The sequence below is a fragment of the Hordeum vulgare genome, chromosome 7H (assembly GCF_904849725.1).
Source record: "Hordeum vulgare subsp. vulgare chromosome 7H, MorexV3_pseudomolecules_assembly, whole genome shotgun sequence".
NCBI classification, from domain to species: domain Eukaryota; kingdom Viridiplantae; phylum Streptophyta; class Magnoliopsida; order Poales; family Poaceae; genus Hordeum; species Hordeum vulgare.
The window spans coordinates 96,715,007-96,787,095 of NC_058524.1; the positions used below are offsets into that span (position 1 = coordinate 96,715,007).

The 72,089-nt window shown below is 42.3% G+C and overlaps 2 pseudogenes; both read right to left on the minus strand.

The window, feature by feature from the left end:
* Window positions 1-33,086: 33,086 nt before the first annotated feature.
* LOC123408385 lies at window positions 33,087-34,950 on the minus strand (annotated as a pseudogene).
* Window positions 34,951-35,031: 81 nt separating this feature from the next.
* On the minus strand, window positions 35,032-35,991 carry LOC123408386 (annotated as a pseudogene).
* Between the last annotated feature and the right edge of the window lie 36,098 nt (window positions 35,992-72,089).

Consider the following 72,089-nt stretch of genomic DNA (forward strand, 5'->3'; position numbering starts at 1 on the left):
CTAGTAGCTAGATGGCTTCTTCTCTCTCTTGGATCTTCAGATCTATCCGATGTAACTTTCTTTTGCAGTGTGTTTGTCGAGATCCGATGAATTGTGGATTTATGATCAGATTATCTATGAATATTATTTGAGTCTCCTCTAATTTTTTATATGCCTGATTTTGTATCCTTGTAATTCTCTTCGAGTTATGGGTTTTGTTTGGCCAACTTGATCTATAATTCTTGCAATGGGAGAAGTGCTTGGTTTTAGGTTCATACTGTGCGGTGTCCTCACCTAGTGATAGAAGGGGTAGCGAGGCACACATCATGTTGTTGCCATCAAGGGTAAAAAGATGGGGTTTATATCATATTGCATGAATTTATCCCTCTACATCATGTCATCTTGCTTAAGGCGTTACTCCGTTTGTTATGAACTTAATACACTAGATGCATGGTGGATAGCGGTCGATGTGTGCAGTAATAGTAGTAGATGCAAAAAGTACCGGTCTACTTGTCTCGGACGTGATGCCTATATTTATGATCATTGCCTTAGATATCATCATGACTTTGCGCGATTCTATCAATTGCTCGACAGTAATTCGTTCACCCACCGTAATACTTGCTATCATGAGAGAAGACTCTAGTGAACACTATGCCCCCCGGGTCTATTTTATACATCATATATTCAGATCTATAAAAACACCAAAAATACTTTGCTGCACTTTTATTTCTTTTTACCTTCTATCTCCGTCAGGTCTCACCTTGCAAGTAATCGTAAAGGGATTGACAACCCCTTTATCGCGTTGGGTGCAGGTTTGTTTGTTTTTGCACAGGTTCATTGGTGCCTCATCTTGATACTCCTACTGGATTAATACCTTGGTTCTCAAACTGAGGGAAATACTTATCTCTACTTTGCTGCATCACCCTTTCCTCTTCAAGGGAAAAACCAGCGCAAGATCAGGAAGTAGCGTGTAACTATAAGAACATGTATATATGCCCGCACAACAATTACTCTGCATTTTTGTTTGTCCTTTATTTAACGTTTTGATGCTCATAGCATCCTAGTACGTATTTGTTTCTCTATTCCTGTTGCTATCTAAATTGGAATTTGCAAACAAATCATCAGCGACGTATATTAATTTCAGATTTATGCTTTAAATAGTAGGAATTTAAATAGTTTTAGAAATTGTTCTCGACGTCGACGATGCCCGTCATGCATCCTCGTCGTCCACTCGGTGGCGACAACCTACTTGAGAGGCGCCATGTCCGGGACTGGGCTCCGCCGGGCTGGCACTGGGAGGGGCTACCTTCTAGGGCGCGAATCTTGGTGAGGAACTATGCTCCCGTTGTCAACTCGGAGCTTCTTTGATGGCGGTCACGTGAGCCACTTTCGGTGCGGAGGCAGTCGTCCCCCGAGGAGGACGTACTTCGCTGTATCAGGGAGGAGGACGAGCACGTACGTCACTACTTGGTTGTGTTGGACGCCAGGTTCTCCAATACCTGGCAGGTTCTTCGGGGATCTCACCCGAGCTATGATCCTGTGATGGTTCCTTCTGTGTGGGTGTCCACCGCCCGCGCCTGAGTACAACGGCAACTTTTTGGGTGATTCGTTTGATTAGGAACCGCGAGTGAACTAGATTATACTAGAGATGTATTCGAGATTATATTCGAGATATATTAAGTTGATTATTGGTTGTAACCGAAAGAGAATCTTTTTGCCTCTTGAGATCTATTGCAGACAAGCGCTTTTGACTTTGTTGCTAGAAAAAATTAAACTTCTTAGTGTCGGCAGGTCCATCATTGTATGATTTTTGTTTTTTTGTTGTTGTAGCCTTTAGGATAGGTTTTTATTTGTCCAATGTATGTGATTTTAATCTTATATAGAATTATGAACACAAGGAATGGCGTGGTCCGATGACGATAGGATCCCTGCGTGCCATTTTTGCTAGGATGATAGGGGTATATGCGATCGTTATCCTCACTTAGATAACGATACGTCCTTCACCGCCAATCTGATGGATGACTTCCCGATTATTACGATATGTAAAGACGGCACGTATTTTTTGTTAGTCAAGTATGACGTGTGCTTTTTTTGCTTTGGTTAACCTTTAATTTTCTTTTGTACAATTCGACTAGTGCGTTCCCTGCCATGCAAGATTTTCTGTCTTGGACAAGTTTCATTTTAAAGAGAAGGATAGTACAGAGCCTAAGATAGCTCACCTAAGAACTGAGCATTTCACTTTTGTTGTCAAGGTAAAAAATGATAAAGATCACACATATTTTGGTCGTTCTAATTGGACAGTATTTTGCAAGGCATTTGGGTTGAATGAGGACATGCACATTACCTTTGATCTAGGTAATGATGATGTCCGTGATAATAATATAGAAATTTGGGTGCATGCAGAGGATTACTTGATTCGAGTTCTACCTCGAGGTGCATTTTGTCAACATATTTGTTAGGTAATTTTTATTGATTACTGAAAAGTATCTTGTACTCATCCTGATTAAATTTCTTTATTTTCAATTATTAGCTTATTTCCATGCTACAAGAACTACACGGAAGATAGTAGATCGGACCTACTACAGTTTTGGCTCCAACCTTACTTGGTTGGAGAAAAATCATCTCATCTCATTTATTCATTATGTTGACAATCATGCTAAAAATTACATGACTGGCAACATTTATCATGAATATGTGCCACTAGTGCACCAGTTGAGCCCTCATAACATCACTTCACACAACTTTGTAAGATTTTTTATACCATTGCGTCACTAATCCATCTTTTTTATACATTATTCTTAAGCAAAACTAGTTTGCTAACTATATTATTATTACTACCAGGTACTCTGGCCAGAGACCGTGCCTAAATGGATATTTACCATGAGTAATTAGAAAATGGTTAGCTTACGGCCAACCCCGGTTAGTTACCGTGGTAAATACAAGATATCTCAAAGTGAAGACACTCTAAAAATCAAAGGATGGAGAAACGCAATACAAGCATCCATGATACCATTTGGAGAGGAATCCTTGCGCATCCCACAAGTTGGAGATAGGTTGATCTGTGTTCTTCAATATGGAGATGTCGGAGTTCGCCTTTATTTTGCTTTTTTACCTAGGAGAGAGTAGTAGTTAGTGTTTCAATCTTGTGATAACTTGGTCATTTGCTACTATGATAACAAACAATGATGAGGAGTTTATCTTTTTTATGCTATTTTAATTAGAATGATGAAGAGCTTTTTAACTAGTATGTACAATGATGAGGAGTAATATACGATGCCGTGTAATGCTTTATGTACGTACTAGCTAGCGTCTAGTTGACACCCACCGAAAACACCAACAAGCATAAGGAAACAAAGATGATGAACACAAAAAGAAAAGGGGGAACACAATATGAAACCCCTAATAAAACCCTCCAAAACCCCTACCCCCCCTTTCAAAAAAACCCGCAGCGCGTGGAGCTACTGACGTGTGGCTGCCTTTGGGTCCCGGTTGGTGTTACCAACCGGGACAAAAGGTCCTCCTTTCTGGGTGCCCTGCAGCGGCCACGTGGGCTCATTTGGGCCTGGTTCGTAAGCCAACCGGGACTAAAGGTTTGGGTCTTTAGTCCCGATGGCTTTATCCCTGTTGAAGAACCGGGACTAAAGGCCCTCTAGAACCGGGACTAATGGCCCTTTTCCTACTAGTGATCACATTTCAGTTGTATCTCCTCACCCTTCCCACCCTTCTAGCAGGTCAAAACGCCACCGCCGCGACCACATCTATGTTCTGCCCTAGCCTTGTGGTTCTACCAATCTCCATCACTGCCTTGACATGATTACTTAGATGGCGCCTATGAAATACCATCATGCCTCCAAACCCCCACCCCTTATTCCCTAGCATCACGCGTAAGCCTCACCACATATCACACGGAGGTCAAGGAGCTCATGGCAGTTGATGGCATGGTGGACGATGTGCATGTTGACCTGGAGGAACACCTTGCCGCCGACTTGGTGTCGGCTCTGGCCGAGATAAATTGCATACACAACTATCCCTCGAGATTTACCAAGTATGAACTGTCCAGTTCAATTTTACCAATACTAGGTGTAATGGTTATGCATTGTACGGTTTATATGTTAAGCATGTTGTGTAACAATAGGCTGATTTGGAGTGACATGTTCATCATCAAAGACGGGATCATCATGTGCATCAACATTTTCCTTATCAGAATTATCACCTGAATCAATAACATGCTCCACCTGAACCGTAGGCAGCTGAACAGTAGACTGATGTTCACTCTCAAGAGGAACATTAGTAGATGGAACATCATGTAACATAGAGATTCATTAAATATAACGTTTCTGCTAATAACAATCTTTTGCGTTTTAGTATTCCACAATTTAAAACCTTTAACACCAGATTTATAACCAAGAAAGATGCACTTAACAACCCTAGGCTCCAATTTTCCATTATCAACATGAGCATAGGCCGTGCAACCAAAAACTCTCAAGTGTGAATAATCAGCAGGTGAACCAGACCATACCTCAATTGGGGTTTTCTTATTAAGAGCAATAGATGGTGAACGGTTAATGAGATAACAAGTAGTGGAAGCGGTCTCAGCCCAAAAACGCCTATGCAAACCTGCATTGGACAACATGCAACGGGCTCTGGAAATAATGGTCATGTTCATATGCTTAGCAACACCGTTTTGTTGAAGAGTATAAGGAACAATGTGGTGTCTGACAATGCCTTTAGACTTGCAATAATTCCCAAATTGCATAGAACAGAATTCCGTACCATTATCAGTGTGAAGTGTTTTTACCTTCTTTTCAATTTGTCTCTCAATCATAATCTTCCACTCCTTAAAAGCTAAGAAAGCTTGCCATTTATGCTTCAAGAAATAAGGCCAAACATTTCTCGAATAATCATCAATAATAGTGAACATGTAACTAGCACCACCTAGTGAATTTTTGCGAGATGGTCCCCATAAATCAGAATGCACATAATCAAGAACACCTTCAGTTGTATGAGTCGAAGTGTTGAACTTCACCCTCTTGTGCTTGCCGAAGATACAATGCTCACAAAATTTCAATTTTCCAATTTGATATCCTTTAAGAAGACCTCTCTTATTTAACTCTGCCAAACCAAGTTCAGTCATATGTCCAAGACGCATATGCCAAAGGTTAGAAGCATCACAATCAGAATTCCTTGAAATAACCGGAGTAGTGTTACGTGAAACGGTAGAACCTCGAAGGTAATAAAGATCATTGGTTGAACTTAAGTCACCTTTCACCACAATGAAAGAACCTTTGTGAGCTTCAAAACTGTTAGATCATATCTCTCCATATGTGGTTTTGGTAATTGACGACAATTCCTATGGACTAATGGTTGCCTAAGTTATATTTATAGGATTTTTCCATAGGCACTTCTTGAAGTCCATCTGTTGGGTTCAAGGAGTTTATATGATGACCAAGGTGGTATTCAAGGTATTATCCAAAGAATGGTCATAGATACACAAGGTTGATCAAGATCGTGAGACAAAGAGTAAATCAAGATGATCAACACACAAAGCGTACAAGATATACCGAGAGGGATCAAGTGATCCCATGGTATGGTAAGCATTGTCCATTACGTGTTTGTGTACTAACTCATGGTCTTCGTGAGAGTTCTATGTGGGGTTAGGTGTGTTTCCATGGGCTTGCGTCAAGAGGAAGATCTGATACAACCCATGGAGGATGACGTCAAGTAGTGATCGTCATCAAGATTGCGGTGTGCAAGTTCAAGTGGATCAGCACGAAGATATCTTGTTTGAAGCATGCCATCCATTGTGGTGGCAATGGACTTGTGAAGATATGCAGAAGAGCGGCTCACCCATATTGTGTATGGGGGAGCAATTAACTAGTGTTCATCAAGCCAACGCAATAAAGAAAGGTGGTCCATCTTGAGGAAGCCAAGATCATCGTCATCTAGCTCAAGAGGACGAGGTGCAAGGTATAGGTTTGCCCTTGACAAGTTTTCTGTTGTAGGATAGATAGCCGTACTATCAAGGGGGGCTCTCAAGTGAGTAGCTTGATCGTATCGTTCGTTGAGAGCTCAAACCATTTGCATCATGGCATCATACTTCTTGGTTCTTGTTTGGTGTTTCTCTTGCTGAGTTTTAGAGCTTATGGTCATCTTCATGACAAGCTCGAGTTCATCGAAAACAGAGTCCATATGCATCTTCTATGATGTTTACGATGTTGGAGTTTTTGACGGTTCTTCATTCATAGAGATCCACATCTCAATATCAATACCTGCAAGACTGTTGGAAATATGCCATAGAGGCAATAATAAATTGGTTGTTATTGTATTTCTTTATTCATGATAATCGTTTACTATCCATGGTGGAATTGTATTGATTGGAAACTCAAATACATGTGTGGATACATAGACAACACACTGTCCCTAGTGAGCCTCTAGTTGACTAGCTCGTTGATCAAAGATGGTCAAGGTTTCCTGACCATAGACAAGTATTGTCACTTGATAACGGGATCACATCATTGGGAGAATGATATGATGGAGCAGACCCAAACTATGAATGTAGCATATGATCGTGTCAGTTTATTGCTACTGTTTTCTGCATGTCAATGTATCTGTTCCTATGACCATGAGATTGATAACCCACAAGTATAGGGGATCGCAACAGTTTTCGAGGGTAGAGTATTCAACCCAAATTTATTGATTCGACTCAAGGGGAAGCCAAAGAATATTCTCAAGTATTAATAGTTGAGTTGTCAATTCAACCACACCAGAAAGATTTAGTATCTGCAGCAAAGTATCAGTAGCAAGGTAGTATGATAGCAGCAGTAGCAACAGTAACCAGTAGCAGCAAAGTGACAGTAGTAGCAGCAAAGTAACAACAGTAGCAACAGAGTAACAATAGCAGCAGTGACATCAGTAGCGGCAAGGTAACGTAGCAACGACCAGTAGAAAAAGACTCGTAGGCATTGGATCAGTGATGGATGATTATGCCGGATGCTATTCATCATGTAACAGCTATAACACGGAGAGATATGTAACTTGCTCCAGTTCGTCAATCTAATGTAGGCATGTATTCCGTCTGTAGTCATACGTGCTTAGGAAAAAGAACTTGCATGACATCTATTGTCCATCCCTCCCGTGGCAGCGGGGTCCTAATGGAAACTACGTGATATTAAGGTTCTCCTTTTAGTAAAGAACCGGACCAACGCATTAACACTTAGTGAATACATGAACTCCTCATACTATGGTCATCTCCGGGGGTGGTTCCGGCTATTGTCACTCCGGGGTTGCCGGGTCATAACACATAGTAGGTGACTACAACTTGCAAGATAGGATCTAAAACACACATATATTGGCAACAACATAATAGATTCAGATCTGAAATCATGGCACTCGGGCCCTAGTGACAAGCATTAAGCATGGCAAAGTAGTAGCAACATCAATCTCAGAACATAGTGGATACTAGGGATCAATCCCCGTCAAAACTAACTCAATTACATGATAGATCTCATCCAACCCATCACCGTCTAGCAAGCCTATGATGAGATTACTCACGAACGGTGAAGAGCATCATGGAATTGGCGATGAAGGAAGGTTGGTGATGACGATGGTGACGGTCTCCCCTCTCCGGAGCCCAGAACGGACTCCAGATCTGCCCTCCAGATGAAGAACAGGAGTTGGCGACGCCTCCGTATCGTAAAACGCGATGAACTCTTCTCCTTAATTTTTTTTCCGGATGACACGGACTAAATAGAGGTGGATTTGGAGGTGGTGGAGCGTTGTGGGCCCCACAAGCCTGCCAAACGCGGTCAGTGGGGGCGCGTGGTGGGCTTGTGGGTTCACATCTCCACTTCCTCCGCAGATTCTTGCGCCAGTATTTTTCATAAATTCCAAAAACAATCTCTGTAAATTTTCAGGTCATTCCGAGAACTTTTATATATGCGCAAAAACAACACCATGGCAATTCTGCTGAAAACAACATTAGTCTGGGTTAGTTCCATTCAAATCATGCAAATTAGAGTCCAAAACAAGGGGAAAAGAGTTTGGAAAAGTAGATACGATGGAGACGTATCAACTCCCACAAGCTTACAACCTTGCTTGTCCTCAAGCAATTCAGTTGACAAACTGAAAGAGACAAAAGAAAAACTTTTACGAACTCTGTTTGATCTTGTTGTTGCAACTATGTCTAACTCATAACCAGAATTTCAGCAAGATCACAAGCTAACCACATAAGCAAATGACATCTAGGTCTCACGGTAAACTCATATCAATGGCATAATCAACTAGCGAGCAAATAATAATAAGTTTCAAACGTCAACACTTCAATCAAAATAATCATGAAGCAGTACGAACAGATGGTATCTCGCTAGTCTTTCTGAGACCGCAAAACATAAATGCAGAGCACCTTAAAAGACCAAGGGCTGACTAAACATTGTAATTCATGGCAAGGAAGATCCAGTCACAGTCATACTCAACACAGTTAAAAGCAAAGCATAAAAATGACAGAGGTGCTCTCTAGTTGGTGCTTTTATAAGAAGAGGATGACTCAACAGGAACATAAATAGACAGGCCCTTCGTAGAGGGAAGCATTGATTTGCAGAGGTGCCAGAGCTCAAGCTTTTAAAACAGAGATAATAATTTTGGGTGGCATGCTTTCATTGTCAACGCAATGACTAAGAGTTCTCGTCATCTTCCACGCTACACATGCTATAGGCGGTTCCCAAACAGAAAAGTAAAGTTTTGACTCCCCCACCACTGATCAATCAAACTCCACGCCTAGCCGAATACTCGGGTGCCGTCCATACCAACATCAATCCAGGGGGAGTTTTGTTTGCAATTATCTTTTCGATTTGAGCATGGAACTAGGCATTCCAATCACCGGCCCCTTTCTCATGAATGATAGTGAATAAACACATATCGAGGATAACACGCCTAGCATGGAAGATTCTGATAGCCCCCTGTCACCACATGAGCGGTTCAGGCATGCAAAAAAATTTATTTCTTGAAGGTTTAGAGAGTGGCACATGCAAATTTACTTGGAACGGCAGGTAGATACCGCATATAGGTAGGTATGGTGGACTCATATGGAACAACTTTGGGTTTATGGAAGTGGATGCACAAGTTGTATTCCCGCTTAGTACAAGTGAAGGCTAGCAAAAGACTCGGAAGCGACCAACTAGAGAGCGACAAGAGTCATCAAAATGCATTGAGATTAACTAAAATTGAGTGCAAGCATGAGTAGGACATAAATCACCATGAACATGAATATCATAGAGGCTATGTTGATTTTGTTTCAACTACATGCATAAACATGCGCCAAGTCAAGCCACTTGAATCATTCAAAGGAGGATACCATCCTATCATACTACATCATAGTAATCTCAAAATTCATGTTGGCATCCAAGGAAAACCATTATAAGCTCCTAGCTAATTAAGCATGGCCTCAGAAACTATGATCTCTAAGTTGTCATTGCAAACATATTTCTCTCACAACAAAGCTGAATCAGGAACGATGAGCTAGTCATATTTACAAAAACAAAATAGATCGAGTTCATACCGGCTTTTCCAGGCTCAGTCACTTCATCATATATCGTCATTATTGCCTTTCACTTCCACGATCGAACGATGTGAACAATAATAAGCATGCTCGTGCATAGGACTAAGCTGGAATCTGCAAGCAGACACAAAGGAGAAGACAAAGTAATATGGCTCTTTGACAGACAAACAGATATGCATGCGAGAGCCACTAAACATTGTAACCATGGTCTTATACCTTGACCCAAAGAAAAAGAAAACTATTTACACGGGAAAGCTCCCAACAAGCAAAAGAAGAAAAGGACAATATTTTTGGGTTTTCTCAAACTAGACAGACACACAAAAAGAAAACGAGAAAAAGAAATAATCTAGCATGGATGATACAGTGGCAAAGTGTGAACACCGACGAACAAAGTAAAAGCATAAGCGAGAATATAAAGTCGGTGAGAAACACGTACTCCCCCAAGCTTAGGCTTTTGGCCTAAGTTGGTCTACTCCCAAGGAGGGAAATAACCAGCTCCGGTGTACTCCGGAGTGAACTGAGGATGCCACTGCTGTGTGAGCTCCTCTGGCTCCCACTGATAAACTGGCGTCTGGTACTCGACTGGTGGCTCGGGCACGGGCACCTATGGTTGGGCTAAGCCCCAATATGCGTAGATGTCCGAGGGCATAATAATGTACCTACCTGCATGAAGATTGAACAAAGAAGGAGCAGGTAAAGTAATAATCTCATGAGTACCCTGACTAAATACCAGGTTATAAATCATCCTTCTATTTATATCTCTATCAAGAAAGCCATGGCGAACCATGCTATCATAATCTAGATATCTCTCGGGAAGAAGAATCTCTTCTTCCCCGTCCAGTCTAATAGGTATCTCAAAATGTCTAGCAAGACGAGTAGCATAGATACCTCCATAGACAACGCCTTTAGAACGGTTCGTGTTCAACCGTTGAGCTACTATAGTGCCCAAGCTATAAGTTTTATCATTATAAAGGGCTTCGCGCAAGACCGCAAGATCTGGGGAGCTAAGGGACCGAGCTTTCCCACGGCCAATCAAACATTTTCCCACAAATAGTGAGAAGTACGGAAGCACAGGAAAATGTATTTTAGCAGCTCTAGCGCAAGACACTCCTCTCTCCTCTCCTATAGAAATAGTATCTATGAAAGCCTCCAAGTCCCGTGGACGAGGTTCATGAATATCCCCAACAAAAGGTAATTTGCAAACATTGCAAAAATCCTGGAGTGACATGCGCTGGGGGAGATCATATTGAACTCAACCATAGGAGGATTCTTCCTCGGATAGAAGTTAAAGCTTTGTACGAAGATATTAGTGAGGAGGAGGTATTGCAGACACTTATCTTCAACGAAGGCGGTAAGGCCTGCGTTCTCCACCAAGTAATAAAAATCCTCATAAAGTTCGGCGGCGCGTAAGAACACATCGCTTGGACACTCGCACGCTCGAACTTATGCAACTCGAGGGACCGGATACTTGGGCTTCTTCTCACTTCCATAATACTTGGGGTCACGGCTTGAAGAGCCTCTTAAGAACCTCCTCATCTTTTCCCTTTTCTATCTCAAGGAGTGATTTCCCCAAAATAGTTCGGAGAATGGTGCTTTGAGCAAGGAGATCGAAAATCCTAGCAAGAAGAGCAAGAACACGGGTTTGAGCTGCGAAACGATTTTTCTGGAGGTAGGAGAAGCAGATGGGAGCTAGAATGAGTGGAGGGGGTGCACGTGGGACCCACAAGTCTGGTAGGCACGGCCAGGGGGGTGCCCGCATCTCCAGGGCTTGTGGCCCACTGGTGCAGCCCCCAGACTAGCTCTTCGTCTCAGTATTTTTCAAAAAATCTAGAAAATATCATACTTGATTTTCACGGCATTCGGAGAACTTTTATTTTCGGGGTACTTTTCTACGGGACGCTAAAACAGAAAACAGGGAAAACTAAACTAAACCTATCATTTTTCTTCTAAGCAACCGAAGGTGAAAGCTTGGAACAGAGGTTTGTGACTCCTCGATTCATCCATCTCATGCTCATCGAAAGAAATCCCTCAATGAGGTTGACCAAGTCTCCTTGGCAAACCTTTTCGAATCGCAAAAGAGGATGGAGAATTTTCGAATAGTCACTAGGTTACCTCAATGGGGATGTGTATCTCCCCAACAATCAAATCATACTTCATCTTGACAGGAGGTATATATAGGGCATTCAAAGCTCCCAATAAGAATCGATGAAGTTTTTTGATAGCATTGATGCAATGTACTCGATATTGTTTCTTCGGAAAGTGCACCGTATGCTCATTACCGTTGACATGGAAAGTGACATTGCCTTTGTTGCAATCTATAACAGCCCCTGCAGTGTTAAGAAAGGGTCTTCCAAGGATAACTGCCATGGCATCATCCTCGGGAATATCTAGAATAACAAAGTCTGTTAAGATAGTGACATTAGCAACCACAACAGGCACATCCTCGCAAATGCTGATAGGGAAAACAATTGATTTGTTGGACATTTGCAGAGAGATTTCAATGGGTGTCAACTTATCCAGTTCAAGTCTACAATAAAGAGAGAGAGGCATAACACTAACACTGGCTCCAAGGTCGCATAAAGCAGTTCTAACGTAGTTACCTTTAATGGAGCAAGGTATAGTGGGCACACCGGGATCACCTAGTTTCTTAGGAGTTCCATCCTTGAAGGTATAGTTAGCAAGCATGGTGGAAATCTCAACCTCAGGTATCCTCCTCTTATTAGTCACAATATCCTTCATGTACTTAGCATACAGAGACATTTTGAGCATATCTGTCAAACGCATTTGCAGAAAGATAGGTCCAATCATTTCAACGAAGCGCTCAAAATCCTCATCATCCTTTTTCTTGGATGGTTTGGGAGGAAAGGGCATGGGTTTCTGAACCCATGGTTCCCTTTCTTTACCATGCTTCCTAGCAGCAAAGTCATTCTTATCGTATCTCCTAGCCTTGGGCTGTGGGTTATCGAGATCAACAGGTTCAATCTCCACATCCTTATCATTGCTAGGTTGAGCATCATCATGAACATCACTATTGATATTATCATTAGGCTCATGTTCATCACCAGATTGTGTTTTAGCATCGGAAACAGAGGCATCGTTTGGACTTTCAGGGGTAACAACATCTGGGTTGCTAGCGTGGATGTTCCTACCATCTTTCTTCTTCTTTCTAGGATGACTAGGTGCATCAGTGCTAACTCCTTGAGAATCTGGTTCAATTCTCTTTGGATGACCTTCAGGATACAAAGGTTCGTGAGTCATTCTACCGCCTCTAGTGACGACTCTGACAGAATTGTCATTCAACTCATTGAGCAAGTCATTCTGAGCCTTAAGTACTTGTTCTACCTGAGTAGTAACCATAGAGGCATGTTTATTCAGTAGCTTAAGATCATTGACATTTCTGTCCACACAAGCACTTAAATGACTAAGCATACAAGCATTATGTTCCAATTGTCTGCTAACATAATCATTGAAACTTTGTTGTTTGGCAACAAAGTTATCAAATTCATCCAGGCATAAGCTAGTAGGTTTATCAAAAGGAATATCACTCTCATCAAACCTACGCAGAGAATTTACTTCTACTACCTGTATCGGGTTATCAAGACCATGGATCTCCTCGATAGGTGGTAGGTTTTTGACATCTTCAGATTTAATGCCTTTCTCTCGCATAGATTTCTTAGCTTCTTGCATATCTTCAGGACTGAGGAATAGAATACCTCTTTTCTTTGGAGTTGGCTTAGGAGGTGGTTGAGGAATAGTCCAAGCATTCTCATTGCACAAGATATTATTCAATAGGATCTTAGCTTGTTCTATAGTTCGTTCCCTAAAAACACAACCAACACAACTATCTAGGTGGTCTTTAGAAGCATCGGTAAGTCCATTATAGAAGATATCAAGTATTTCATTCTTCTCAAGAGGGTGATCAGGCAAAGCATTCAGTAGCTGGACGAGCCTCCCCCAAGCTTATGGGAGACTCTCTTCTCGAGCTTGAGCAAAGTTGTATATTTCCTGCAAGGCAGCTTGCTTCTTATGGGCAGGGAAATATTTCTCAGAGAAGTAGTAGACCATATCCTGGGGGCTACGCACACAACCAGGAGCAAGAGAAGTGAACCAGTTCTTAGCATCATCCTTTAGCGAGAAAGGAAACAGCTTAAGGATATAGTAGTAGCAGATCTTTTCCTCACTCGTGAATAGGGTGGCTATATCATGCAGTTTCGTAAGATGGGCTACAACCGTTTCAGACTCATAACCGTGAAAGGGATCAGATTCGACTAGAGTGATTAACTCAGGGTCGACAGAGAATTCATAATCCTTATTGGTCACAAAGATAGGCGAAGTAGCAAACTTCGGGTCGTATTTGATCCTAGTGTTCAGAGATTTTTCTTTCCACTTGAGCAGTAATTTCTCAACATCATAGCTATCCTTACAAGCAAGAAAGTCCTCAGCTATCTCACCCTCCATAACATAACACTCAGGCCTATCAGGCAATTCATGTCTAGGAGAGCTAGTTCTAGCAGTCAAAATAGCAGGTTCTACTTCAATAGTATCAGCATTTTTAGAAGTATCATCACATCTAGCAACAACTCTAGCAATTTGTGCATCAAGGAATGCACCTAGTGGCAAAGCAGTATCAAGCATAGCATCATCAGGCAAAGCAGCATCAAGCATAGCATCATCAGGCAAAGCAGTATCAAGCATAGCATCATCATAAGCATCATGGGCAGCAGAAGTAGCATCATCAAGCACATGCAACATATCAAGATTTCTAGCAGGAGGTGGTGTCGCAAACTTACTCATAACTGAAGGTGAATCAAGTGCAGAGCTAGATGGCAGTTCCTTACCTGTCCTCGTAGTGGAGGGCAAGACTTTAGTTCTTGGATCTATCGGATTCCTCATAGTGACCGGCAGACGTAAATCCCAAGTGACTCCGAGAATGTAGCTGTGCTTCCCCGGCAACGGCGCGGGCAGAAGGTCTTGATAACCCACAAGTATAGGGGATCGCAACAGTTTTTTAGGGTAGAGTATTCAACCCAAATTTATTGATTCGACTCAAGGGGAAGCCAAAGAATATTCTCAAGTATTAGCAGTTGAGTTGTCAATTCAACCACACCTGAAAGATTTAGTATTTCTAGCAAAGTATCAGTAGCAAGGTAGTATGATAGCAGTAGTAGCAACAGTAACCAGTAGTAGCAAAGTGACAGCAGTAGCAGCAGTGACAACAGTAGCTGCAAAGTAACATAACAAGGACCAGTAGGAAAAGACTCGTAGGCATTGGATCGGTGATGGATGATTATGCCGGATGCTATTCATCATGTAACAGCTATAACACGGAGAGATATGTAACTAGCTCCAGTTCATCAATCTAATGTAGGCATGTATTTCGTATGTAGTCATACGTGCTTAGGGAAAAGAACTTGCATGACATCTATTGTCCATCCATCCCGTGGCAGCGGGGTCCTAATTGAAACTACGGGATATTAAGGTTCTCCTTTTAATAAAGAACCGGACCAATGCATTAACACGTAGTGAATACATGAACTCCTCATACTATGGTCATCTCCGGGAGTGGTTCCGGCTATTGTCACTCTGGGATTGCCGGGTCATAACACATAGTAGGTGACTACAACTTGCAAGATAGGATCTAAAACACACATATATTGGCGACCACATAATAGGTTCAGATATGTAATCATGGCACTCGGTCCCTAGTGACAAGCATTAAGCATGGCAAAGTAGTAGCAACATCAATCTCAAAACATAGTGGATACTAGGGATCAATCCCCGCCAAAACTAACTCCATTACATGATAGATCTCATTCAACCCATCACCATCCAGCAAGCCTACGATGAGATTACTCACGAACGGTGAAGAGCATCATGGAATTGGCGATGAAGGAAGGTTGGTGATGACAATGGCGACGATCTCCCCTCTCCGGAGCCCAGAACGGACTCCACATCTGCCCTCCAGATGAAGAACAGGAGGTGGCGGCGCCTCCGTATCGTAAAACGCGATGAACTCGTCTCCTTGATTTTATTCCGGACGACACGGACTAAATAGATCTGGATTTGGAGGTGGTGGAGCATTGTGGGCCCCACAAGTCTGCCAGGCGCGGCCAGGGGGGGCCCGCGCCTGGTGGGCTTGTGGGCTCACAACTCCACTTCCTCCGCTGATTCTTGCGCCAGTATTTTTCATAAATTCCACAAAAATTCTCCGTAAATTTTCAGGTCATTCCGAGAACTTTTATTTCTGCGCAAAAACAACATCATGGCAATTCTGCTGAAAACAACGTTAGTCTGGGTTAGTTCCATTCAAATCATGCAAATTAGAGTCCAAAACAAGGGCAAAAGAGTTCGGAAAAGTAGATACGATGGAGACGTATCAGAGATCATGCAACACCCGGACACCGTAGGAATACCTTATGTGTTATCAAACGTCGCAACGTAACTGGGTGACTATAAAGGTTCTTTACGGGTATCTCCAAAGGTGTGTGTTGGGTTGGCATGGATCAAGGTTAAGATTTGTCACTACGTGTCACGGAGAGGTATCTCGGGGCCCACTCGGTAATACAACATCACAATAAGCCTTGCAAGCAATGTGACTAAGGAGTTAGCCACGGGATCTTGTATTACGGAACGAGTAAAGAGACTTGCCGGTAACGAGATTGAACTATGTATGGAGATACCGACGATCGAATCTCGGGCAAGTAACATACCGAAGGACAAAGGGGACTACATACGGGATTAACTAAATCCTTGACATAGAGGTTCAACTGATAGAGATCTTCGTAGAATATGTGGGAGCCAATATGGACATCCAGGTCCCGCTATTGGTTATTGACCGGAGAGTGTCTTAGGTCATTTTTGCATAGTTCTCGAACCCGCAGGGTTTGCACACTTAAGGTTCGGTGATGTTTCGGTATAGATGAGTTATATATGTTGGTGAATGAAGTTTTGTTTGGTGTCTCGGATGAGATTCCAGACGTCACGAGGAGTTCCGGAATGGTCCGGAAATGAAGATTGATATATAAGAAGTTGGTATTTGGATTCCGTAAGGTTTTCGGGCATTGCTCGTAGTGTATCGGAGTGACGAATGGGTTCGGGGGGGCCACTGGGTGGGCCCACCAGGCCCCAAGGGGTCCACATGAGTTTATTGGATGCACAATAAGGCTTAATGGGCTGACAAGTCATCCGAGGAAATCCCATGAGGAAAAAGGTGGAAAATCCAAAAGAGGTGGGCAATTTAGGAAGGAGTCCTAATCCAAGTGGGATTGGAGGAGGACTCCTCCCTCGTCCAGTTCGGCCAAGCCAAGAAGGCTCTGCTTGAGCCTCAAGGCTAGCCCCTCCCTCCTCCTATATATACTAGAGGGTTTAGGGCTTTTTGAGACACAACTTTGCCACGTGGAACTCTAAACCTCTACTTCGTAGTTCTTCCTCTAATCGGATTTCTGCGGTGCTTAGGCAAAGCCCTGCAGGAATAGATCACCACCACCACCGGAGCACCGTCACGCTGCCGGAGAACTCTTCTACATCCCCGTCTCTCTTGCTGGATCAAGAAGGTGGAGATTGTCATCGAGTTGTACGTGTGCGGAACGCGGAGGTGCCGTCCGTTCGGCACTTGATCGGGAAGGATCGTGGGATGGATCGTGGGATGGTTCGTGGGACGGATCGTGGGACGGTTCGTGAGACGGATCGTGAAGATGTACCACTACATCAACCACGTTTATTAACGCTTCCGCTTAGCGATCTACAAGGGTATGTGGATCCGATATCCCTCTCGTAGATGATCATCACCATGATAGGTCTTCGTGTGCGTAGGAATTTTTTTGTTTCACTTGCTACGTTCCCCAACAGTGGTATCAGAGCTAGGTTCATGCATAGATGATATCTCGAGTAGAACACAAAAGAGTTTGTGGGCGTTGATGTTCAATTTTCTGCCCCCTTAGTCTTTTCTTGATTTGGCGGTATTGTTGGATTGAAGCGGCCCGGACCAACTTTACTCGTACGCTTACGAGAGACCGGTTTCATCAACTGACATGCAACTTGTTGCATAAAGATGACTGACGGGTGTCTTTTTCTTCAACTTTAGTTGAATCGGATTTGACCGAGGCGGTCCTTGGAGAAGGTTAAATAGCAATTTGCATATCACCGTTGTGGCTTTGCGTAAGTAAGATGCGATCATACTAGATACCCATAGCAGCCACGTAAAACATGCAACAACAAATTAGAGGACGTCTAACTTGTTTTTGCAGGGTATGCATGTGATGTGATATGGCCAAAGACATGATGTGATATATTGGATGTATGAGATGATCATGTCGTAATAGTTAAATATCGACTTGCACGTTGATGCTACGGCAACCGGCAGGAGCCATAGGGTTGTCTTTAAACTAACATTTGTGCTTGCACAAGCGTTTACTATATTGCTAGGTAGTAGCTTTAGTAGTAATAGCATAGATAGTACGACAACCTCGATGGCGGCAGAATGATGGAGATCATGGTGTGGCGTCGGTGACGATGAAGATCATGCCGGTGCTTTGGTGATGGAGATCAAGAAGCACAAGATCATGGCCATATCATGTCACTTATGATTTGCATGTGATGTTAATCCTTTTATTCACCTTATTTTTCTTAGAACGACGATAGCATTATAAGGTGATCCCTCACTAAAATTTCAAGATAAAATTGTGTTCTCCCCGACTGTGCACCGTTGCAACAGTTCGTCGTTTCGAGACACCACGTGATGATCGGGTGTGATAGACTCAATGTTCCCATACAACGGGTGCAAAACAGTTGCACACGCGGAACACTCGGGTTAAACATTACAAGCCTAGCATGATGTTATGAGGGGAACTATAGTCAACTCACGTGATGATCGGACTTGAGTTAGTGGATTTGGATCATGTGCCACTCGAATGACTAGAGGGATGTCTATTTGAGTGGGAGTTATTAGTAATATGATTATCTAAACTCAATTATCATGAACATAGTCAAAAGGTCTTTGCAAATAATGTTGTAGCTTGCGTTGTAGCTCTACTATTTTTGATATGTCCTTAGAGAAAATTTAGTTGAAAGATGATAGTAGCAATTATGCGGACTGGGTCCTCAAACTGAGGATTGTCCTCATTGCTGCAGAAGGCTTATGTCATTAATGCACCGCTCGGTTTGTTGAACCTCGAGCGTCGTTTGTGGATGTTGTGAACATCTGACATACACGTTTTTGATGACTCTGTGATAGTTCAGTGTGTAATGCTTAACAGCTTTGAATTGAGGCGCCAAAGATGTTTTGAATGTCATGGAACATATAAGATGTTCCAAGAGATGAAATTGGGATTTCATGCTCGTGCCCTTGTTGAGAGGTATGAGACCTCCGACAAGATTCTTTTTCTACAAAGTAAGGGAGAAAATCTCAATCGTTGAGCATGTGCTCAGATTGTCTAAGTGTTACAATCGCTTGAATCGAGTGGGAGTTGATCTTCCAGATGAGATAGTGATGATTCTCCAAAGTCACTCCCACCAAGCTACTAGAGCTTCGCGATGAACTATAACATATCAAGGATACATTTGATGATCCTTGAGCTATTTGCAATGTTTGACACTACGAAAGTAGAAATCAAGTAGGAGCATCAATTGTTGATGATTAGTAAAACCACTAGTTTCAAGAAGGGCGAGGGAAAGAAGGGATACTTCATGAAACGGCAAACCAGTTGCTTCTCAAGTGAAGAAACCCAAGGTTGAACCCAAACCCGAGACTAAGTGCTTCTCTTATGAGGGGAACGGTCACTGAGGCGGAACTACCCTAGATACTTGGTAGATTAGAAGGTTGGCAAAGTCGACAAAAGTATATTGGATATATCTGATATTGATGTGCCCCTTACTAGTACTCCTAGTAGCACGAGGGTATTAGATACCGGTTCAGTTGCTAAGTGTTAGTAACTCAAAATTATAGGTAGGGATTAAATGGATACTAGCAAGGGTGAGGTGACGATGTGTGTTGGAAGTAATTCTAAGGTTGATGTGATCAAACATCGCACGCTCCCTCTACCATTGGGATTAGTGTTAAACCAACATAATTATTGTTTGGTGTTTGCGTTGAGTGTGAACATGATTAGATCATGTTTATTGCAATACGATTATTCATTTAAAGAGAATAATGGTTATTCTATTTGCTTGAATAAATATCTTCAATGGTTTATTGAATCTCGACCGTAGTGCTACACATGTTCATAATATTGATGCCAAAATATACAAAGTAGTAATGATAGTACCACTTACTTGTGGCACTGCCGCTTGAGTCATGTTGGTATAAAATGCATGAAGAAGCTCCATGCTGATGGACCTTTGGACTCACTCATTTTTCAGACGTTTGAGACATGCAAACCATACCTATTTGTATAAACACATGAAGAAACTCCATGGAGATGGATCGATTGGACTCACTTGATTTTGAATCACTTGAGACATGCAAATAATACCACATGGGCAAGATGACTGGAGGCCTCGTTTTCCAGTGAGATGGAACTAGAAAGTAACTTATTGGAAGTAATACATTTGGATGTATGCAGTCCAATGAGTGTTGAGGCACGCAGTGGATATTGTTATGTTCTTACTTCATAGATGATTTGACTAGATACTAGTGTATTTGCTTGATGCAACACACGTCTGACTTGTTGAAAGGTTCAAGTAGTTTCAGAGTGAAGTTGAAGATCGTCGTGACAAGAGGGTAACATGTCTATGATATGATCATAAAGATGAATATCTGAGTTGCGAGTTTGGTACACAATTAAGACAAATGTGAAAATTGTTTCACATCTCATGCCACCTAGAACACCATAGTGTGATGGTGTGTTCGAACGTCATAGTCGGGCCCTATTTGATATGGTGCATACTATGATGTCCCTTATCGAATTACCACTATTGTTTATGGGTTATGCATTAGAGACAACCGCATTCACTTTAAATAGGGCACCACGTATTTCTGTTGAGATGACACCGTATGAACTATGGTTTGGAGAAACCTAAGCTGTCGTTTCTTAAAAGTTTGGGGCTGCGATGCTTATGTGGAAAAGTTTCAACATGGTAAGCTCGAACCCAAAACGGATAAATGCATCTTCATAGGACACCCAAAACAGTTGGGTATACCTCCTATCTCAGATCCGGAAGCAAAGTGTTTTGTTTCTAGAAACGGGTCCTTTCTTGCGGAAAGGCTTCTCTCGAAATAATTGAGTGGGGGGTAGAACTTGATGAGGTTATTGAACCGTCACTTCAACCGGTGTGTAGCAGGGCGCATGAAGTTGTTCCTGTGGTGCCTACGCCAATTGAAGTGGAAACTAATCATAGTGATCATTAAGCTTCAGATCAAGTTACTACAAACCTCGTAGGTCAACAAGGTCGCGTACTGCTATAGAGTGGTACGGTAACCCTGTCTTGGAGGTCATGTCGTCAAACAATAATGAACCTATGAGCTATGGAGGAACGATGGTGGGCCCGGATTTTGGCAAATGGATGGAGGCCATGAAATCTGAGAGAGGATCCATGTATAAAACAAAGTGTAGACTTTGGAAGAACTACTTGATGGTCGTAAGACTATTAAGTACATATGGATCTTTAAAAGGAAGACAGACAATGATGGTGAAAAGTCACCATTAAGGAAAGCTCAACTTGTCGCAAAGATGTTTCCGACAAGTTCAAAGAGTTGACTATGATGAGACTTTCTCACTCGTAGCGATGCTAAAAGTATGTTGGAATTATGTTAGCAGTTGCTGCATTATTTATGGAAGATTGCACATAGGATGTCAAAACATTGTTTCCTTGACGGTTTCCTTGAGGAAAGGTTGTATGTGATACAACCAGAAGGTTTTGTCAATCCTAAGGATGCTAACAAGTAAGCAAGCTCCAGCAATCCTTATGTGAACTGGAGCAAGCATCTCGGAGTTGGAATATACGCTTTGATGAGATGATAAAATTTTTTGGGTTTATACAAAGTTTGTGAGAAACTTGTATTTCCAAAGAAGTGAGTGGGAGCACTATAGGATTTCTGATGAGTATATATGTGGTAGACATATTGTTGATCGGAAATAATGTAGAATTTCTGGAAAGCATAAAGGAATGTTTGAAAGGTGTTTTTCAAAGGAAATCCTGGATTAAGCTACTTGAACATTGAGCATCAAGGTCTATAGAGATAGATCAAAATACTATATAGAACTTTCAATGAAATGCATGCCTTGACAAGTTTTGAAGGAGTTCAAAATAGATCAGCAAAGAAGGAGTTCTTGGTTGTGTTGTAAGGTGTGAATTTGAGTAAGACTCAAAGCCCGACCACGGCAGAAGAAAAAGAAAGGACGAAGGTCATCCCCTATGCCTTAGCCGTAGGCTCTAAAGTATGTCATGCTGTGTACCGCACCTCATGTGTGCCTTGCCATGGGTCTGTCAAGGGGTACAAAGACTGATCCAGGATTGAATCACTGAAAAACGGTCAAAGTTATCTTTAGTAACTAGTGGACTAAGGATATTTTCTCAATTATGGAGGTGATTAAAGAGTTCGTCGTAAAGAGTTACGTTGATGCAAGCTTTGATACTAATCCGAATAACTATGAGTAGTAAACCGGATTCGTATAGTGGAGTAGTCATTCGGAATGGTTCCTAATGGTGCGTGGTAGAAGCATCTATGGATGACATAGAGATTTGTAAAGCACACACGGATCTGAAAGGTTCAGACCCATTGACTAAAAACCTCTCTCAAAAGTAATATATGATCAAACCCCATAACTGTATGGGTGTTAGGTTCATTGCAATCACATAGAGATGTGAACAAGATTATTGACTCTAGTGCAAGTGAGAGACTGTTGGAAATATGCCCTAGAGGCAATAATAAATTGGTTGTTATTGTGTTTCTTTATTCATGATAATCATTTATTATCTATGCTGGAATTGTATTGATTGGAAACTCAAATACATGTGTGGATACATAGACAACACACTGTCCCTAGCGAGCCTCTAGTTGACTAGCTCGTTGATCAAAGATGGTCAAGGTTTCCTGACCACAGACAAGTGTTGTCACTTGATAACGGGATCACATCATTGGGAGAATGATGTGATGGACAAGACCCAAACTATAAACGTAGCATATGATCGTGTCAGTTTATTGCTAATGTTTTCTGCATGTCAATGTATCTCTTACTATGACCATGAGATCATGCAACTCCCGGACACCGGAGGAATACCTTGTGTGTTATCAAATGTCACAACGTAACTAGGTGACTATAAAGGTACTTTACAGGTATCTCCAAAGGTGTCTGTTGGGTTGGCATGGATCAAGACTGGGATTTGTCACTCCGTGTGACGGAGAGGTATGTCGGGGCCCACTCGGTAATACAACATCACAATAAGACTTGCAAGCAATGTGACTAAGGAGTTAGCCACGGGATCTTGTATTACGGAACGAGTAAAGAGACTTTCCGGTAACGAGATTGAACTAGGTATGGAGATACCGACGATCGAATCTCGGGCAAGTAACATACCGAAGGACAAAGGGAACAAAATACGGGATTAACTGAATCCTTGACATAGAGGTTAAACCGATAGAGGTTAAACCGATATAGTTGAGTTATATGTGTTGGTGAACGAAGTTTTTTTCAGAGTCCGAGATGAGATCCCGGACGTCACGAGGAGTTATGGAAAGGTCTGGAGATGAAGATTGATATATAGGAAGTTGGTATTTGGATTCTGGAAGGTTTTCGGGCATTGTCGGTAGTGTACCGGGAGTGACAAATGGGTTCCGGGGGCCCACTGGGTGGGCCCACCGTGCCCCAAGGGGTCCACATGATTTTACTGGATGCGCAATAAGGCTTAATGGGCTGACATGTCATCCAAGGAAAGCCCATAAGGAAAAAGGTGTAAAATCCAAAAGAGATGGGCAATTTAGGAAGGAGTCCTAATCCAAGTGGGATTGGAGGAGGACTCCTCCCTACTTCACTTCGGCAGAGCCAAGGAGGCTCTCCTTGGGCCTCAAGGCTAGCCCCTCCCTCCTCCTATATATACTAGAGGGTTTAGGTCTTTTTGAGACACAACTTTGCCACGTGCAACCCTAAACCTCTACTTCGTAGTTCTTCCTCTAGATCAGATTTCTGCGGTGCTTAGGTGAAGCCGTGCAGAAATAGATCACCACCACCACCGGAGCGCCATCACGCTGTCGGTTAACTCATCTACATCCCCGTCTCTCTTGCTGGATCAAGAAGGCGGAGATCGTCATCGAGCTGTATGTGTGCGGAACGCGGAGGTGCCGTCCGTTTGGCACTTGATCGGGACGGATCGTGGGATGGATCGTGAGATAGTTCGTGGGACGGATCATGGGACGGACCGTGAAGACGTATCACTACATCAACCGCGTTTATTAACGCTTCCGCTTAGCGATCTACAATGGTATGTGGATCCGATCTCCCTCTTGTAGATGATCATCACCATGATAGGTCTTCGTTTGCGTAGGAATTTTTTTGTTTCCCTTGCAACGTTCCCCAACAAAGGCTGCTTCTTGTCTTTGGATTGCGACCGGCCCCTCTGGACGTTCTTACTTTTGCCACGGTTTCCTTTATGTGAGTTCTTGTCCTTAGTCCTGCCACGAACAAATAATCCCTCGGCTTGGGATGAACTTGAACCATCACGAGTCCAAAGTGTGAGAGTATCACGACTGTATAATATGGTGTCTCGAAAATTAGTATAAGAACTTGGGAGTGAACAAAGTAACATTAAAGAAGTATCTTCTTCATCATACGTAACCTTCATTGCAGCTAGATTGGACATGATTTCTTTAAATTCTGAAATATGAGTCAAAACATTACCTCCCTCGGGTAACCTGTGCATGAATAATTTTTGCTTCTGATGCATCTTGCTGGTGAGATATTTTGTCATGCAAATCCCTTGCAGCTTTAACCATAGAACGGCAGCAGATTTCTAGCTCAAAACTTCCTGCAAAATATTATCATGCAAATGGAGTTGAATTTGTGACAAAGCATTACGGTCCCTTCTTTTCTCCTCAGCAGTCCAGTCCTCAATTCTATTCTTTCCAAAACTATCCAGTGCATCATCACAGTCAGCCTGCGCCAACAACGCCCGCATCTTAACTTGCCATAGGGTAAACCTTGTGTCATGGTCCAGCAGCGGAAGATCGTACTGCATGGATGCCACGAGTAGATAAATCTGTGTACACAAAGTAGTACAAGCCAACAAAAAATTCTTGATAGAGTTAATATGCGGATGAAACAAATAGGATAAATAGCAATTGAAGGGGAAAAAATCTCGTCTACTACTAACTAGTAACTAGTACTAGTCTTTGATATGTCTCCAACGTATCTATCATTTTTTATGGTTTCATGCTATTATCTTGTCAAACTTTGGATGTTTTGCATTATATATTTTTTGTAACTAACTTATTAACTCGGTGCCAAGTGCCAGTTCCTATTGTTTCCATGTTTTTGACCCCTTTAAGAGGAGATTTTGAAACGGAGTCCAAACGGAAGAAAATCCCCGAAAATATTTTTTGTAGAATGGAAGAAGATCGGGGAGCTTGGGAGCCAAGGCAGGGGAGCCCCAGGGGCCCCACAAGCCCCCACCCCGCGGCCAGGGGGGAGGCCGCGCCATCCAGGCTTGTGAGCCCCCTGAGCGTCCCCTGACCTAGGGGTTGCGCCTATAAATTCCCTAAATATCCCAAAAAAATCAGGAGATCATCGAAATCACTTTTCCGCCGCCGCAAGCTTCTGTCTCCGCAAGATCCCATCTGGGGACGTCCTGGTGCCCTGCCGGAGGGGGGGATCCGGACACGGAGGGCTTCTTCATCAACACCATGACCTCTCCGATGATGCGTGAGTAGTTCACCATAGACCTACGGGTCCATAGCTAGTAACTAGATGGCTTCTTCTCTCTCTAGGATCTTCAATAATAAGTTCTCCATGATCTTCATGGAGATCTATCCGATGTAATCTTCTTTTGCGGTGTGTTTGTCGAGATCCGATGAATTATGGATTTATGATCAGATTATCTATGAATCTTATTTGAGTTTCTTCTGATCTCTCTTATGCATGGTTTCATATCCTTGTAATTCTCTTCGAGTTGTGGGTTTTGTTTGGCCAACTAGATCTATGATTCTTGCAATGGGAGAAGTGCTTGGTTTTGGGTTCATACCGTGCGGTGACCTCACCCAGTGACAGAAGGGGTAGCGAGGCACGCATCGTGTTGTTGCCATCAAGGGTAAAAAGATGGGGTTTTCATCATTGGTTTGAGATTACCCCTCTGCATCATGTCATCTTGCTTAAGGCGTTACTCTGTTCGTCATGAACTCAATACACTAGATGCATGCTGGATAGCGGTCGATGTGTGGAGTAATAGTAGTAGATGCAGAAAGTATCGGTCTACTTGTCTCGGACGTGATGCCTATATGTATGATCATTGCCTTAGATATCGTCATGACTTTACGCGGTTCTATCAATTGCTCTACAGTAATTTGTTCACCCACCGTGATATTTGCTATTATGAGAGAAGCCTCTAGTGAGCACTATGGCCCCCATGGTCTACTTCACACCATATTTTCAGCCTTACACTTTTTACTTCTTTGCACTTTCCGCCTTCAGATCTTACTTTGCAAACAAACTTGAAGGGATTGGCAACCCCTTTGAAGCGTTGGGTGCAAGCTTGTTTGTGTTTGAGCAGGTACTTTGGACTTGACGAGGCTCTCCTTCTGGATCGATACCTTGGTTCTCAAACTGAGGGAAATACTTACTGCTCCTGTGCTGCATCACCCTTTCCTCTTCAAGGGAAAAACCTACGCAAACCAGAGAAGTAACAAGAAGAATTCCTAAGCGCCAGGGAAGGACTTTTGTTGCCGCAGTAGTCTTCTCCATCCATGAAGCAGCCTGATGCGTCGGGACTTGGATCCTTTATATGGATAGCAGATCGCCACGACAACTAGCCACGGTTAGGGAAATTAACTTCCTGTCGGTCTCGGTGTGTTGTTGGAGTTGTACGTACGCTGCAGGTCTCGACTCTGACGACGAAGCGCGAAGGAAATTGATTCGGATGATCGCGTGGTCGCGCGTCGGCGGCGCACACACGCGGAACCCTGACTCCCGCCTCGAATTCAATCTCGTATGTGCAAACTTGACTCTGATATCAATTGTTAGATAAAACGAGACAAACGAGACATGCGAGATACAAATTTTTACGTGAAAGCCCTTGCGGGAGAAAACCACGGACACACGAAACCCACGGATTCTATCAAGCTTCTTGTGAGGATCACACTTCCTTGACTGTTCGTAACAAAGACATGTGTTGCATGCATGCTGGCAGCACATCATATCCGAACCATAATGGATCTAAGAAAACAACGCATGTATTAAAAAATGGACGACAAGAAGCAAAAAACTAAAGTAAAATACTGGGGTAGGCACTATTCACAGTGGTCCAACTCTAACTCCATGCACTGGTTGAATTATTTTTCGATATAAAAAGTGTTTAGTTGTCAAATTATAGTAACTAGTTCCCCTGCTGAAAGTCTTTAATTGCCATACTAAACATGCTCAATCACCACATTTTTTGGATTAATCACCACATTTTTCTCATCATTGCTTAGTTATCACGTTATAATTACTTAGTTATCAGATTATAAGTACTTTACTATCAGATTAACCATGCTTAATCACCATATTATATTATACTTAGTTGTCAGATATTTAAGCATGTTTAGTTGGCATCTTAACCATGCTTAATAACCAAATTATATTATACTCAGTTGCCACATATTTAACCATGTTTAGTTAGTCGTATTATGTTATAGATATTTTTCCCTAAAACTTAATTTCCAAATTATATATTATACTCAGTTGCCAACTTATAAACATAAATAGTTGCTATGTCCCACGTATTTGTTTGTGGAATGTTAACACTAACTTAATTTGTGTGATTGGTTTTTTTCAAATCAAATCGTGTGCTTGGTAGCTAGTAGGTTAAAACCTGGATTACAAACTACTACTGTTCATCCCTTTCAAAATAATCACATATTTGGAAAATAACCCCCTCTAATAGAGACCATAACAAATAAATATAAATTGTCAAACACAGTAGCTAGGATTTATGACGAGGGCTATGTAGTGTATAGCCTGTACGGCATAAAAAAATCTAAAGTAAATCGTTGTACATCACGTTACTTTTTCTAGTTTACCTTTTACATTTCGGTAGCATGTTCGTCGACCGGCTGTTAAAAAACTCTTAGCTATCCAGTATTCACATGATGAAGCGCACAGATCGTAGCGTGCCGCTGCACAAGAATGCACAGGTGCGCACACTTCTAATTAGAATTTTCCATGAAAAAATAGGATATCCTAGGACCACTAGCACATTGCTACCTTACTAATTAGGCTCGAGTGGGACATCATGTGGAAACCTCCTACTTCGTTGCTTAAGCGTCGACAAGGAGAACATACGCCCAAACTCCCACATTTCAAGGTTGGCCCAACATCATGGCAACATGAACGCTCACCCAGGACGCGCCTTGGTTCGCTTGGTCATGGTTGACCAGTAGAGTGCTCACTTTTGAAAACAAAGTTCATAGATATTATCAAATTTGAAAGAAAGTTCATCGAATTTGATATAGTTCATCGATTTTTTAAAAATCACGCATTTAAGAAAAAAAAAACTTCCGCGAACTAATGGTAATAATAAAGGGAGAAAAGGAAGTATGTTGACACATTAGATCAGGGTGCCCTAGTTGTTACAACCATATGCTATGAGTCGAGGAGTCTCAAGCTTGAAACCGGTGGTTGCACCTTTTTCAATTTTTTATTGGAGTTTAACAAAAAAAAAGTTAAATAGGCCAGCTCGCGAATGGGGCACTGTATTCGCCGGTTTCTGCAAGTGGCGCCACTTAGGAGCTCCCGGGGAATTACCCCTACCCCACTGTCCATGCGAACAGGCGCTTCTATTTGTCGCTCATAGCAAGCAAAGCAAGCCTATTTTTCCTACGTCTTATTTAATTTCATTTTTTTACATTTGTCTAGTTTAGTTTTAGTTTTACAAAAATAAGGAAGACAAAAAGGTTTTATTTTTAATAACATCATGAATTTGTAATAATGTACATGAATTTTAAAAACACATGACACATTCAAAAAATGTTCGTGGATACAAAAACTCCTCAGTTACAAAATATTTAGGAATTCGGAAGAGTTCAAGAATGAAAAATGTTTATAAAATTAAAAAAATGTTAAGGAGTTAAATTGTTTAAAGTATTTCAATTTTCTTTGAATATCAAAAAAATATTAGCAAATTCAAAAATGTTCTCAGATTGGGGAGAAGTTGCGGATCTGAAAATTGTCCATAAAATGAATTTACAACAAATAAAAATGATACCAAATATCAAATAAAACTCTCGATTTCAGATTTGTTGTGAATTATAACATACTAATTTTGTTTTGAAAGTGTACACGAATTATAAAGCACGTTAACAAATCAAAAATGTGAAATAGAAATCAAAGATTCTAAAAATCATCGCTGAATTTAGAAAATGTTCACTATTGTAAAAAAGTTCCCAAAATTCAAACAATATGTACGAATGCAAAAACTTAATAAATTAAAAATAAATTTGTGAAAATAAATTTCTTATTATCTTGTGTGTTTATTTTTACAAAGGTGTGTACCTAGTTTGGTGACTTCTACCGTATATAGTCAACCATATGAAATAGTTCACAAGCCATTCAGTCGTTTGGATTTGACAAAATTTTCAACTACAAGTGCTCAGTTCTACCGGATCATATAAAAAATATGATGAAGCATAGGTCCATTTCTAATTTGAGGGAGGGATTATTTGCACCTCAACGGTAAAAAGTTTATATTAACCTTGCTTACATTTGAGCTTGGGAATGTAACCACTTTTCATACTCTCCTTTAATAAATTTCGCTTTCTTTTTTCATGTCATAATATTCTTGAGATTACTTCTTGCAAAGTTCTAAGCTTGGGAAAATTATTTTTGCATGTGTAGAGTCTAGTGCAATGATATTCATCTGATAAATACTACAAATCATGTGTCTCCAGTTTTTTATATGCTTGCTTAAGTATGATTGCTCGGTATTTGTATACAGGAATCACTTGCTCAAGTTCTTGTGTGGCCTGCTGGCCCAGTTCGTTAGGCGTGTGTGATGTGTCGTTGTCCAAGAGATGTACTTCGTTCACAGTTTTTCCGTTTCGATTTGATTTTCTCGGTTCGATGTGCTTTCCAATCCATTTTTACCCGCAAGTTTTTCTATAAACTTTATTAGCATAAAGATACAAAAATGTAAAACCTTTATGAAAGGTTTTTAGTAAATATGAACGTTTCAAAAAATATAAAGAAAAAAGTAATTTTTGGAACCATTTAATGAACAAGCTATATAGTTTTAGAAAAGGAAAATTTAAAACAAAACTAGTCGAATGCCCGTGCGTTGCCACGTGATAAAAATATAGGTATGAAACATTTTTTTAAGTGAACAATATTTGTCGAACAAGCTATCATGATTCTATCTCATGTCCACTCTTCTCGACAATAATTGTGTCTTCAGAATTATCCTCTCCTAAAAGAAAACATTATTCTTACCGTATTTTCCATCGATCTAGAATTATCCTCTCCTAGAAAGAATACATTCCTCCTCACCTCACTTTCCATCGATCTAGAACTATCCTCTCCTAGAAAGAAGACATTAATCCTCACCCCACTTTCCATCGATCTTCAGTCTCGCTGGTTTGTTTAAACCTTCTATTCAAAATTGTATACTTGTACCCATTTTTTATTGAATGAAATAATTCTTTTGTCTCCTGTTTTGTCATTGGTCAGTTGAACATTCTTTGAGTATTTTATTAGTAGTCTTATCTTCATCTACTTGCCCTAGCATTGTTGGTTACTTTTTGTGCACTACATAGCAAATGAATGAAACGGACCGCGAGACACGATAGCCCATTGTATGTATGATTTAAAAATGACATGGTTGTAAACCACATATTACAAATAAAGATAAGATGCATTCCATAAAAATGCTACCTTCCAACATGTCCACTGTCCATAGAAAGCACATAATAATCACATAATACAGCTTGATCAAAATTCAGGAAACATTGATAGAAAATTACAGGCAAAAACATGACACACCGTTTTTAAAATAAGTGAAATACTCAAAAGAATTAGTGAACTGCACCGGAAACAAATTAAGTGGTACTACAACAACATTCACCATGATTATTTATTGTGCTAGTAAGTAAAACAGGTGCAAGTTTTTTCTTCATGTGAGAGAAAAAGGCATATTACAAAAAGGTTGTCTCATGCATACAACAGATAGCCAAAGTAAAAATACACATGAAAAAACCCAGCACACATGACATTCTTGCATAGAGTTACTCAAAAAATATCCTCGCATATCATGAATTATACATTGCTTGGCTAAAAGAACTTAGACATAAACTACGAAGCTACCTCCCACACATCCCATTTAGTGCATCAAACACTCATGAAGCATGGTACCTCCAGACACACTGCCAAAATGTTGGCTTGTTACTCACACTTTGTTCCTCCCATGACCTCCATGCAACCCTCCAATAATCCCTTTGTGTGTTGTGTGCTTCAACTCTCAACTTAATTTGGCATTTCTTTGTCTTTCCAACAAACTTGCATTTGGTAGTGAAGCTGCGAGCGTGAGTACTTGTCCCCTAGCTGTAATATTTTGCGATAAATTAAGAAAAAGTAAGTGAAGATCATAACGATACACCATATTTTTAAGAGCAAATGATTTGTCCGGAAAGTAATATTTGTACATGAATCGGGTTCGCATTTTAGTTTTTAATTAATAGGCCTATCTTGATAAAAAATCATGGGCACACAATTCAACAAGGACATAAGAAGCAAGCGCGGTTGCTCATATTAAAGAAATGTCTCTTAAAAAAATATAATTTCACTTTGGCTTAGACACACCCGACAAAGATAGTTCAAGATCGAACAATGTAAAGAACCGAGAGTAATAAATGTTCAACACACCTAGAAAGAGTGGTTGCCAAGAAAGCCTAGTAAAACTATTAATTAGTCATTCCATGTTGTAGCACATAAGAAATTTAATTCCGTCCAACATGTAGCACAAAGACTAAGTACTCTTATAGAAACATATACGTCAAATAAATATAGTGGTAAGGCTCAACGAAAATAATGACATGCCCGCAAGAGAGCTTCAGCCTCAAGAAACGATACTGACCTTAATCAACATCGTAGAAACAATATTATTATTATGTTTTCTGCAACATGGTACACTATGTAAAAGAGAGCCAATTAAGTGAAAGATAATCAATTATCAAAAAGTAGTGCTATCTCAACATGATAGTCACCCTACATGCATCTAATTTTGTTTTAGAAAACCGAAACCTGACCATTTGACCATCTCTCCCAAACCTCCAAGTTATGGTCCTGGTGCAAAGGTGCTAGCTAGATAGTGTCTTTTTATCAAAAGATGGAATCAAATGCCTTAAACACTTAAACTATAATAACTGAATGTCGCCTCGCTCGGCTCTTGACTTGCTAAAATTATGTTATGCACAAAATGGTGAGCCTAAAAACCAACCTTCAAATTCATCCAACTTCATAAGCAAAGCTTAATTCCTCCTACCTTAAACACAACAACAAATCATTTTTTTGAACTAAAAAGGATGAACAGATTGAAAAATTTACCACAATACTAATGCATTAAGATAAATACCAACCACATATATCGATTGCCGGAGTAGCCATCGATGACATTGAGCTTGGAGATCAAGTGGTTCTCACTGCTGGTCAGAAGCATGGTCAGTCAATGAATGCAAACTAAGGTACTTATTTAATCTAAGATCTAATACCACAAATGTTCCACCTAGGCGGTGCATTTGTTTCTCCTGATCTGTGTGTTGCATAAAATTGCTTTCATGACAGCTGGAGGACACATCGCATGATACAACGATGACTCATGGTAATATGCAGGAGATTGTGGCGCCGAGACCACCGGAGGAGTGGGGCGGTAGCATCAATCACATTCCTGCTTGGAGTGTGTTGGTGCCAAATATTAGAGAGATGACTCATAAAAAAATAAAAGTGCCGAATTATTTTCAGAATACACGGAATTACCATACATTAAAATTCAAATGACCTTACAACATGAACCTCAAAGAGGCTTGGCGTTCATGACAGCCTTGAGAATTTTCTTTTCCGTTTTATGTTCAGCAACTCAGATTAGAATTCAACTTGCAGAAGAGCTATGTGTGCTCCACCTTACTTTGTTCTTTCAGCTTCTCCTTGTCCGTCCATCTCTCTAGCTTCTCCACTCTTTCATTCATCCGCACATCATCACATATGATTTATAGGCATATTTTCATACTGTGTAGATCTCCTCTAGCTTTACATGCATACACGCCTAATGCAAATCTTAAAAAAATGCAAGGAAACGATCGAGGGAGAGGTTAAATTATGGGGGCCTGGCGGAATCGAGCTCGAAGGCTCTGCAACCTTGGTCTATGCAAACATGATCATCAGAAGTATTAAAAGCCAAATCTCACTGTTTCCTTGTCGACTTCACCATAGTCCATTTCAAGCCTTGTGTATTTCTTTGCATAACACTCGAAATTTTTGCGGTTGGACCAACTGTTCTTAGTTTTGTCCTCAAACTTTCCTTCGAACTCATATATTGCTTCGTCTCCCGTTGAACAGGGATGTAGCTTTTGTTAACCTCGTGCCCCTACTCTCCCCCATCTATTGAGAACCATGAAGCTTCCACCAGCATCAGATTCTAGAGTTAACAAACACTAATTAATTTTCTATTGTATGTTACCCATCATTCATAGATTCCTCGTGCTGGTGCTAGTAAGCAACAGTGACTTGTAGTTGCACGACGAACCTAAAGCTTGAGTGATATAAAACTTATTATTGTTGTCTCCAACATTAGTCTGGTTCAAGGTGGCATCATAAATCTCATCACCCTACAATAAAATATGTATAACGAAGGTGTGAAAAAAATAGTAGAAAAAACAGATAATTGTTCAAGGTAGCTACTGTACATACTGAATACTAATATGAATGCTTTGTAGCTACTGTGCATAATGAATACTAAGACGATACATGAAGGATGCCATTCAATTTTTTTGTCGGTCTATTCTCTTAACACATGGTATATTAGGCCTGCTAAGCTGGTATATTTGGGTGACGCCATAGTCTATCACATCTATGAATATTTATAGCCAAAGTGACAACCAGAACATATGTAATGCATTAGATACCATATGAATGAGAATATTAAATTTGGTTAGAGGAATTGTTTAAGTTTGACATTCATGGAGAGATCATCTTTTGCTCTGAACTCACCCATCATGCATACTGCACAGGAAGTAGGTGTTCAGTGAACCATGGTTTCAATTGAAGTGCACACATCCATGATAGGTCAATTTTATATCATCAGGGATGTGCTCATCCAGCACTGCAACACCTTTCTTCGTAACTTTGACAATCTTCTCCTTTTTCACCTCCTCTTCAACCTCCCCAACACCACCTGCACCAACAAAATACACAAACGACCATGCCAAAAAACTGTTGCACGAGTAAAGTTCAAGCCTCACCCTCCGATGACCAATACAAGAAATTAATAGATCAACAAACCTTCTGCAAGTTTCTTTTTGTCCTGGAAACCACCATCAGCAACTGCTGCAGAATTAGCAGGGGTTAATAGCAACCCCTCAATAACATCCTTCTTGATCCCATTCGACGCGAGTCCTCGTGCCTTGGCCAAATCTTGCAGCTCCCAGTAGCTCATGCACTGTAACTGTGCCGCATCCAGCATCACATATGTGACTATATTTTCCTTTTTCAACTCCTCAACCTTCCCATCATCATCTGCACCAATACACAGTGAATAGTTAATACTCATGTAAAGTTCAGATCCTACCACTCAATAATCAATATAAGGAAATTAATAGACAAATAAACCTTCTGCTACTTCCTTCTTGTCCTGAATACCACAATCCACAACAGAAGTAGCAGGGCTGGAGAGCAACCTATGTAGAACATCCTTCTTGCCCCCATTAGCATTGAGCCCACGTGCCCTGGCCAGAGCCTGCATCTCACGATAGCCCATGCTCTCTAGCTTTCCGCATTCGACATGTCATTTTCCTCCTCGATTTCACCATCACCACGTCGTTTCCTCTTCCTTTTTCTCTTTCCTTCCGCTTTGCCATCAATGACCACACCGCCTATGCCATCTACATTACACATCTCAGTTGCAGAAGCCGCATCCTTCTCTTCCTTACGGATTGCAGCGTCCAGCCTTAGCACATGGTGGAAAGGGCATTGCAGGAAGTAAGTCACAAGGACAATCCCCAAATGTGCCAATATTGAAAGCGTAAAGATACACATCACAGTCGCACCTAGATGACGTAAACAGACAGAGGACAAAAATGCAAGTATAGACAGGAGATAAATTCAGAAGGGGAAAATTCAGATAGCATTGCTGATCATGTCCGTGACCGTGCTACTGCTACTGTGTGGGGCAAAATTCAGAGAAAAGGAGTGCAAACACCCCGTGGCCCCTTCTCAAACGAGAAGCGCACGGTTGCTGGAGCACTCGGAGCACAACTGCAGCAGAGCCACCACGGCAAACTCCTTCTCCCTCGCCGGGCCGTCCTCGATGGTCTCAACCAGTGCGGGTATCCCACCGGCTTCCACCACAGCATCACGGCCATCGGCTATGCTCGCGAGGCTGGCAAGAACCACCATTGCCTTCTCCGACGTCCCGGTGTCGCGCTCGCCGATGAGGTGCACGAGCGGCACGACGGCTCCCGCGCTGACATCACGTTCTTTGTTCCGGCGCGCCGAGCAGAGACGGTAGAGCGTGGTGAGCGCGTCCTTCTTTCCCCGTGTGGAGACCACAGAGAGCAGCGCGACGAGCGGCATGATGGCGCCACAGGCGCCGATGGTGGCGCGGTTCTCCTCGATGCCCAACAAGCTGAGCAGCGCGCAGGCAGCATTCTGCTTGGCGGAGGCCGTCCCGGTCCGCAGCGCGTAGACGAGCGGCTTGATGGCGCCCGCCGCCGTGATGGCCGAACGGTTGGGCTCCTCCAGCGAGAGGTTGAGCAGCGCCATCATCGCGTTCTCCTGCGCCACCGGGTCGATGCTCCGCAGTAGCGGCACCAGCACGGGGATCGCGCCGGAGACGTCGACAAGCTCGCGGAAGTCCGAGCGGTGCTTGGCCAGCAGCCTTATCCTGGCCGCCGCCGCGCGCCGCGTGTCGGGCGCGGCATCGGGCCCCAACGCCTGCACGCACGCCAGCACAAACGGCCATGGGGAGTCCGGGTGCAGCAGCGCGGAGCGGATGGTGCGCATGGAGCGGCCCGGGCGGCGGGGCGCGCACGACCTCTGCTTGGGCGAGAGGATCTGGGAGCCGGCGAGCGAGACCATGGCTGGCTGGCGTCGGCGGGCGGAGTGATGATGGAGGGAGGGTGGTGTGCTGGTGGTTGCAGAGGATGGTGCGGATGGTGCGCATGGAGCAGCGCGGTGCTCCTCGGGGGATGCCAGGAGGAGGGAGGAGGCCGGGGAGGAGGGAGAGTTGAGCGCCGCAGAGGGGATGGGGGGCAGCGAGCGAAGGCTGACTGGGTCATTGCCATTGGATTCCCGAGAGCTGACGGCTGCCTGCGCTCAGCACGGGACACCCCGCTCGCCTTTCCCGAGGACGGCGAGCACGACGAGGCCACTGAGGCCGCCGCCGTGGAGGACGCCGCCACCAAAGCCTGCACGCAGGACAAGGTGAGCCGTCGGGCCGCGAGATCTGCGCCCGCGCCCGCGCATCCCTCCGCCAATCCCTTCCGCCTCGATTCCGATTTCTTGCTCCTCGATGGAAATTCGTGGGCAGAAGACAGTGGAGATCGTGGGTGCATCACGAAATGGAGGGGATCAAGATCGAGGTAATTGGGAAAGCTATCGAAGGAGGTTGAACCACATCGTGCTCGCGCGCGCGGGATGGATTGGTTTTTTTTACCGCACGATCGAGGGGTGCGAGGAGAGTCAAACCGGTTTAATTGTCGTTGGTTTTTGGAGGGTATTGAAAAAATCAGTGAGGCGACGGGAGTGGGAGGAGGGATCGAGAGGTGGGATTCGCTGGGAGGTCGAACCATCGTGGAGGTTGAACCATCACGACGGCACATCCTGCTTTAATAGTAGAGAAAAATAGACAAAAATAATAAGAAACAAGAAGTAAGAAATAGTTGGTTAAAATTGTTGAGGAATCAACTAAAAAAGAGAAAACAATGACAGAATCTCCCAGAAGCTTCTCAAAACAAGGATCATCGAGTGAGAAACTTTCCCATACCGGAATTATACAGACAACGGTAACCCAACAACTTGTTTGTTTAACTAGCTCTCTAAGAATGAATGTGATGTCCTAGAGCTTACGCTCATGTAAGTGAGCCACACTCTATTAGCACACTAGCTAGGCTTGGATGAGACATCTAGTTGAGGCCTCCTAGTTCGTGCCTTGAGCATGTGGAGAACATGCGCCCATGCATCCACATTTCTAGGTTGGCCCAACATTAAGGCGATGTAGTCGCTCGTCCAAGGCACCTTGGTTCCCTAGGTCACTATTGACCAGTTGGCTGCTCACTTTTCAAAACAAAACAATACAAAGACATTTTAAAAGCTAAAAAATTAACAAGTTCAAAAAAAATTCATGGATTTTGAAAAATTAAATTTGAAGGATTCGGAGAAAGTTTGTGGATCCTGATTTTCCTTTCAATAAACAAGATGCAAACAATGGAAAAAAGTTCACGGGATAGAAAAAGGTTCATTAAAAACTTGAACAAAGTTTAACTAGAAAGTTAGCAAAAACTGAAAACAGTATGCTAGTTTGACTAAAACTTGGTGAAGTTGAAAAACATTCACAAATTTGAACAAAGTGTTGAATTCTAAAAATATTCAAGAGTTTAAAAATATCCTTCAATTTTGACCAAAAACTTCATCAAGCTGAAAAAGATTTAAAAATTTCAGACAGGTCATGCATTTTAAAAGAGAAAAAAAAGAAATAGAAGGATAAATAAATAAAACACAGAAAAAACTATCGAGAAAATGAGAAAATAAAGAAATCGGTTAAAAGCTTCCCAAAACCGGTCTGGAAGCTCCTCTAAGGGTCCGTCTGATTTCCTCCAGCTTCACAAAACATCACAAATCCAGCTTCTCTTCGTGTCTTCTAGCTTCAGCTAGCGATCCAAAATTTGTATGCTTCAATCGGCAGCTTCTCGCATCATTGCAGGCCAGCTGGGAAGGATGTGGCAGTCGAATTTGGCAACTCCTTGTAAATACGACCGATATTTCGAGAAGGAGGCAGCGAACCGTTATGTATGACAGTGGCAACTCCTTGCAAATAAGGTCGAACATCTGATTTTCTAATCGGTGGAGCTGGGTCAACCGAGCTCCAGGTTTTTGCAGTGTGCTTTGGCTCAACTTCGAGAAGTTAGCTTCTTGATGCAAAAGTGTTCTATTCAAAATCTTTTTTGAATTTGGTCGAGTTATAAGCTGAAGGAGATCAGAACATGCCCTAAGTCTCCCAAAACAAGCGCTCATAGTTAGGCTCGACTGCCAATTAATGGGTCGGCCCATGCCAAGAATAATCAAAGTGGGGTCTAAGTCGCAAATGAAAAGCCATATAACCGGCTCTACGAGCGCCAAATAGGAGTTGGGCTTCTCACTTCCCTTAGTCGATCTCTTTGCTTGATCGATGGTTCTTCCACTACTTGTTCATGTAAAATCGCCATAAGTTTTTAAGAAATATTCACAAAAGTTAGAAACAATCCAAGAATATAAAAGGAATACTGAATTTTTAAGAAGAACGAATTTTAAAAAATCAAGACATGTTAACTAATTGGATTTATTTAATAAGTTTTTCATGGAAAAAACAAAACACAAAACCAAAAACAAGCAGTAAATAATCTGGTGAAAAAGACCAGATATATTAAATATAGGAAAATCGAAAAAAAAGGAGAAGAGAAAGTTCACAAAACCGAAATACCACCTACATGGAACGACCCGTTGCATACCAGGTGGCTGTGGGCTTTAAGCGCCGAAAAGAATTCCCGAAAAGACTGCCTAGAATACAGCCGAGAGGAATCACCCGAGGCGCAGATATGCATCGCTCATACCGAGGAAATCAAACCTATTTTTCCTATCTCTTACTTAATTTCGTTTTTTCACATTTGGCTAGTTTAAATTCAATATTAACAAAAAAAATCAGGAATAAAGAAAAAAATGGATAGTTAATAAGCCCATAAATTGCAATAATTTACTTAAATGTCAAATAGACATAAAAAAATTCAAAATCAAATCATGAATACAAAAAAAATGGTCACAAAATATTTATGAATTTGGAAATGTTTTATGAATTAAAAAACTTAGTAAACCCTTAAAAATGTTCACGAGTTCTTTAAAAATAATTCTTTGCAGATTCAGAAAATGCAGACGAATTCAAAAATGCTCTCACAATTTGGAAAGGTTGTGGATTTGAAAATTGTTCATCTAATGAGTTCACAATAATTAAAAAGGATAGCCAAATTCAAATAAAATTCAAGAATACATTTTTTCGTAAAATTATAAAATGCTAACTGATTTTTAAAATTGTACGCGAATTGGAAAGCATGTTAGTGAATTCAAAAGCAACAGCGGAATAAAAAAATAGAGGATTCTTTAAACCATCCCTGAATTTGTAAAATGGTCACTAATTTAAAAAAATGTTCTCAAAATTCAAACAAACTTTAGGAATTCAAAAACTTAATAAATCAAAATTAATTTGTCAAATCGAATGATTTTCACAAAGTTCAAAAGATATCTACGAATCCAAATTGTAAAAAATGAAAGCAAAAAAAGGTAAAATAAATTTCAAAATAGGAAAGAAAACTTTCCAGGAAGTTTCCCAACACGAGATGTGGTGCTCCCAAAACATAGCTAAAACCTCCTCCAACGTAAACATTTCTCGACGATTGAATTTTCTGTAGCAAAGATAGCTAATGTCTATTGATCGCTCGTAATGTTTAATGGAATTACATCAAGATCGTGCAGTGATCCTAACCACAAATGGCTATCCAGGAGGAGGGGTACGCTATATCTAGATATCATGTATGCTTCAACATTCAAAGCAGGAAGATCATGGCAGAAATTAAAACAAGAAAGTAATATAACACTTTCTCCAATTTCCCTAGTAATGTCATTTTATCCAGAATATTCCCTACATAATCTCAGTTTTCGGAAAAAAGTTTTTCCTTTTGAAAAGAAGTTAAAAAATTGATAAAAATATATTAAAATATTAAAATGAAAATTTCTGCAAATATTTACTTTTTTAAAACTTATTTGCCTTTTTGGAAAATATGCATGATTTATATATCGAATTTTAAATATATATTTTGAAGATGTTCATAATTTGAGAAAAAAATGAGTTTAATTTGAAAATAAAGATGTTTGAGATTTTACAAAAATGCTGAATTAAAAAATGATTTTAAAATAATGTCCAAGTTATTTAAAGAGTATTCTAAAAATTATTAAAATATTTGGTTTTTCATAAAACGAATTAAAATCTAGCCGATAAAAAAAACACTCGCTATAAAAGGTTCGGATTTGGTACAGTGAACGGGTAGTTGATGGCCACATTATAGTGAATCCGCTCGCTACAATCGGCTGGCGCAGTTCAGGCTGCTGTGGTTTTGCTAGAATTTGTATCTATTTCCGGAATCACTAGTTTAGGCACCATGTGCGAAGAACACTCCCATCTTCTTAGGCACTGATAAGTGGTATATTACATGTACGTAACTTGTTGCAATTGTGTGGCCAAATCCCGAACATTTTTATTGTTCGATTTCTCGCGTCAAGATCTTCGAAACTATATCCAATGTTAATAACTTTTGATGGACTTCTTTTTTAAGAAAAAAACAATGAGACCAAATAAAAGAAAATACAAGATAAAAAAGACAACACAAAAAGACAGATAAAAAACAAACAAACAACGGACAATAAAAACCCTAAGGGAAAAAAGGAGCCAAAAAAAATCTATTGCTGCACGAGAATTAAGTATGTGCTTCTCGCGGAAGAAGAATTTTTTTCTTATTCCGAGAAACAGAACTATGATAGTTGTACTTCCCGGGTAGCAAATTTATGCCTCCACGAAAAGCAAATATGTGCTTCCCATGGGAGGATATTTATTCTCTTTCTGTGTGCTTCTCGCATAAGCAAATTTGTGCCTTCATGAATACTCCCTTCGTTCCAAAATAAGTGTCTTAAGCTTAGTACAATTTTATACTAGAGCTAGTATAAAGTTGAGACAGTTATTTTGGGACGGAGGGAGTAGTAAATATGTGCTTTTCGTGGAAGCACGTATCTTTTTTCGATGCTCTACGCCATTTCTTTTTCAAAAACCTTGGGGAAACTGGAAGAAAACCAAAAGGCCCAAAAAACAAACAAAAAATCACATCTAAAACCAAGAACGAGTAAAAAAAGGAAATCTAGAGGAAGCGCCCAGCTCATGATATACGGCGGTGATGGGACGCACCACTTCTTACTACTAATTTTCTCTAGATGAGCTGGAGGCTCTAGTGCCATGTTCAAGCTAAAAGCTGTGAAAGCAAGTCAAGTAGGAGAGTGTTGTTTTGGCTCCTTGGTGTAAATACACCTATTATGAAATATATATAAAACTAACTTTTTAATGTTAAAACACTTCAAACCATAATTTTGTGTGTACATCCGGATGTCTATGTTCGCACACAAAATTTTGTAAAGAAAGAAGTTTTTTTGTGGCATGTGTAAAAAAGATTAAAAAATGTCTTATGAATAGTTATAATCAAGCAATAAAATTTATCTTTTTTACAAAAGCCACAAAAAAATGTATTTTTCTGCCGAAACTTTGCGCACGAACATATAATATCCGGATGTACACGCGGGATTTTGTCGCGATATTTTTTAAATGTGTATTTAGACAATAGGTACATCTATATCCATGAGCCAAAATGATTTTTTGGTCCAGTAGTGCGAGATGATTTCGTCAAACAAACTTTTGTGTTCCCAAGGTAAAACCCATTAAAAAAGTGTCATGCAGAAGCGCCGGGAGCTAAAGTGCCGGTTTGGATAACTAGCGCCTGCAGAGCTCGTAGCTGGGCTGTTTATGCAACCGACCCATTTCGTTCGTTCGAATGCTACAAAAATTATTATTTTTCATCAATGGGAGTAAGGGGACACGAACTCCGCTCGCCTACAACAGCACCAACAGGCACCAACCACTAGACACAGCTCCCTATGAACCAAAGTGAATTTCTGGTCCAGTAGCGCGAGATAATTTCGTCAAACAAAGTTTTGTCTTCTCAAGGTAAAACCCATGGAAAAGTGTCATGCAGAAACCCCCATTTTGTTCGTTCAAACGCTACAAAAATTATTATTTTTCGTCAGTTGGAGTAAGGGGACTCGAACTCCCCTCGCCTACAACAGCACCAATAGGCACCAACCGCTAGACACAACTCCCTATGAACCAAAGTGATTTTTTGGTCGAGTAGCGCGAGATAATTTCGTCAATCAAAGTTTTGTGTTCTCAAGGTAAAGCCCATTAAAAAGTGTCATGCAGAAACCCCCATTTTGTTCATTCTGACGCTATAAAAATTGAATTTTTTGTCAATGTGAGTAAGGCGAGTAATGCAGGAACCCCTATTTTGTTCTTTTGAACGCTACAAAAATTATTATTTTTCGTAAGTGGGAGTATGGGGTCTCGAACTCCCTTCGCCTACAACAGCACCAACAGGCACCAACCACTAGACATAGCTCCCTATGAACCAAAGTGAATTTCTGGTCTAGTAACGCGAGATAATTTTGTCAAACAAAGTTTTGTGTTCTCAAGGTAAAGCCCATTAAAAAGTGTCATGCAAAAACCCCCATTTTGTTCGTTCGAACGCTACAAAAATTGATTTTTTTGTTAATGTGAGTAAGGGGACTCAAACTCCCCTCGCCTACAACAGCACCAACTCACATCAACCACTGGACACAGCTTCCTTTGACGACCAATACAAGGAAAGACCTCTACTTGAGCTTCTCGAAATTCAGCATTAAGATACAGTATTCTATAGCTTTATAATGTATATGAAAAGAAACGTAAACTTTGAAAAGAAATTCAATAAACTTTCTAAACCCACGAATTTAAAAATAATTCAAAAAATTGAAAAGATTTATACACATTGCAAAAATTCATGAATTTGGGAAACTTCACAAAATTGATTTTTTTATGAAATTTCTAAATAAGTTCAATAGTTTGAAAAAAGTTCACCGAATATGAATTTGTTTTGTCAAATTTCAAAAAAAATCGTCGAATTTGAAAAAAAGCCCAACAAATTTGAATATAGTTCAACACAATTAAGAAAAGTTCACCAAATTTGAAAAAAATCATCAAACTTGAAGAAAAGTTCATGCAATGGGAAAAAAAGTTCATCGAATTTGAAAAAAAGTTCATCGATTTTGAAGAAAGTTCATCCAATCTGAAAAAAGTCCATCAAAATTTAAAAAATGTTTATCGGATTTGGAAAAAAGTTCATGGATTTTGAGAAAGTATATCCAATCTGAAAAAAGTTCATCAAAATCAAAAAAAGGTTCATCGGATTTGAAAAAAAAAGTTCATGAATTTTGAAAAAAGTTCATCCAATCTGAGAAAAGTTCATCAAAAAATATAAAAGGGTTCTTCGTATTTCAAAAAAATGTTCAAGGATTTTAAAAGAAGTGCATTGAATCTGAAAAAACTTCATGAGAATTTGAAAAAGAAATTATCTATTTTTTAAAAAGTTCATCAATTTAGAAAAAAGGTCATGATTTTTTTTAAATGATGCATTAAGAAAATAAAAAGGAACAAGAAAAAAATGTTGAACTTCGCAAAGAGGGCTTTTGCGAACTAAAAGAAACCGAATAAAAGGCGTAAGTGAAATGGTGTGCTGCAGAACAAGGGTGATGACCAGGTTGTTATACCTCCGTGTTCATAACAGGGACGTGGGTTCGAATCCTAGTTGCGTCACCTTTTTAGTGTTTTTGAAAGAAGCATAAATAGAATGGGTCGGCCCAGCTTGGGCTCCTACACACGCCCGTTTGCAAAATTGCACTATAACGTGCGTGTGTCGCGTCAAATAGGATTTGCTAAGCCCCTCCCGTGTCACTGGATTTCAATGCATGCTCCCGAGTCATAAGAAATGACCTTTAAATGTCCCTCGCAAGGGTAATCTCAATTGCTTCGTCTAGTTCTGAATATTGAACACCGAACCAATGGTCATGGCCAAAAAGAATTGACCGATCCGACTAGCCTTAGAACACGACACATATGCGGGTTTATGATCAATGCTAGTGTTTGAGACGTCAAACGACACATTATCCCCCTTTCCCGAAAAGAGGCGAATCAATTTCCCTCAAAAATCAAACAAAACCATGGTTGGATGGTTAGAAGAACAATGGTATCCCATGTCATCAAAGTTCAAGTCCTAGACTTGACACCCTGCTCATATTTTACTAGGTGTCATCTCATCCGATGCAGCATGGTCGAAAATCTAGCAGCGCCATCGTGCTGACCTCCCGCCCCATGTACCCCCCTCGTAGTCCCCAGAGGAGGCCACCGGGCTAAGCCCCGACTGCGAACGGCGGTGGGTAGGTCGTCTTCCTCTCGGCTTGCCGCGGGAGGGTGGGGGAGGATCGGTCGCCTTCTTAATGGTGCGGCGGATCCAGGCCGGTCGACTGCTCCATCGGCGGTCAGCTGGGCTCTTTCCCAGTAGATCTTCTCCCGCGTGGCGGCTCCCGAGCACGGGCTCTCGCGAGTGGCAGCCGCGACAACTTCATTGGCGGGCTCTAGTCGTTAGGCCAGCTCCTCTTCTCCGACAAGTAGGCGCGGGTGCGCCCCTCCCTGCTCTATGGGCGTGTCCTCGCGCGGGCCAGCGATGCGCTAGACTTGGTGGCTCCTCGTGGTGCTACGGTTGTGTTATTCCAAATATGACCGGATTTTGCTAGTCGGTTTCTCGCCGGTGGGGGGTGTCCAGCTTGGTGGCTCTCGAGTGCTCCCGGCACGGTGGCTCTGTGAGAGATGGGTCGGCCAGCGGAGGTGTTGTGCATGGGGTGCTAGTGGTGTTGGTTTGCTCCGAGCGAAAGCTTGCCAGGTCTTGTCGGGCTGTGGCGTCGGTGCCCGTGGGCGTCGGATAACCTTCTTGATGGCGTCACCGTGGAGCCCCGCATCCTCCTTCAACCTTGTATTTTCTCTTTGGTTGAAATCCTAAGGCCTGGTAGGGTTGGACGATGGCGTCGACATCGTCGCTTCCCTCTTTGAGGCGTCGCCTTGAAGAGCTTTGGATCTCGTTTGCATGCTTCATGGTATGGACACTCGCTGCATTGCGGTTGTCGGGTGCCCGTCCGACAATGCAGATGTTTGCGCGGCTTCCTGTATGTCGCAATGATATTTGTGATCTACGTTGGCTTTTCCATGAAGAGGAACGAGTAATTGCAGCACAATACGAGTAAGTATTTCGCTCAATTAAGAAACCAAGGTTAATCGAACCAATAGCAATATCAATCCTCAACCGTCTTGAGCGGCTGCACACAAAAGAGCATACAACTTGCACCCAACACGGGCAAGAGGTAAATCTGAGAATGGTTGGGTACGTGAACTGTACCTCAACCAAACCCACATGAGCTAGCTTCAAATCTGAACTTAAAGCAAACCCATATGAGCTAGCTTGACACCCAACCAAAACCAAACCTGCTATTTTTCTTACCCAAACTGAACTAAACCAATCCTTTAACTATGGGTTGGAACTGTTTATAGAAATGGGTTAAGAACTATTTGATCAATGGTTGACACTGTTACTCTCTCAATAAGTCATGTAGTCGTCCAGCCGAGATGATATGCCCTTCCGCCGCTTCGCCGCCCCCTCTGCGCACGAGTGTGGCATTTCGTCGTGTACCTTGCTTCCAGACCCTGACCCTCCTCCATCCGGTTCGAGCTCCATCTCCGCTGGAGCATCTGGATCTACAGGCTGCCAAGACCCTGACTACAAGCTCGTGCGCGTCCCCCGAACACCAGAGCCGTTGCCGGTGCCACCAAAAGCGCTAACCTCGCCGCCGCCGCCACCCAACTCCCCATCATCCGGGGAAGCAACGGTGACAGCACCGGCAGAGACACGAGGCCTCCTGTTCCTCTTCCCTCCGGCGCCAGAAGAAGCGTCGACGTCGTGTGAAGAGGCCAGCGTGGGGGTATCCGGGCTGGCGGCGCTGGCCAGGTGCAGGCTGCGGCGGGGCGCGTCAATGGCAAGGGACTTGAGGGAGCCGTTGTCGGCGGTGGCGGTGGGGGAGCCGAGGCCGAGGGAGACGGAGGTCGATGACGACGATGCTGACGTGCTCAGCAGGCCGCCCATCGCCGCCGGCGGCGGCTGCGGGGCAGGGGCGATGGTGGCCCTTGCGTGCGTGGGCCAGCGGCGCATCAGGTGAATGGGGTTGGGGTGGAGCCGTGCACCGGGGCAATAACCGGAATGCACCCGCAATTTCTAGCCCAAAATAAACCAAACGGTTTAGGCCCAAAACCACCCATATCCAAACTGCTTTCTGTGTAAATCCAAACCAAACCAAACTTAAAAAGCGTGAGCCCAATATAACCTAAACCATTCAAAACCCAGTATAAAAACAAAACCATTTAGACCAGTTTTTCTAAAACCATTCTCAGATTTAGCAAGAGGGTTGTCAATCCCCTTGATCTCGTTATTTGCAAGCAAATGAGGTGTGTAGGTAATTGTAAATTGCAAAATTAAATAAAAGACAAATAAGAACAATAAGGAAAATATAAGTTTTGTGAGTTTATAAGTGAATAGATCTAGGGGCCATAGTGTTCTCTAGTGGCATTTGTGATGAAAGTAACATATGGTGGATAGACAAATTATTGTTGGGCAATTGACAGAAAAGCGGATTGTTATGCGATTTTCACGACAATGATCATGTGTATATAGGCATCACGTCCATAAGCAAATACGCCGACTCCTGCATGCACCTACTACTATTACTCCACTTCTAGAGCACTTCTATGCTTGCCTCTCTACGTATTAGGTTCATGACGAACAGAGCAATGCTTGCAGAATGATGACATGATGTAGAAAAAGTAAACTCAATCAATATGAATAAGTCCCATCATTTTATCCTTAGTGACAACAACACAAAGACGCAACTTGTCCCCTTCTCTCACTGGGATATATAAACTCCTTAGGTTGAACCTACTACAACACACCCCTCTCACTAAAGAAATACCAAACTACTTGGCCAAATAAATTCAATATATCACAGAGAATTACGAAGCTATGATGGTCATGCAAATAAGAATCATAATAATTTCAGAGAAGACTCAAATACTTTTCATGAATAATCTGAACATAAACCCACAATTCATCGGATCCCAACAAACACTCCATACAAAATAATTACATCAGATAGATGAAAGCGAAGATGCGATGATCATTATATTGAAGATCAAGAGAGATATAGCCATCTAGGTACTAACAACGGACTCGTAGGTCTGTGGTGAACTACTCACACATCATCACGAGGGCAACAAGGTTGATGAAGAGGCCCTCCATGATCGATCTCCCCTCCGGGAGGTTGCTGAAATGGAGCTCCCGGTGGGATCGTCGTGGAACAGAGACTTGCGGCAGCGGAAAAAGTGTTTCTCTCTGATATTTAGGGTTTTTGGAATATATATGAATTTACAGGCCAGAGAACAGAGGTAGGGGGCCACCAGAGAGGGACAAGCCATCAGGGCACGCCGACCCCCCTGGCCGCGTCCTGTTGGCTTGTGCCTCCCTCATGTTGCTTTCAACCTTCTTCCGAAGCTTCAAGGTCTTCTTTTAGTCCATAAAAATCATAAAAAACTTTTGTGGCTATTGGACTTCGTTTGGTACCGTAAACCTGAAACATAAAAAACACGCAGAAAACAACAACTAGCATTGGGCACTGTGTCAATAAGTTAGTGCTCAAAAATAATATAAATTGGTAAATTATGACCCAAAAAGTATCGTAGGATGGTAATATATCACCATGGAACAATAAAAAATTATAGATACGTTGGAGACGTGTCAAGCATCCCCAAGCTTAATTTCTGCTCGTCCTGGAGTAGGTAAATGATAAAAACAGAATTTTTGATGTGACATGGTACCCAGTATGTCATCTTTTGCATGTACGCTCATTGAGAAGTGATGAATCAACAAACATCAACATAGTAATAATTATAAGTGCAAGCAACAAATTCACCAATCTTTCAAAGTATACGATTCTAAAATAATGTTTACCCCCATTCATCTTATCATATTAGCAGAGCATGGCTCCGTCTTCACCACATTAATACAAATGTCAAGCACCGCGGTGTCCAAGTCAGGCGATTGGATCGTACTTTTTCAATGTGAATCAACATTTTATCCTTCACGCAATACATGATCGTGAACCATGGACATAGCGTAAGGGTGGAATGGAGTATGGTGGTATATATTAAAGGGGTAAAAAGTGGAGAAGATAGTCTCACATCAACTTTGCATACCGAAGGGCTATGTAGATACCCACGGTAGATATCAATGGAAGGATTAGGGATTGCCATGCAATTGATGCACTAGAGCTATAAGTTTATGAAAGCTCAACTGAAGCTAAGTGGGGTGTGCATCCAACTTGCTTGCTCATGAGGACCTCAGGCATTTGAGGAAGCCTGTCATTGGAATATGCAATCCAAGTTTATCACAATGAAAAAGCGATTCCCACTAGCTTATGAAAATGACATATCACGAGACTCTCTATATGTAGAACAAGGTGCCACTTTGAGGCACAAGTGTGGTAAAGGATAGTAGCAAAGTGCCTTCTCTCTTTTTCTTTCATTCATTTTTTTATTTTTTATATATGATGGGCTCATTTGGCCTCCCCCATTTTTCTTTCCTCGCTAGAAAAATTCTCTAATAATGATGATTATCACAATTTTATTCACTTACAACTCAATGAAAGCTCAGTATAAAGAACTGTGAATAGATATGACTCAATATGAATGCCTCTAGTAGTGTACTAGGATGTGCAATGATCTAGCATGACATGTATCAGCAATATGATGAATGGTGGCTTTGCCACAAATTCTATGTCAAATATATATGATCATGCAAAGCAATATGATGATGCACGAACTAGCGATATGATGTAACGATGGAATTTTCATGTCAATATATCTCGGAATGGCTATGGAAATGCCATGATAGGTAAGTATGGTGGCTGTTTTGAGGAAAATATAGGAAGGATTATGTGTGATAGAGCGTATGATGCCACATGGTTTGGATGTACCAACGAAGTTTGCACCGTTCCTCGAGGTGAGAATGGGAAATGCTTGGTACCAAAGAGGCTAACAAAATACGAGGCAATGGGATTTCACATGTCCATGGTTTCACACTAGTCATGAAGAACTCATATACTTATTGCAAAGTTTTATTAGTTTTATCATAAATCAACGGACTACTTGCATGCCTTGAGGGAGGGGGTTGGGAGGAGTTAACCATCGCACGCCTCCAACCTGAAACAACACTAGGATTTTAACGAGGAATAAAAATTCTCACACACCCCTGCCATGCCTTTTTAATATCCAGACAAACAAGAAATTTACACCTCTTAATACAAGTACTTCTACGAATCAACAATGATGCCCTCACACCTTTTTCATATTACCACACCAATATCATTAACTCACAATTTCTCTTTATGTGCTACATGATGATTTTGTTTATCATTCATTGAATACCTATTATTTTTGGACTAGCCTTATGACCCACGTAAATCGCCATTACCATTCATTAACTCTCAAACAAATATAAGTGAAGAACAAGTGTGCAAATATTTCTATAAAATCTACATGTCACCGTGCTCAAAAAGATATAAGTGAAGTACTAGAGCAATTACTAAGCTCACAAGATATAAGTGAAGCACATAGAGTATTCTAACAAATCATGATAAATGCGTGTACCTCTCAAGTTGGTGTGTCCAGGAAATGATGATTGTGGCAAACTAAAAAAACCAAAATAAAGCAAACGACGCTCCAAGCAAAACTCATATCATGTGACGAATAAAATAATAGTTCCAAGTGACTACCGATGGATTGAGACAAAAGAGTGGATGCCTTCCGTGGCATTCCCCAGCTTAGACACTTTAGTCTTCCTATAATATTACCTTGGGGTGCCTTGGGCATCCCCAAGCTTAGGCTCCAATCGCTCCGTATTCCTTTGTCCATCACAGTAACAACCAAAACTTGAAAACTTCAATCACTCAAAACTTGACAAAACTTCGTGAGATCTGTTAGTATAAGCATCATCAAAACAAGCAAACTATGCAAGCAAAAAACATCATCAAAACTTCGTGAGATCCGTTAGCTTATACCCCCCGATACAATCCATAACATCATCAAAACAAGCAAACTATGCAAGCAAAAAATAGAACATGTTTAAATCATAACATTTAGTAATGATCTATAAAGAACCTATACTTGTGTAACACCAAAAATTCTGAAAACTTAAGACAAATAAATAAATGAATGTTAACTATTGGGTTGTCTCTCAAACAGCTCTTTCTTTATAGACATTAAGGTAGGATTGAGATAATAATGATGATCAAGTAAAAGACAAGAAGTGAGCTCAAAGAGAACAAAATAAATCATGTGAAAAGCACATTTAAGTCTAACATGCTTCCTATGCAAACACATTTTATAAGCAAACAAATTGTCAAGAGAAGAAGTGTTTAGCAAATGCAAGTACGAAGAGAGGTAAGTGAGTAAAATGAAAATTTCTATAACCATATTTGCCTCTCTCATAAAAACTACATGTAGTATCGTATTCAAATTCAACAATATATCTATCTTGTAAAATGTTCTCCTTATGATCCATATGCATACAAGTCTTATAATCTTCCAAGGTAGTGGGATCATTATTACCTAAAGTTGACGCTCTTCCAAGCCCACTTTTAGTAGTGTTGCAAGTATGATAATCGATAATAGATTCATCATGAAGCATAGGATTATCAAGATCACAAGCAACATCATGATTATCACCCCAATCATGATCGTTAGCACAATTGATATTCATACAATTTATACTAACAACATGGCAGTCATGCTTTTCGTTCAAGGAACTGTCATGAATCGCTTTATAAATTTCCTGATTTTTAGATTCATGATTTTCAAGCAAGACCTCATAAAGATAATCTAGTGCACTCTCACTAGCAATTGTTTGAACATAAACGTGTCTTTTGAAAAGATTAGCTAGTGGATAAGGATCCATTTATCTTAATTTTTGCATTTTACCTTTTGTTTTGGTGTGACAAAGGTAAAGATAACAACTAAGCAAGCAAGAAATTTTTTTTGATTTCTTTAAGCAAGAAAATTATAACAGCAAATAAAAAGAATAAAAATTGAATGATAATTTGTGTGAAGTTACTTGATAGTTGGTGATGATATCCAGCCGCAATGGGGCCATAAATTCTTCCTGATACTTGTGATCTGCGTTGGGTTTTCTGTGAAGAGGAACGGGTAATTGCAGCACAATACGGGTTAGTATTTACCTCAGTTAAGAAATCGAGGTTTATCGAACCAATAGGAATATCAATCCTCAATTGTCTTCAGCCACTGCACACAGAAGAGCAAACAACTTGCACCCAACACGGGCAAGAGGGTTGTCAATCCCCTTGATCTCGTTATTTCCAAGAAAATGAGGTGTGTAGATAATTGTAGATAATTTTAAATAAAATAAATAAATAAAATACAAATAGGAACATCAAGGAAAATATAAGTTTTGTGAATTTATAAGTGAATAGACCCGGGGGCCATAGTGTTCTCTAGTGGCATCTCACATGAAAGCAACATATGGTAAGTAAACGAATTACTATTGGGCAATTGACAGAAAAGCGCATAGTTATATGATTTTCATGGCAATGATCATGTGTATATATGCATCACGTCCATAAGAAAATAGGTTGGCTCCTGCCTGCACCTACTACTATTACTCCACTTCAAGAGCGCTTTTATGCTTGCCTCTCTATGTATTAAGTTCATGACAAAAAGAGCAATGCTTGGAGAACGATGATATGATGTAGACAAAGTAAACCCAATCAATATGAATAAACCCGATCATCTTATCCTTAGTGGAAATAAAAAAGATATGCAACTTGTCCCCTTTTGTCACTTGGATACAGAAACTCCTCAAGTTGAACCCACTACAACGCACCCCTTTCACTGAAGAAATACCAAACTACTTGACAAAAGCAATTGAATACATTAGAGAGAATTAAGAAGCTATGATGATCATGAAAATAAGAATCATAATAATTTTAGATAAGACTCAATACTTTTCATGAATAATATGAACATAAACCCACAATTCATCGGATACCAATAAACACACCATACAAAAGAATTACATCAGATAGATCAAAGCGAAGGTGCGATGATCATTATATTAAAGATCAAGAGAGAGATAGCCATCTAGGTACTAACTACAGACCCATTGGTCTATGGTGAACTACTCACACATCATCGCGAGGGACGCAAGGTTGATGAGGAGGCCCTTCATGATCAATCCCCCCTCGGATAGGGTGCCGGAACGGAGCTCCAGATGGGATCACCGTGGAATAGAGACGTGCGGTGGCGGAAATAGTATTTTTCTATGATATTTAGGGTTTTGGAATATATGTGAATTTATAGGATAGAGAATGGAAGTAGAGGGGCCACAGGGAGGGACAAGCCATGAGGACGCGCCGACCCCCCTGGTCGCGCACTGTTGGCTTGTGCCTCCCTCATGTGGCTTCCGACCTTCTCTCCAAGCTTCCAAGTCTTCTTTTGGTCCAGAAAAATTCATAAAATAGTTTCGGGGCAATTAGACTTCGTTTGGTACTGTAAATCTCAAAGTAAAAAACACACAGAAAACAACAACTGGTAGTGGGAACTTGGTCAATAGGTTAGTGCTCAAAAATAACATAAATTGGTAAATTATGACCCAAAAAGTATCCTTGGATGATAATATATTAGCATGGAATAATAATAAATTATAGATATGTTGGAGACGTATCAGGCAACAATGGCGGTTTCGAGCGGAGTCGAATTTGCTGATGGTTCTTGGTAGTCGGTCTCTTCTAGCATGTTTGAGGGGTCGTCATGCCTTGCTTTATCTTCATGATGTCGTAGCTTCCGTGGAGGGGCCCTTGTGGTGAAAATAACATAAGACAGGTGGTCGTCTCCGGCGTTGGCTCGATGCAAGCCCAATGCTTTTCTACTGTAATGCTCCTCGACAGAGTCGGAGCTACTTTGTCGCTGGCATGTGAGGCTGACTGCTTGGCATCGGACATTGCAAGCCTCGACACTTGTTTGTGATCAGGGATTATTCGGTGGTCATGAATGGTGGAGTTGGAGTCGCCCTTGCGGAGGTGTGATGATGATGATGCTGAGCTGCAACCTCGATGACTCTTTTCGTTTCTGTGGTGTGTGTGCGTTCTTGTGTGGGTTGCGAGGTCGCCCTACGTGCCTTGTTTTTGTGGGCATGATGTGATGGTTTTCACATGGTTTCCTGTTAATTAACCGAGCAATTCTCTTTGACCTTTTTAAATGAATCGGTCCCTAAGGGATCACGTTTCAAAAAAAATACTGGGTTTATTTCAGGCCTTCCTTGCAATGTGCTTTAGTGGAAGGAGACGTTCTCTTCGACTACGAAGGCGTCTATGGTGACTTCATCAATCTCAAGACAATATTCTGACTCAGTCTCTTGGAGGTTCTTGCTGGGATAGAGTGTATGTACGTGCATTTATAGGGATGAGGATATATGTGTGTGTATGAGCATCTACATCTACAAGTACTCCGCATCAGGTAGTCGACAAATGCTTTCCCACAAAAAGGGTCATCCGATCACTTCAGGCCACGTCCCGTGGCTTGCAAAAATCGAGTCCTAAGAGCATCAATAGTCTGACGCCTCAAGCCGGACTCAAATGCCGTGATGGGCGGCCCGATCACTGATCGATAAAAAAACCAACCAGTCGGATGACTCAAACACGCGGCTGACCGACACCCCTCATATCCAGGCAAATCTAGGGTGGACATGGGGAGGCCAGGTCGCATTCGTCGGAGCCCACCATGTCAGACCACATAACTGACCCCACCGAAAATTGCACTAAATGCCCTAGAGTCTACCAAACCCACCACCCTCTTCTCACGTACGTCTACCATTTCTTGCGTCTGAGTTGTCATCATCCACCATTGCTCCCCCAACCTCATTGCTGATCTGCATCCGCCACCCTAGATGTTGACCAAAAAGCCCCACACCGCCACCATATGAAGGCTTCTTTGGCATCGTTATTGGTGTATTGTCCTCGGCTTTGACGTGCAAGCCAGACAACATCACCCGTAGGAACTGGTGACGAAGGCAGCGGGAGAGGGAAGCATCATCGCAGGGAGTGAATGTGTACCACAAGGAGCAGCGTACACCTCCGCCACGCCCGACCCCCCAAAATCCTTCCATCCGCCTGCAAAACAAGGATAACATCATCAGACCTGCTCGGGCAGGAGGACGACCCGGTTGCCGGTTGGGAGGATATTCTAGAGTGTTTTCCGCGAACATAGAGAGTGGCAAATGATGTCTTTTTGAAAGTGCGTTATATCGACCAGAGGGGGTGATTTGGAGATTTTTACAAATTCTTCACCGAGGAATTACTTAGTGAAGAGATATTGAGTGATGCAATACTTAGCATCATAGAAAGTACTTCAATGTATACTGAACATGGTAACAACAAAGTCGTCATCAAGAAATAGGGCATAAATGAGGTACAAGTAGCATGTGATCAGGATAAGAAGGTGGAAGGTAAATTGACTAAAGAATATGGATTGAGAAAATTGAGAAAGTCCTCAAACAGCAGGGAGCAATTTCATCAACATGTAAATGAGGTAATGAAAGGGTTGAAGAAATAGAACAACTTGCTCGGTGAAGAAAAAATATTTGTTCTACCAGTTCCAACTGCTTTGACAGTTGTACATCTGGTTGGAGCGGCGTGGAATTCAAACGAGAGGACACTAAGTCTTCACCAAATTCTCCTTGAGCTAAAGTCAATTAGACACGGTCCAATCACTAATGGTAAGTCTTCAATGTTGACTTCCAAACCCTCACAGACTTGGTCACCCAATAATACACAATTACTCTTGGATGCTCTAGCTCATGATGCCTAACCGTCTCAAAGATACACAGTCTTCAAGGGTAACACACGTAGGTTCCATCGAGGTAAATTTCTTTAGTGATGCTCAATCACTTTGAGGTTGTGGGTGTATGGGTTTTTCCTCACTTCGGATTCACTCCAAATCTTTAGATGAAGGGTTTATCTAGATGACACTTGTAAATATCTCTCTCGGAGTAGCCAGCCAGCTTATGGTTGTGGGGGCGGCTATTTATAGCCATGGGCAACCCGATGTGATATGACATAAATGCCCTTTCAGAAATGACTGTTGTCAGGATTAGGATCCACTTGACACCTAGCACATAGTGCAACAACGGTCAAAAATTTGAACTCTCAAATTCCTCGGGGATATCACTTTCCTCATGGTAGGCAATGTTCTTGGAAAAATCCTAAATCGTGAGACAAATCAATTGCCTCAGCAACCAAAAGAACTGTGTATGTGTCACTAAAGAACTCGACTACACTCTAAGAGATTTCCAAAGTCCTCACTCGAAGAAATAGGTAGGTGTATGTTTTGAGAAGAGTGTGACTTGGAAATATGTATATGTATTACTTCGACCACCTTTAATAGTACGGTTTTTCCTATGACTCATCAAGAAGAAAAGGAAACTATGAAAACAAATCTTCAAGCTTCAAAGTCATCACTTCAATTTGTGCAAAGGTCACACCAAATACTTCACTTCAATTTCTTCAAGAAGAGCATCAAAGTCTTCACTTGAATAAATAAATTTCAGGGCTCGTATTTCGTCGGTTAAACCAAACTCTTGAGGGACTATAATACCTATGTACAATCACAAACACATTAGTCCCTTAACCTATTTGTCTTCAATACTCCAAAACTACTAAGGGGGACTAAATGCACTTACAATGTCCCCCTTTTTGGTGATTGATGAAAAATAGGTTAAGTTTTTAACAGTGAACAAATATGAAGTGTAAGTACAATGTATGAATAATTTGATTGCAAGATATAGAGGAACTCCCCCTGAAGATGTGCATGTTGAAGAATTTTCTTTGGATTGCAAATGTACACGGCAGGATGAAATTGTGGAGATCTCCCCTTATATCTTGGAATCCATTCATGCATTGAACATATGATATGAAGAGTTTCAAATGCATGGTGGAAAATGGCGCCTCATAAGATTCAGCATGCGTGCATAGATAAATTTGAGGAATAAGCATGCAGTAAATGATTCAAAAGAGTCAAAGCACCATTGGACTTAAGTTTACAACTTGTTACAATAAACACCGCAGAAGAACGAGAGTTTAACTTAATCAAAAGTATCAACCCATATAAAGACCCGCTTGAAGGCTAAACTCAAATTTCTCCCCTTTGTCATCAAATGACCAAAAGGAGACGAAATTGAGGACTAACGCCCGTGAATAATTTCAGCTCGAAGGTGGTGGAGGAGCACCAACATTGTTATAGTTGTCCGTTGTTCATGAAGGACAAGCAACCGTGTCATCGAGGTCTTCAGCTTCATCAGTGGTGCATGATGACGAATATGAGTTGGGATCTAGTGGAGGAACTTGAACTTTCTTGTACTTCTTCTTGGGTGGGTACAACCAATAAAAGTTTTGCTCAAAGTCTATGGTTGCAAGTTCTTGAGCTGACTTGAGAAGTGATAGAATGGCCGAGCTGCGGTCAAAAGTCTCATGAGTGTAGTAGTGATTTTCCCTCACCGAGTTTTGCATCACTATCATGTTATGCATAATAGAAGCAAGCTCACACTTAACCCAATTATGATTACAATAAACTATTGATGAAGTCTCATGAGGAGTTCGCGATCAAACATCACATGAGGAGCAGAACCTTGACGATTTTGAGCCGAGGTTTTTGCTGTAGTATCTTGGGAGGCAGTTTGATCACGTGCTGATTGATATGTTGGCAGACCAAATTGACCATCCAATGGATCTGTGTATTCTTCGATGACAGCTTTCCCTTTACGAGAAACCGAGTAAATTGTACTTTGAAGAATTTCAACCGACGACAAATAGCTGAGATGATTGTGAAAGTATGCCTTATAGTGAATTGAAGACCTTGTCCTGATGAATCTCATGATCCATGATGCATAAGGCTTTAAGAGCATCTCCAACAGCCGCGCTAAACTAGCGCCGCGCCGCAAATTAGACCGTTTAGCGCGCGCGCAACGCGGCGGGTGGCTCCAGCGGGCGCGCAAAAATGGCGCGCGCGGCATATGCAGTTCAGCGCGCTGGCTGAAACGCAATCGCACGCCGCTTATTTGCTGCGCCCGCTCCACGCGCTGGACTCTCGCGTGCTCGCCCTCCCACTTCCACCCCCCATCCGGCCGCGCCGCCGCCGCCGCCCGCGCCCTCCGGCGACCGTTCAGGCGCTTCCCCAGCCTATCCCCGCACCGCCGCGCTTCCGCCCCACCCCCTCCTAGTCCCGCCGGCCCTCACGCGCCTCCGTCATCCGAGGAACAACGCCCGAGCGCTCGCTGCCGCGCCGCGCCCGCAAGGTGTTCGGCAAAACGCCTACAAGGTATGTATTGCTCAAACTTCATGAATTTGGTGCATGTTTTGAATTGTAGTTTTTATAGTGTAGTATTGAACATTGTAGATGAGTTCGTCGTATGATTCTTGCGAAGAAGAATTTGATATGGAAGAGGAGGAGGGTCTTGCAATGATCATAGCTATGCATATCAATAAAAAACCGAAGCACGGTGGTTCGGTTATGGGTCGGGAGAAAATTTGGAGAGATAGGATTGATGCCCATAACAGATTGATGAAGAACTATTTCGTGGAGAATCCCACATACCTGGAGTCGCATTTTCGTCGCCGGTTTAGGATGAGCACCGACTTGTTCAGGCGCATTGCAGAGAAACTAGCGAGCCATGACCGGTTTTTCCAGCAAAGGAGGAATGCCGCCGGAGAGCTCGGGCATATCACCTTTCTGAAGGTGACATCCGTTTTGCGTATGTTGGCATACGGTATCCCGGCTGATCTAGTTGATGATCACTTGGCTATGGGTGAGAGCCAAGCCATCATGTGTGTCAAGCGTTTTGTAGTGGGAATTGTGCAAGTGTTTGGCGAGGAGTATTTGAGATCTCCCACTGCTGAAGACGCCGCAAGGCTATTGGCGATGAACAAATCTCGCGGCTTTCCTGGCATGCTTGGCTCAATAGATTGCATGCATTGGAGTTGGAAGAATTGTCCAAAGGCATGGCATGGGCAATTCCACGGCCAAAAAAAGGGTTCCACTATAATCCTTGAAGCGGTGGCCGATCAGGAGACTTGGATTTGGCATGCATTCTTTGGAATGCCTGGATCTTTGAATGACATCAATGTTGTCAATCGGTCACCACTGATGAATAAGATTGTAAATGGTGAGTTGCCACCGGTGCAGTTTGTAGAAAATGGTTGTACGTACAACTATGGCTATTATCTAGCGGATGTCATCTATCCAAAGTGGCAAACCTTCGTGAAGCCGTTGAAAAAGCCGGAAGGTAAGATAAATCTTGATTTCCACAATGCTCAGGCGGCGGCTAGAAAATATGTGGAGAGAGCATTTGGGATTTTGCAAGCCCAATTTGCTATTGTGAGAGGACCGGCTAGATTTTGGGATCAAAAAATGCTTTGGTACATCATGCACGCTTGTGTGATCATGCACAACATGATCGTCGAGAATGAGCGTGGCCAAGATTTAGACTACTCATAGTATGAGCTCTTGGGACATCCCGTGCGAGTGCGACGGAGGGCTGAAAGGGTAGCCCATTTTGTTGCCTCCTATCATGCCATTCAGCGTCTCGCAACGTAGAGTGAACTTCAGAAGGATCTGATTGAAGAGTGGTGGGCATGGCATGGACGACAAAGAGCATGATTTTTGCATTCGACATTGTATTGTTCATGAACTATTGGTTGTGTTTATTGCATTATTTGTTGTACTGAACGATAAACTATTTGTTTGAGTTGTAATGACTATTTATTGTTGATTTATTTTGTTTGTTTGATCATTTTTACTCCTCTTTTTTGAAATGTATATGTGGTTTGTGCGTGCTGCGCGTGCTGTATTTTTGCGCGCTGCTGGAGCGGCGCGCGCGCTGCATTATAGCGCGACCGTTGGAGCCAGCGCTGGCGGCACGCTAAACCAGCCAAAGCGCGCGCGACAAACAGGTTTTTTGCGCGCGGCGCGAAGCGCGGCTGTTGGAGATGCTCTAAATAAAACAAAAATTATGCAACGATAGCCAAATTCCTCAAGAGGAAATCATGGATGTTGATGGGAATTCCACGTATGATATAGAACAACAAATTCTTCATGATGCCACAATTCTTCATCATCTAAATTGTGTCCCTTGATTGGATTGAGGGTTTTGTCCATGATGAGGTAGATAGTCCTAGGCTCATATACCATTTCCTTCATAAGGAATGAGGTTCTTGGGGCTTCTCCTTCAGCCAACGACTTCATAAGCACTTGCATCAAGTGATCCGGAAGATCAAGTTCATATATACGCGTTTGGCTTCATCTTGAGGGGGTTAGATTGGGAGGGCTCAAAGTAATTCACTAGCAGGGGCTTTATAATGAATGTTTGAGGTACCTAGTCAAGAGACCATGTATCAATGTCTTCAGCCTCACCAGAAAGATGCATAGTGGCGTAGAATTGAAGAATCAGCTCTTCATTCCAATCACATATGTCACAGCAAAGTCCAAGCAGTCCCGCATCATGAAGAACGGCTAACACAGAAGTGAAGCACGAGATCTATTCCATACCCACATGAGGAATATCGCGATGCAGGAAGACTTTGATCTTGTCAAACAACACTAAAGAATAGTAAATGATTTGGGGTGGAGTCCTGAATATCTCACACCTAATCTTGGCAGAATCATATGGTGATGCATGATACGTCTCCAACATATCTATAACTTTTGGTTGTTCCGTGCTATTATATTATCAATCTTGGATGTTTTATAAGCATTTATATGATGTTTTTTTATCATTTTTGAGGACTAACCCGTTAACCCAGTGCCTAGTGCTAGTTGTTGTTTTCTGCATGTTTATGGCCTTTCAGGAATACTCTATACCAAATGAATTCCAAATACCACGAAACTTTTTGATGATTTTTTGGACAAAAATAAGACTTGGAAGCTTGAGTGTGAGACCGGAGGCCACACTGGGTGGCGCCAGGCCAACAGGTTGTGTCCAGGGGGGTGCTCACACCCTGATGGCTTGGGGCCACCCCCACGGCCTATGGTTGTGATCGCTTTCCTATAAATTCACATATATTGCGAAAACACTAGAGATCCTACCGAAACACGTTTTCCCATGCCACAAGTATCTATTCCGCTGTGTGCCCATCTGGAGCCCTATTCTGGCGCCCTACCGAAGGGGGGAATAGATCACGCAGGACCTTTACATCAACCTTGTTGCTCCCATGGTGATGTGTGAGTAGTTTACCAAGACCTATGGGTCCATAGTTAGTACCTAGATCTCTCTCTCTATCTCTCTCTCTCTCTCTCCCTCTCTCTCCCTCTCAATGTTCTTCATTGCCAACATGATCACGATTCCCGCGGTGATCTATCTTATGTAATAACTCTTTTGCGGTGTGTTTGTCGGGATCCGATGAATTGAGGGTTTATGTTCAGATTATTCATAGAAGTATATTGAGTCTTTTTTGTTATTTTGTATATGCATGATTATGATAGCTTCATATTTCTCTCTAATCTATCATTTGGTTTGGCCAACTAGATTGATTTATCTTCAACGGGAGTGGTGCGTTGTAATGCGTTCAATATTGTGGTGCTGAATCCCAGTGACAGAAAGGGACATTACATGTATTTGTGTTGCTGCCATTAAGGATAAAATGATGGGGTTTATACATATTAGTTGGATTTTATTTGTCTACATGATGTCATCTTTCTTAAGGCTTTACTCTGTTTTACTTAATACTCTAGATGCATGGTGAATAGCGGTAGATGAGTGGAGTAATAGTAGTATATGCACACAAGAGTCGATCAACTTGCTTACAGAAGTGATGCCTATATTTTTTGATCATTGCCATGAATAAATATTGCATGACTATAATTTTTTCTATTGATTGCCCAACATTAATTTGTTTACCCACCGTATGATTTCTAGAGAGAAAAGCCTCTAGCAAAAACTACGGTACCCGAGTCTTCACAAATACATTACCATAATATAAAAATACCTTGCTGCATATTTTTATTTGCATGTACCTATTATATTTAGTATATTTATATTATATATCTATCACTACTTATCGCTTGCAAATATCAAGATCAAGGGGATTGACAACCCTCTTGCTCGTGTTGGGTGCAAGTGTGTGCTCTTTTGTGTGTAGGCGGTGAAGATGGGCGTTTGCGTGGTCCTCCTATTGGTTTGATAATCTTGGTTCTCACTTAGGGAACTACTTATCTATATTTTGTTGCATCTCCCCTCCTCTTCGGATAAATCACAACATAGTTCACAAGTAGCATACGCCAATAAAGAAGTTCTTCTCTTTAAAGAATGCACTCTTGAGGAACTTGGGTCTGTTTGCATTTTTGCCTTTGACTCGTGATACTTGTGATCTGCGTTGGGTTTTTCTCCAAAGAGGAGGAGATGATGCATCACAGTGTGGATAAGTATTTCCCTCAATGAGAACCAAGGTTATCACACCAATAGGAGAACCACACAATTTCCTGTCTTCACCGCCTACACACAAAAGAGCACACACTTGCACCCAACACGGGTAAGAGGGTTGCCAATCCCCTTGAACTTGTTACTTATCTATATTAACAGATTTACTTAATTATTCTAATTACTCATAATCATTATAATTACCTAATTAATTCATTAACTATTTATTTATTTAATTAATTAAACTATTTATTAAATATTTTACTTTATTAATAAATAATTAAATATATATTTATTATTTTCTTTTTAGCAGCGGTTTGTGTGGGACCTCTGTGTCAGTGGGAGTGGGGGTTGGCCCCACATGGCAGTGACCCACCGGTCACACACAACACAATACACACACATTTTCTACAAAATATCTCACATACACTTATACACATTTTTACACACATCCACCATACACATCATACAAACATACATATACATATATTTGCATACATACACATATACATATACTCATTTTTTCTATCACCTCTTTCTTTTTCTATTCTAACTCTCTGTTCATCTCTCTCTCTCTCTCTCTCTCAACAGAGAGACGTTAACAAAACTCCATCTCTTCCTCTTATAGGAGATCAACGGCGCCGGGACGAGGCGATGAAAGCCGGTAAGAACCGGAGGGTGAAGGAGAGGAAGAGGGGGCGTTCTCACCCACGTTGTAGGGGGGCAGGGTCAGCGATGCTCGATGGAGCCGATGGGAAAGCGGAGGAGGCCGACGATGAGGTGAGGAGGAACGGGTCGGTGCGGGGGCGCCGGGGTCGTCCTGCGGTGGAGGGGGAGCGAGGCGGTGGCGGTGCAGCTCCTGGCGGCGGCGAGCCGGCCGCCGATGGCTGTGGCCGAGGGAGGGGACGGAGGTTGTGGCCGAGGGAGGCATAGAGGGAAGGTGCAGTGGGGCGTCGGTGCTGGAAAGGAGGGGCAGCGGCGGCGCGAGGGGATGGGGAGGGCCGCGCGGCTGCTGGGGGAGGAGGCGATGAGGGGAACAGGAGGAGATGCGGTGGTGCGAGGCAGAGGGAGGCAGGGGTGATCTGGGGCAAGCCACGAGAGGGAGTGGGGGGGGGGGGCTCGAGCGGGATCCAGGCGAGGGGGCATCGTGGGGAAGGCAGGGTCTCGAGCGGGAGGTGTCGTGAGAGCGAGAGAGAGGAGCTGGGCCAGAACGAGGGAGTTGGTGGGGAGCGAGGCCGACGTGGGTGATGAGGGGGTTGGCCGTGGCGGCACCAGGTGGGAGTGGGGAGCGGGGGTTTGGGGCTAGGGTTTCCCTTGGGGGTCTTATACCCACACGCGGGTTGGTGGGCTGTGGGTGGTGACCGGCTGGGCCACTTGGCCCAGTTGGGCCGGGGCCTTTTGGGTTTTTTTGCTTTTTTATTAGTTTCTGTTTTAAATATATAGGGGGTTTAAATAATTTCAAAAATGCCCGATTCAATTCTATAAATTATTAAGGAATATTAGTAACTCATCCGACATTTTTATTTTAACATTCAAAAACTTTTCTCGTATCACTTATTTTAAATTTTGAATTTGACTCGGTTTCGACTAACACGAGATCAACGATAGAAATCACGGTGACATGGCATCATTAGCGTGGGATCACTGTAGCTTAATTACATACATTGCCGTAGCGAAAGCTGAGGATGTCACAACTCTCCCCTACTAACAAGAATTCTCGTCCCGAGAATTAAGAGGTAGAAGGAAAGAGCTCGGGGTATTCATCACGGAGATGATCCTCGCGTTCCCATGTGGCTTCATCTTCAGAATGATTTGACCACTGCACTTTAAGGAACTTGGTGACTTTGCGACGAGTCTGACGTTCAGCCTGGTCGAGAATGCGGACCGAATGCTCTTTACAAGAGAGGTCTTGTTGCAGCTCAAGCATATCACAATGCACTGCTCGAATAGGATCCTTGAAGCAGCGGTGGAGCTGAGACACATGGAAGACATCATGAACCTGAGAAAGGTTTGCCGGTAGTTCCAATTGATAAGCCACTCTTCCACGCCTTTCGAGAATAGTGAAAGGACCAATATAGCAAGGAGCTAACCAGCCCTTGATCACGAAACGGACGGTGTGCACCTCTCATTGGTGTGACACGAAGATAAGCCTTTTCGCCAGGTTGATAGACCATATCCTGATGATGACGGTCATAGTGACTCTTCTGACGAGTCTAAGAAGCCTTCAGATTTTCAGGCATAATGCAGACTTGATCTCCACATGTTGGATAACATATGGACCGAAGAGTGATCGTTCCATTGGATGGTGGCTCGGGAATTTCATACGAAGCCAAGTGCAACGAATACATTGGAGTCAAAGATATACAGGAGAGTCGGGTTTCAATCCTGTGGAATTTTGGGTTATGGGTCCACCACGTGGGCCGAGAGTAGGCAGAGCGGTGGCATCTTATACGGTCTTGGTAGCAATACATGTCAGAGGATAGTCTTTCAGTTACGTTGGCAACAACGTCGGTACCAAGGGCGGAAGGCGATTAGAACCATTTTCCTGCTCATTTGAAACGAGGCGGACCAATAGGCAAAGTTCTCATCCACCGGCGGCTACCGGAATGTTATCCACAATAGTAACAGGGTCTTACTGACTGAGTTGTATACCGAGATTTTTACGTAAGGAGGGAAATAACACTGCTTAGATGAGTTCAGATTCAAGAAAGGTCAAACAGACCAATGGAAAGGGAAATGTGTTCACACACACAAGTATTAAAGTATACCATTCCCATGGAAGACATAGAGTATGTTATACATGATAGTTCATCAAGTACATAACCATTTTGAATAAAAGGCAAAGAGAATCACGATGTTTACCCATACCATGCGGTTTGGATAATTGATCAAGAACAATTTGGCATTGCGCTTCCAATGTTCCTGTTGAATTTTGATGTACCACATCCGTGCTTCGGGGTAGTATCGACATGGTCATTAGGTAAAGGCCGGACCAATGGGTATACAAAGAGGATCCATGAGGAACAACTTATCAAATAAGTCATATAGTTTCCGCATGGAAGAATGGCGAATCTTACCTATGGAAGAATTTATAACAATAGGTCCTTCGGCCCGATGTGCTAGGCAAGACATCACCGTACCAGGTTACATAAAGACCAAAGTTATAATTATTAGGAAATGTCCCAACAATCATATCTGCCCGAGATTCAGATCTGATTGGTGTTAGGATACTTCAGTCTCAGGGTGCGTGAGAAGAAAAGGAGACCACCAAAAATAGACGAGATGATAATGCAAGATTCTCGGGATATGAACTAGAGAAGCAAGTATTGGATCATGAGTTGGATTGTAAGACACATGAACACAATGTCGAGACATTCATGCCCACATGTAATTCTTATAACATAATGCAACCGAGTTCTGATTTGAGAACCATCATCGAGGATATCAAGGCCCTTGCGTGAGCCTGGATTAGTTCTTACAAAGGAACTTATTTTCCCTTGATCAAATCAACCAGTGACTTGGGGTGCTAAGAGAAGTTATATGAAGTGAAGATAGCAAATCTTCAAAACATATAACACTTCGCACATGCGTGAATGATTTGGTATTTCCCGTGAGGAAGCGAAACAAAAACTTTCACATATTCACGGTGGCAAGAGTGCGCATGAACTTTGGGAAATACACTTATCCTATCCAACATATTCTTCATGAGCTAGGCACAAGGATAATGCTTTCAAGAGCTTCATCGCGGAACAAGGAGAAGTTGAGGGTGTGGCTGATGGGCTCAACAACAATCCCACAAGATTCCGATAGGGATGAATTCTTGAAATTTACCAAAATTATAAGGACAAGGAGATAACATTTGTCAATTCAAATGGTATAATGTCGTATGCTTCAGGGGACAACAACAATTAAACATTGGTCGAAGGGTGCACTCAGAAATACAGATTGAGTAGCACGACCAATGCTAAAAATAGTGAGCCAACAGCCAACACATCAAGAATTAAACAATTAGTTGTTAACCTCAAGGCAATAGGGTTGCCAGAAGCATTAGAATCACACCTCACAGTTCACTCGTCGGTATTCCGGTTAGAAACAACACGGGGACAAGGAAATGAATGGTGATGGTGAGAAGTACCACCATATTAAGAATTCTTTAAGAGGTGCAACAATGCTCACAACATTTTTGGCATAAAAGATGGTAATACTCCAAGGTGGAAGATAACATAAGCTGAATTAGAAGGAACTCAAAGGATGACACATAACACGAGCACGTTTGTGTTGGAGGGAAGGCAATAAGGTTTGTCAATGATAATTCAATTCATCGAGGGGAAGGGATGATATTTCTCAACATGCATTCGATTGATACCCTGCAAGAGCTCAGAATGCTAATGATGATCACGACACATTTGTCAAGAAGCTTCACAAAGATGTAATCGATCACCAACGACATCAAGCAAAGGAATAGTGAAGCTAAAGGTTGTCGGAAACACAATTAAGACTTCTAGATCAGAATCAGAAATGGCCTTTCAAAACAACCAATATGATGTGGAAAGCTCGATGTAAGCTTAACATATAGTCAAAAATGTGCTCCAGGGATGGAGGACATAGATAGCATGGTCAAGCTCTAGTATGACGAAGATGATGTAGCCTAATATCTTAGAAAGACATGAGTGAGTACAAACTCGTAAGCAAAGAAGATTACTAAGAGTTGTTGAATCGTAATGCATACTCGATTCAGTTATCGATATCCCTGAGTGTCCAATAACTCAAAACACGAGGAAAGTTGGAATTAATGAAAACATCATAGTTGATGAGGAGCTCACAAGAAGTTATATAGCTCCGGGATATCCTCGCTCTACACGGGATAATACTCAGAGGTAGATCAACATTAAAGTTTGGACCGATATATTGATCTGAAGAAGACAAGTGTTCTAACTTGCGTGAGAATGAAATCAAGGTAGGACAACATGGTCGAAACCACAATTGCAAAGGACAAGATCACAGATACCAGATTTAACCACATAATGTATGATTATTGATACGTGAAGTTTCTATGATAGGATCAACTTTGTTTCCATGGGCATGAACACAAAGTTCAAGGTCGACTCCCACTTCATCAATGCATCACTTGCCATTTACTCCTCGCCTTTGATGAGGTTGTAGCTTGGAAAGATTATCTGGCAAAACACCAGAAGAGTAAGATTCATGAAAACTCTTTGGGTCATAATATTTTAGGAAGGCATAGGTTCAACCCATCGGGGCATCTTAGGAAAATATACCACAAACTTCAAGAGTAATTAACACATGCTTGAAGAGCATGATTGACAAGGGCATATGATACAACTTATCAGAAGGAGAAGACACAATTTACCAATGGCATTATGTATCAGGGGAACAATATCATGAGAATTTTTTTGAATGAAAAGGATGCCCTCGGATAATAACCCAGCGATGGGTGTGGCAGTCCACCAGGGACGTGATGTGAGTATCGGTACTCAATCAAAGGGAGATAGGATGCAATGCATCGGGTAAATAGAACATCTAAAAATTACCGATACTTAAATACCAAAGGAATTTATGATTTCCAGATTGATGTATCAGATTCACAGGCTTCGATCAAATACAAGCAAGCTGAATCGACTTAGATGGAAAATCAATCAAGGTTGATTTGTCGAGAACCAGCTATGTCTGGAAGGACGCCTAAGCCAAAAAAATAATTTATGAGTTCAACATATGATTGTGTGCATTCACATGAAGGTAGAATCAATAAGATCATAGGAAATACACAAAGGATTTTAATGAATGCTGCTATACATATGGATTTAACCATAACACAAGCAGGTGGGAAAGGTCAAAAGCAATAGGCTACTGGGGATTCCGAAAGATCGAATAGTAATTCGAAGAACTTTCGAAACCCATGACAACTGATGATGGACGAATCCCCGATAAGTTAATTCGTTGCATCTCGTAAAACAAGAGCAATTGGAAAAGAAAGTATGAAAGACATGACATTTGTATGTCGTCATCCATAGGGGTTGATGGAGGAACAGGAAATTGCAGAAGCGATTGGCATCAGCTCTCGAGAGAACATCGGAGAGTATCTTCGGAGTCTTCTCATGAATCAAGCCATCATCTGGAATGAGAGGCTCTCCGGGAGTAAGTATTTACGAGAACCTCGAGTTAGAGTTAGTAAAATATTTAACCCGAAAGAGAAGAGAGAGTAGAACTCAGATTATAGAAAAGGTGTAAAAGATACTAATACCACCCAATTGAGATGTGGGCCTGTAAGCCACATCATCAGTGTTAGTGAAGTTTTTCAAGCACTGGACTCAACTTCGGCCAAGGAATCAGAAAGGGGGCTACCTACAGACAGTCGGCTGTGATACCTACTTGTGACGCCCTCGATTTAATTGTATGCTAAACATACACGCAAATGCGTACAATCAAACTCAAGGACTCACGGGAAGATATCATAACACAACTCTAGACACAAATAAAACATACAAGCTTCATATTACAAGCCAGGGCCCTCGAGGGCTAGAATACGGAAGCTCGATAAACACATGAGTCAGCGGAAGCAACAATATCTGAGTACATACAATAAACAAGGGGTGCCTTAGAGAAGGCTAGCACAAAAGAAGCACGATCGAACGAGGCGAGGCCTCCTGCCTGGGAACCTCCTAACTACTCCTGGTCTTCAGCGGCCTCCACGAAGAAGTCACCATCGGGGTGGCAGTCGTCGTCGTTGGGATACTCCATCTCCTGGGCTCCATCATCTGGTCGCGGCAATGGATCAATGGGCAAAGGGGGAGCAAAGCAACGGTGAGTACTTATCCAAAGTACTCGCAAGTCTTAGATCAGAACTATGCTAAGTATGCATCAGTATCAAAGAATGGGTTTATGTGAACTGACGGTAGCAATGCAAGAATAGAGAGAGAAGGCCTAGTCCTATAGAAGACTAGCATCTTCAAGGGTCTTGCAGCAATAGACGATAGTAGAGCAAGGTAACACAATTAATAGTCATATTGTTACAACAATATTAATATGAGGTCACGCTCAGAGATCCTCCCTCGACTCCCTGCGAGGAAGCAATCCCAGAGCAACTATTCCAGTTACGTAACAGTTGTAGTTGTATAAGATCAGGGCACAACTCCAAGTCGTCATGTAACCTTGGGCACGACTATTCGAATAGATAAGTTCTTCCCTTCAGGGGTGCACAACATATACCCCGTCACGCTCGATAACACTCTGGCCAGACACACTTTTCTAGGTCATGCCCGGCCTCAGAATATCAACACGTCGAAGCCCCACCTAAGCTCAACAGAGAGGCTAGCCCGCCGGTCTAACTCCTAAGCACAAAGGGGTCGTGGGCCCACTTGCCCTCTGCGCTCCTGCACGATGCGTGAGTAGCCGATGTGAGTCCTAGCACCCCTTAATCACAAGCGCGATGCATCTCGGGACCACCCAGGCGCGCGCCGCTCCATCGCTGACGTCTGAAGAGCTTCAGCTGATACCGCGACGTCGAGTACCCATAATTCTTCCCACACACACGATTAGTGCGTAATAAGGCCTTCCGTCCAACCCAGATCAAATACCCAAATCCATTATCATTTTAATTAAGTCATCGACACAAACACGCGGGAATCCACCCGCCTAACATCTAGTCATCAAAAATCCCAGTAACATGGTCAAGTAATTGTGTGGTTGTAACATCAAGGGGAATCCGAGGTATCACCTTCATTGGATTCCGAACGATGTAACCGTCAAGGTGGACCTAGAGAAATCACCCTCGAGGGTCCCACACTTGAGGGGTTGCACGACAGAGACATCGTCGGGAGTGGTGAAGGAAGAATCACCCTCGATAACCACGACCGACTAGCTGCACTAAAGAGGTATCATCACGAGTACTTCGCGAGGTGTCACCCTCGGTACCCGATAGTAGCTCTGTAGCGCCGCACAACTGAGGGCGGTGTGAGTGTTGTGCCGGTTTTGGCTCGTCGGTCAAGGATCGAGACTTGAAGACAAAGCGGGGCAACTGGGCTAAGGGGTCAGAAGGGATGACTGCTCCACCTATACTAAACAGTTTAAAGTGTGGTACTGAAAGTAGCAGTTCATCAAAATTAGGCTATGCATCAGATATAGGAGCTAACTACAACAGTAGCAAAATTCTAATGCAAGCAGGAGGAAGAAAGACATATGCAATATATGGATGATCAAGGGGGGTTTGCTTGCCTTGTTGCTCTGCGGCAAAGGGCTGGTCGTCGGGAGGGTAGATGTACCCGGCAGCAGCGTCAGTCTCGGGGTCTACCGGTAAGAAGAGGGGGGAGAAACAATAAATAACAGCAACAGGTGCAACACTAAGCATGACATGGCAATATGCAGGCCAGGCATGAGCTAACGCAGTAACATCCGCCATAGATGGGTCGGAAGAATATCTGATGATATTTTCCGGGTCTTTGGCTATTACCGGTCAGATGAAAAACGATGGAAAAGTTCCATGTTTGCTATGCTAGGGACGCGTGACAAACAAATGGATCGTGTATCCGGGTTCGTCTCGTTCTGCTGATCAACTTTCATGTTGAAAATATTTTCATCTGAGCTACGGTTTATTTTATATTAATTTTTAAAGTTTTATTAATATTTAGGAATTAACAACAGATTTAATTAATTCAATTAAATTCTATTATGACATGAGCATGATGTCATGCTGACATCAGCAATTGACTGGTCAAACTGACCAGTGTGTCCTACGTGTCATTGGCATAGTTTATTAATTAAGGTTGAATTAATTAATAAATAGATTAATTTAGTGGGGGTGCCGGTAACGAGGTGAGGAGGAACGGGTCGGTGCGGGGGCGCCGGGGTCGTCCTCTGGTGGAGGGGGAGCGAGGCGGTGGCGGTGCAGCTCCTGGCGGCGGTGAGCCGGCCACCGGTGGCGGGGCTCGGGCCGGCCGACAGTGGAGGCCGGTGAGGGAGACAGCGACGTGGGGCAGCCCTGGCGGCGGCGAGCCGGTCACCGATGGTTGTGCTCGAGGGAGGGGACGGAGGTTGTGGTCGAGGGAGGCACGGAGGGAAGGTGCGGTGGGGCGCCGGTGCTGGAAAGGAGAGGCGGAGGCGGCGCGAGGGGATGGGGAGGGCCGCACAGCCGCTGGGGGAGGAGGCGAGGAGGGGAATGGGAGGAGGGGCAGTCGTGCGAGGCAGTGGGAGGCAGGGGCGATCAGGGGCGAGCCACGAGAGGGAGTGGGGGGGGGGGCGAGAGCGGGATCCAGGCGAGGGGGTGATACGTCTCCAATGTATCTATAATTTTTGATGGTTCCATGCTATTATCTTGTTAAACTTTGGATGTTTTGTATGCCTTTTATATCTTTTTTGGGACTAACTTATTAACTCAGTGCCAAGTGCCAATTCCTGTTTTTTCCGTGTTTTTGACCCTTTTCAGAGGAGAAATTTAAACGGTGTCCAAACGGAATAAAACTTCCGAAAAGATTTTTTCCGGAACAGAAGATACGCACGGCACGTGAGAACCAAGGTAGAGGCCACCAGGCGAGGCTACAAGCCCCCTAGGCGCGGCCACGGGGGGCCCGCGCCTAGCAGGCTTGTGGGCCCCCTGTGGCTCGTCTGCCATACCTCTTCTGCCTATAAATTTTCTGAAAAATCCAAAACTACGGGAGAGATCCACGAAAATACTTTTCCGGCACCGCAAGCTTCTGTCTTTGTAAGATCCCATCTGGGGCACGTTTTGGTGCCCTACCGGAGGGGGGATTCGGATATGGAGGGCTTCTTCATAAACACCATGGCCTCTCCGATGATGTGTGAGTAGTTCACCATAGACCTTCGGGTCCATAGCTAGTAGCTAGATAGCTTCTTCTCTCTCTTGGATCTTCAATGCAAAGTTCTCCATGATCTTCATGGAGATCTATCCGATGTAGTCTTCTTTTGCGGTGTGTTTGTCGAGATCCGATGAATTGTGGATTTATGATCAGATTATCTATGAATCTTATTTGAGTTTCTTCTGATCTCTTATATGCATGAGTTCATATCCTTGTAATTCTCTTCGAGTTTTGGGTTTTGTTTGGCCAACTTGATCGATGATTCTTGCAATGGGAGAAGTGATTGGTTTTGGGTTCATACCGTGCGGTGACCTCACCCAGTGACAGAAGGGGTAGCGAGGCACGCATCATGTTGTTGCCATCAAGGGTAAAAAGATGGCGTTTAAATCATTGGTTTGAGTTTATCCCTCTACATCATTTCATCTTGCTTAAGGCGTTACTCTGTTCGTCATGAACTCAATACACTAGATCCATGCTGGATAGCGGTCGATGTGTGGAGTAATAGTAGTAGATGCAGACAGTATCGGTCTACTTGTCTCAGACATGATGCCTATATGTATGATCATTGCCTTAGATATCGTCATGACTTTGCGCGGTTCTATCAATTGCTCGACAGTAATTTGTTCACCCACCGTGATATTTGCTATTTTGAGAGAAGCCTCTAGTGAACACTATGGCCCCCGGGTCTACTTCACATCATATTTTTAGCCTTACACTTTTACTTCGTTGCACTTTCCGCCTTCAGATCTCACTTTGCAATCAATCTTGAAGGGATTGACAACCCCTTTATAGCGTTGGGTGCAAGCTTGTTTGTGTTTGCGCAGGTACTCTGAACACTTGGCTT